The sequence below is a fragment of the Bidens hawaiensis genome, unplaced genomic scaffold (assembly GCF_021521415.1).
Source record: "Bidens hawaiensis isolate Kalapana, Puna unplaced genomic scaffold, B.hawaiensis_p1.1 tig00012479_1, whole genome shotgun sequence".
Classification (NCBI taxonomy): Eukaryota; Viridiplantae; Streptophyta; class Magnoliopsida; order Asterales; family Asteraceae; genus Bidens; species Bidens hawaiensis.
Window position 1 is genome coordinate 54840 of NW_027492022.1, and position 71046 is coordinate 125885.

Below are 71046 nucleotides of genomic sequence, written 5' to 3' on the forward strand. Positions count from 1 at the left end.
AAGAAACCATGGATTAAATGTTAGGTTTTGAGCCATTCAACATTCAAAAAGCTAAAATTGATGATGTTAGGTTTTGGCTGATTATGCATGTCTTTAGCTACGTGTCTTTAAAGCTAGATTTGGTCAAACATTTTTGCAAAATTCGTGTTTTTAAAATACTCTTTTGCAAGTCTATTATGTAAGTTTTCGACTTTTCATACCAGTATCGAGAATGTTCATGTTAGTTTCCGTGATGATTCGTTTTTAATAAACAAAAATGCCCTTTTACGTGTCTATTATGTTTTCAACTTTTCATACAATAACAAAACGTTCATCATAGCTATGTTGATTCAGTTGTTAGGCGTCTATTATATTTTCAACTTTTCATACGTGAAAGTTTCACATTACTTGTCATGTTGATTCGGTTGTTAATACACAATATTAACGAGTAAAGCTATTAATTGGTGAAAGGTTTGATTTCGGTATTAGAACACAAATCAGATATTGGCTTAATTCACCCAACCGTTAAATTCCACAATAGTTATCTAACACGTATCCTATCATAATTACTCGATTAGGATTCGAAGATAATTATCCATAAATTAATATTATTTGTATATATTCCTTGCATTCCAAGGAACAGTTCTTGATCGTCCCCCACACCGAGCCACACACGAACATGAATTCACCAACAATGAGCACATAAAGTTAGCACATACAACATAATAACTTACTCGGAAGATGCTATTAAATTAAAATGGGTAAAAATAACTAACTATTATTACTGGATTAAGTTGGGTTAACCCACAAGCGCTTTTTTTTCTTTTAGTTGTTGATATAAAACAATCAAAAACTTTTTACGCATTTGAATACCCTTCGGCTAACTAATTTTCGCATGTTGGCCAATTAATCTTCCGGTTGGAAAGTATATAACCCAAATCTCCCGTTTACGAGCTTGTCACATCAAAAACACAAACTCCTTGAATCATTAACCTAAATTTTAACTATGACAATTAACATACCAGCTAGTAATATGCCAAAACTCCTTGAAACATACACTACAATCACTATTAATTATATAGAGGTATTTCTGTAAAAAGATATGCCAACCCGTCTACTCAGTTGGTAGAGCGCAAGGCTCTTAACCTTGTGGTCGTGGGTTCGAGCCCCACGCTGGGCGTATTGTTTTTGAAATCATTTTTTTATGGATGTCACATGGCATTGTTACGGACAAACTAATATTTGTACCATTAACATCGATCATTATTACAGTATAAAAATTCAATTCCTAAGTTAATAAGTTACCTCCTCAAATGACAATCTACTACAACATAAAAAAAGAAGCCAGTACAAAAACAACTGCAGCAATGCCTTTGGAAACCTTCGCCGATGAAGTACTGTGGCCGTAAGGAGTTGTTTCTGAACCACCCGAAGATCCTGACTGTGACTCGCCCGAAGATTTTTCTGAACCACCCGAAGACTTATCCGAACCACCCGAAGAACCTCCAGAATCATCACTATCTTCTGGACTTGACGACGGAGAACCCTCCGGACTCTATAAAACAACAAATTCAAATATTAATAAAACATCATTCACAAAACTTTAGTTCATAATATAATGATCTTGTTCTTACAAATGTTGGTTTAGTTCCATTCATGACACCATTGTCATAAACCTCCGTGAAATCTGGTTTAAAGAGCCCAAAATTTCGCTCTGCAAGCGAACCGGGCTTCTGATTCTCGTTGAACAATGCAAATATGTAGATCTCAAAGCTTTTTCCCGGCATTAATGGTGTTCCATCTTTCGATGTAGACTTCTTAATCATCGCTCCGTTGTATGCCTTCGCGTTGTCATTGTTTACCCATGTAAGCCATGGTTCACCAAGCGATGGCCAACCCGTCTCCCCGACAATAATAGGCACATCCCCGTATCCTAGTTTCTTCATAGCGGAGTAAACCGCGTCCATCAATCCATCAAACATGTTTTCATACTTGTTCCCGGTTTTAGGGTCGACAAACCCCTTGTTTGGTCGAAACAAAGCATAACTATCGTTACCTGGGGAGTACTCGAAGTAAGGATACGGGTTAACCATAAACCCTGACTTTGTACTGCTCAAGAACTCAAGCATAGGTTTTAAAATCCCGACGTCCCACCCAGTTCTAAATGCACCAGAACTAGGTGGATCCGAGGATAATAATATACCTAGTGAATGTGGTGTTGTCACTTTTATTCACCTATTCCCGCCTTTTCCAACGCTCCGTGGAGCGTTTTCATGGCGGGGACCACGTTGTCTATTTGTTCTTTAGTCCCCCAATGGAGATCTCGTTACCAACCGCAATGTAACGGATTTTCGTATCTGGGTAATATGGTTTTGTTTTGTCTTGGACCCATTTTCCCGCCTTATTAGAATCCGTTAACGATGGGATGTCCCCATTCGGGACGGTGATTGTCACGTAGATAACTGTGTTAGCAAAGGCTTTCATGATTTCACTATTCATGTCAAAGATTTTGATTCGGTCGATTATTGTGCTTTCTTTAAGGAATTGCGCAACTTGTCTAGGCGACGGGAGGTTGTCGGCGGTCGTGCCATAGTTTACACCTATCGAGCACACGGGCAATATGATTTGGATGAATGTCGATAAAAGAAGAAGATTACGTGTGAATATCCGTCTCGAAAGCTCCATATATGCCAATGCTGATACAAAACAAAGAGAACATGTTCAAGGTTTTAATATACTTGGTACTAGGAACATTTTCAAGGATTACACAAACCATATAACACTTTGAAATAACAAAAATAATAATAAAAGAAACTTACAATAACTAGTTGAATGGATCATTGTTTTTGTTTCATCAAGAAACTGAACCACAACTTCTCCAACAAATCATGAACCATGGCTACCAAAACTGTTCGAGATGCAATGAAGATTAATCAACAATTGCCGAGAAAGGATTCGAGTCATCTCTGTTTTGTTGGTTTAAAAACGCAGCAAGTATCTCGGGCAATTGCGATCGGCTGATAACGAACATGCATGAATGTAGGACCATGATTAATTATGAGTCTTATTTAACGAGTAAAATATATTTTTTATGGATTAAACGGTTTCTTGTGGGTGGATAATATTTATTTATCTATAAAATAATAAAAATATACGATTATTTACACGTGAATATGTGAGTCTAGATGTTTTATTGTGACAATGAAAAAAAAAAACCGTTTATAATAAAAAGTCTGTATATATAATAGAATTAAATATTCTACTGAAAACAATAGAAAACATTTTTTTACCCAAGAAATAATAACCAAAATGACGCCCCTGTTAAAAAACGTATTGCTTAATTTCCAAAGTAAGAATACTTACTGTCAAATGAGTCATAAAATCAAGCCATTCATAATTATTGAGTCGAAACGGACGCCTTTATTTTTATCTACTAATTATCATAATTCTCATGACAGATACTTCTAAGTTTTAACCCCTTTCATGGAATCTTCGCATAAAAATTGCTACGGGTGTTACAAAAGGGCTTGAATACTTACATAGTACTACAACAAATGTGAGATATCATGAGTTCAAGTCCTGCAATATATTAATTGATTCTGTGAGTCTGTTAATTCATGATTTTCATGAATTCAAGTCCTACAAAGGGGCTTGAATACTTACATAGTACTAAAAATTTATACGTATCGAGTCCTCACCCCCCCCCCCCTCTAGTTGGTTGTGTTTTTGTCCAAGCTTCGCCATTGTAGAAAGGTACTTAGTAGAGAGATAAGTTGCTTTGAGATTATTGTGCATGAGAGCGTTTTGATGGAACTCCAATTTTATGAAAGCTGAAGCTAAGTTTATGTTAACATTGTGTATCATATAGCAAAAGCTTAGTATTTTGAACTACTCGTTTACAGATTACTTTGTCGCCGCTACTACAAAACGACTACCTAGTAAACAAAAAAAAAATCATCATCCAAAGCTTTAAAGGACCGTTTGGTGACTTTGGTCTGCTTGAGGCATACAACGGGAAGGCTTGTTAATATTTGACCAAATGGTGGCCATGGTTTGATTTTGATCAACTTTGAGCTCAATTCGAATAAAAAACATAGATTTCGGTTTTTAAGTTTTTGAAAATCGTTTGGTTTTAGTTTTTAGTTTTTCCGATTCCAGAATTGGCACTACAGTAGAAACTCGATAAATTAATACTCGATTATTTAATAAATTCTCTAAGATAATATTTTTTGCCGGTCCCCACTCGGGGATAGGGTGCTAAATTAATAATTCGCTAAAATTATAAGATAATACATTTTTGATAATTTCTTTAGACCCCATATAAAATATAAATTAATAATTCCTTATATATAGCATGTTACATGAATGATTTATGAAGGTTTCTTGAAAAATGACCATAAAGTGATACATTGAATACAAGAATCATAATAAGGTGGGAGATTGAAGGTTTCTTTCAAATTGGGCCGTTCATTTGATATACATGCATTGTATACAATAATTAAGTGAAAGCTTAAAAGGTGTTTGTAAACTAAGTATTCTATTATAAATTCATAAAATATTAATTAATATATAAATTAATAATTATTAATTTATCGATTAATTAATAATTTTTTTAATTAATAAATTTTGGTGGTCCCAAGTGTATTATTTTATAGAGTTTCTACTGTAATACAAAAAGTGTAATGACCCAAAATCTATCTATACTATATAATAAATAAAAGTTTCTCATGCCACATGTCATTCTCTTATGTATTCTTATTTTTTCTTCCCGCCTCTTTCTCCTATTAACTATACATTAATTATACATACTTTTTAAAGTTCTTTTTTTATATATTTTGTTTAATAACTTCTCTAATTGCTTTTACAAAACATATTTTATATTTTCAAAAAACGTTAGGTTTATTAATAAAACTGAACATTTTCATTATTCAACGGGTTCATTATTAAAAACATGTGGATCTTTAATTGAACCCGACCCACCTTCTTTTCACATATAACCGTAATATCTTTCTTTCTATCCATATTTTGTCGATCAAAACATTATCGATTCTCCTTTAATGTGTATTCTTCAACTAATCAAACGTTTTCTTCTATTGATGGTTGGTTCGTATTGTTTCGATTGTACTGTTTATGTTCTCATAATACTATTTTACTTTAGTTGCTATTATATTTTTAGTGCATTATCTAATGTTGTATCGAAAGAAGTATTTAGAGATTTATGTTTTATTTTTAAGTTTGTGAATAGTACTTATAATTTAATTTTGTACTTAATGTATTACTCAACTTTATTTATTAAAAGTTATCACTTACAAAATTTAAGTTGTTTAAACCGTGTAAAGGCACGGGCACATAACCTAGTTTGTTAATAAATAAAAAGTCCTCAATTATTATTTCATTGGTGACAACTAGAAAAGTAGGGGGGCTAAATGCCATTATCTTAAAAGTTAATTATGGAAACCCAATGTTGTGGGAACTATAGAGGTGTCAAGTTGCTAAATCGTACTATAAAATTATGGAAAAGAGTAATTGAGGCTAGAACTAGACAAGAAACTCATGTCACGATAAACAAATTTGGAACTTGCTACCATGTAGGCGATACTATTTCACATCCTAAGGATGTTGGTGATAAAGTATAGGAAAAAGAATGGGATTCGTTGACCTTGAAAAGGCATACAATAGTGTGCCTTGCCGACTGATTTGGGATAGTCTTGAAAATAGTGGGGTTCATAGGAAATTTATAGAACTAATTAGAGATATGTATGATAAGTCTGAAACAAGAATTCAGTGAAGGATAGTAGGATACTAACTTGTTTCCTGTGGAGGTAGTTTTACATAAAATTATGATCGAAAAAAGGTACAAAATTAAGACATAGAAGCATAATTTCTTAAACCTATAATCACACATTAATTTCCTTTGTAGTATCTATTTCAGCCAAGTGACACAACTTTCACCAACCAAACAAACGTGCATGAAATAATTTTAACATGTTTACATCTAATTATTACTGATATAATATAATATTTGATTATTGAAATATATGTAAGATTCAAAAAACATAAGTGAAACTACAGGCCATGTGACATGACCTAACTTTTATCTGAACTCCGATATGTAGTACAATTTGGGGACCAAATATTGATTAGGGCCATCAGCCATGTGTAAGAGCATCTACAATGGTGGATAAGTAAAAAACAACTAAACGCGTCACATTAGATTTTCACTCATCCACTTTCAAACACCAAAAAATCTCATTTTTTCACCAAAACTACATACACTTTTAAACACCCTCGTATTCCACATATCACCTACTTTTGTATTTTATTTCTATAAACTAAAATACTTTTATAGGTATCTTATGTTTTATTTCATATTATTTAAAAATAAAATAAGTTATAGTAAGTAGCTTTAAAATAAAAAAATAAAGTCAAAATAAAGAAAAATTTAAAATTACATGAACAATAAATAAACCAATCACACGCAAACACACAAAAAAAATTATTAAATTTTTTTAAATTACATAAACAATAACATTTTTTATTAAAAAAAATTACTGTTGAAAGTAAAAACAAACAGAAAGAAATTATTCTTAAATAAAAAAAAGAAAGATAATTAAAGTGGGAGGTTAAAATTGTTTTCAAAATTTAAATGAAAAACTAATTACACTGTGCCCACTTATCATGTTTACTTTCATCCAGTTTGTTGGATACGCTCTAAATTGAACATCACCTCCAATGTGTATTCATCAAATTCAGAATTCTAAAATTGTCGTATCAGAACTAAACATCTCATTAGAGATGCTGTAACATGACATGAATTTTTGTTGAGCTCAGACATGGAGTCCAATTTGGGGACCAATATTGATTAGGTAAACTCATATTTAAGTAGGTTTATTTATTTTTAATGTTCATGATCTTCTATAAATAACATTGAATTTTTGTTGAGCTCCGACATGGAGTCCAATTTGGGGACCAATATTGATTAGGTAAACTCATATTTAAGTAGGTTTCTTTATTTATTTTTAATGTTCATGATCTTCTATAAGTAACAATGAATGCCCAAGATAATGTTATACTCAACCATAATATTTCCCTTTGATTCAAACTAGATGATGCATTCCAAAATGACCACAACGGTAGCTAACACTGTCTTCCAAGCCAATGCACAAAGCACCATAGAGCCGGTGCGTCCTGTAGTCAACTTTCCTCCATCGATTTGGGGTGATCGCTTCCTATCATTTTCCCTTGACAATTCGGTAAGAGCTCATATAGATTACTCACACTTGCAAAATTAACATTGTTGTGTTTAGTGGCAGACATAGAATTTTTTCTATCGAGATAGTTATTTTTTTTTCAATGCTCCGATTATATCACTTAACTTGAGTATAAAATTTTGGTGGTCGGGTAACATAAATAATGATAATTTGATGTTAAAACCGTAAAAATTGAAAGCTGAAATGAGGTTTATGAGGTAACCAATAACCTTACCAAGAAAATATAATATACCGTTCAATAACTATTAAAAAAGTACAACTAATACATTTAATCGAATTTGATACACCTTTTTTTTTCTTTTTTTTTTAGTTTGATTTTTAATTACAACATGTATAAGTTGACCATTTCTAAGTAAGCTGAAAAATCTCGAAGATTTGATGTTTAAACTAAGGGGTTGATCAGAATAGCATAACATATGTTACATGTAAAAGTAAATTAAAGAAAATTGCAGGGCCGGTTGATGCCACACCCTATACACTATGTCCGTCATGCTTGTGTTGGTATGTCTTTCTTTAAGTTATGAATAACTACGTTGTTTCATTTTCTAGCAATTGGAAGCATACGGTAAAGCTATGGAGCAACCGAAATAACAACTTAGAAGATTGATACTAAATCCCGCTATTGATTCAAACGCGAAATTGAGTTTGATTTACTCAGTGTATCGTCTTGGTTGGACATATCTTTTAACGGAAGATATTGATGTCCAACTTGATAAGCTTTTCAACCAGCTTAATTTGCAAAGTTACCAAGAAGCAGATCTTTATACAATATCTATTCACTTTTAAGTCTTTAGAAACTTTGGTTACAGGTTTTCTTGTGGTAAGTACTCACCAAAGTTGCTTAAAGACAAATTTATTTTTATTGTATTGTTATACATATTTTTCTCTATGGTATTGTTAAATTTATGGTGGTTATGACTTATGTAGACGTGTTCAAGGACTGTAGTTCGGGTGAGCTCAAAGAAGACATTAGTATAGATGTGAGGGGTGTGATAGGTTTCTATGAGAGTGCTCGATTAAGAATTGGAGGAGAATCCATACTAGACAGGGACGGAACTACCGGACCCTCCGGCCGGCCAAATTCTCAATATACTCAGCCAAAAGAAATTCTTGTAGTTGGACCCTCTTGATTTATCTCTTATAAAGTCAAAAGAGGGATGAAAAAGATGGTTTAAAAACTTTCCAGCCGGAAAATGGTCCGTCGGCCGGCGTACTGAAAGAAGATGCACAGTGTATTGTATTTGTTTTTGAATATTAAAAGCAATTTAATGTTGCCTTTTAAAAAATACAGGCATGGCCCACCTAGTCTATTACCATTTACCATTGACACAACTCAAAATTCCTTTATTTTCAAGATTACCATATTGTGTGAGTGTACATATTTTTTCTTTCTTTTTGGTTTTACTTTTGTTTTTTAATTACTTTTTTATTTTAAAAATTGTGAACTAAGTCATGTACGAATTTCTTTTAGATATTTAGAAGGTAAGGCATCGCTCTAATTTCTTTTATGTTAGGTTTTTATTTCGTCACCGCCTCTTCTATATTTTTAAAAATATAACTAATTAATTAATTATGCTACTTCTTTTTGATCTTTTATTATGTAACGAGGGTCTAAATAGAGGCACACAACCATGGTTTAGATGTAAAAGAAAATTTATAACATGACGCCCCAGTTGAATAGTTCTGGTTCCGTCACTGATACTAGATGAAGCCAATACTTTCATAGAAACTAAACTAAAAACCATAGAGAAAACACTCCAAGGTACACTTGCACGGCAAGTGAAACATGTGTTGGAGAGGCCTTATAATCGAGGGCATCAAATGGTAGAAGCAAGGTGGTATTTGGCTGAATTCGAAGAAAAAGTTTCGAGATATGACTCGCTATTAACGCTTGCAAAGGTGCATTTCAACTACTTGCAACTCCTACAAAAGGAAGAACTTCGAAGTATTTCAAAGTAAGTTATTGATGAAGAAAATAATTTCTACTTGCATGAATATAACATAAAATGATAAAATGATCAATAATGAATCTACACTTTTGATTTAGGTGGTGGAAAGACATGGACTTACAAACAAAAATACGTTATGTTAGAGAGAGAGTGCCTGAGCTCTATATGTGGATATTGGCTTTTTTCTTGGAGCCTCATTATTCTCAAGCTCGAATAATAACAACAAAAATCGTAGTGATTGTGTCGGTGTTAGATGACACATATGATGCATGTTCTACTATTGAGGAGGCCCGACTTCTAACCCGCGCAATAAATAGGTATTTGTTTGACTGTTTCTTAGCTATAACGTTGACCATTTACGACTGAAAAATACAATCACAAATTTTGCTACCGAATTGCCTATTACAACTTTAGTTACATTGATTCCAGAATTCACCAAATGGTCGCAAATTTAGCGACCAAATTGCAACCATAGCTAAACAGGGTTTAGAATTAGCCTCCCCACCAAAAGGTCGCAAAACGGTCAAATCGCGTGGTCACAACATATTAAAGATTAGAGCTAAAAGAAAAAGAAATACAGTCATAAAGCAGTTTTCAGCGTGAAAAAGCAATCAGAAATAAGGAAAAAAAATGCCGTTGGAATCAATAAAAAAATGGAAAAAACAATAAATTTCAAGGAATAATTGATGTGGTTATAACGTAAATTAGTATAATTTGTGTTGGTTATTTTGGGTCAAATTGTTGGACTTGTATTTGACTTTTGGTGAATTATGTATATATTTGAATAATGTGGGATTCTAGGATAGTCATGCTCTTGTGTCAGTTGATGTATTTATGTATGTCTCACAATGTTAAACAACATATTGATTGATCCATATTTTATCCTTTGTTGTTTTGGTCTTTTTAGGTGGGACATCAGTGCCATGTCGCAACTTCCAGAATATATGAAACCGCTCTATGAAATTATTCTCAACGAGTATGCCGAATTTAACAAACAAGTACCTCATCAATTGACACCAAATATCATTGAGGCTTCAATAAAAGCTGTATGATTCTATCGTTACCAAATATCATTATGCTTCACTCTCAATTTCTACTTACAATCACCGTGTAAATAACTATATTTTTCCTTTATTTATGTTATGTGTCAGTTTCAAAACTTGGCAAGAAGCTACCATCAAGAGGCTGAATGGAGACATATTGGAGAGGTGCCATCATTTGAAGCGTATATGAAGATTGGGCGTTTTACTTCTGCGTATGATATTTTAAGTAAGTCTGCGTTGATTGGTATGGGCGAGATTGTCACGCAAGATGTTATAGTTTGGTATGAAAGTGATCCAAAGATGTTAATAGCTACAGAGTTAATCGGAAGGATCGAAAATGATGTCGTGAGTGTCCAGGTAATAAATACACCTATTACGTGAGAAAGATTTTGTACGATGAGTATATTACCTATGACTACAAAATAGATACAAAATACCATATACGTACACTCTAATAACAGTTGACATTCATATGAAGTTTGAGCGTGAAAGAGGACCATCAGCCACAAGTGTAGACGCACATATGAAGGCTTATATGGTGTCAGAAAATGTAGCCGTCAAGGCAGTTAAAAATATGGTTGAAAATGCATGGAAAGATATACGCGAGGGGTGTCTAAAGCCAACACCAATGCCAATGGATCTACTTGCTCCAATTGTTAATCTTGCACAAATGACAGACGTGACGTACAAGTACAATGATGGGCTCACTTTTCCGGAAAAGACGCTTAAGGAATATATTACACTCTTGTTTTGTATTGCAGTCCCCATGTAACAAGACTGTGTTAGGGGCTAATCATCTATGTGTATCTTGCTTAATTGAATGGCTATTCGTACAATATGTTTAGTATCTTCCTTTCCCATCAACGCTACATATAAATGATTGTTATCATTCTAGTTTTAATTATTTATTTGAAAATGTTCATGTATTAAAATGTACCCTTTGATCTATGTGTACATTGTTTGCAATGGTGGTTAGCTGCGTCTTTTCAATCGGTGACCAACATGCAACAGCCCATGAAGGCCTCTCCCAGATTAAAATACATTTCAATATGTAACTAATTAACGTGACATGCTACTAGTGTAGTACATATTTCAAATTTATAAATAAAAACTTTTTTTTTTCATAGTGAAAGTTTAAAATTATATTTATGGCATGAGTTAATTGGCTGGGGAGGGGTCAAATTAATGATAAATCCAAGTGAAGTAGTGAATTGACTAAAATCTTTTTCAAATGCGATGATCGAAGTAGCGTCAATTATTAAAATTTTGAAGAACGAGAGAACGTGAGTGATGGACCCCAAATGTCACATTAATCTCATGTGTAATGTATATGGTGTCACGAGATACAAATGGACAAAAGGTTAAGCAATTAGACATTTAGACTTGGAAGTAACAATAACAATAACAATACTAAAACTTTAACAATTTTACAGCTAAAAAAATGATATAAAAGTAATAATTAATAAACCATATAGTATATTTTGAAACTAGGAACAAAAATGAGAATGATGAGAATGATTTCTAGCCATACAAAAAAACTCATAAAAGAATTTATAAAAACAAATAAAAAAATCATAACTCAAAATTTAATAAAAAAACGAAAAACGTAAAAACAAAAAATGTTTCTACCGCCTATCTCGTTCTCACAAAAAAAAAACAATGATAAGTGAAAAAAATCGTTGTGTCTTTATCATTATGTTTTGGGTTTGTTTTCGTCATTGATTGTGTGTTTTTTTCTTCATATTGTGTTATATTACTCAACATTGTGTTATATTTTGTGATCTATTGTGTCTTTTTTAGTTATAATTATGTCTTTTGTTCATTTTCGTCATTGTGTCTTTAATCTCACCATTGTGTCTTTTCGTCATTTTTTTAACGGGAATGATGACGGAAACATTTTAGTTTTTTATTTTTTTTTGTTTTTTATTTATATTCTGAGTTATGATTTTTTTTTTGAATTTTTTTAAAAGGTTTTTTGTATGTTCAAAAATTCATTCTTACACTTTTCATTTTTGTCTCCCATTACATTTTAACTTTATCCTTTGAAACTATAGATATAAGTTTATTATTAGTTTATGAGTTCTTTTAAACATCTTCATATTTTTAATATACTTAATTATCAAATATGATTCTATCTACACTACTCACTTTAGTTTGTGCTTTTTTAATTTGTACATCACTCTTTCGTATTTATTTCTTTCTTATTTACACTTTAATAGCTTTCGGTTTCTTACCTTCGAACTTTGCTAGTTTGTACTTTGTAACAACATGTCTTTTTATATTTGTACATCTTATTATTTATATTCTTCTTCAACTTTAATAAGTTTTCATTTCCTTACCTTAGAGGATTAATACCTTTTAGTTTTCTTCCCTCCAAGTATTAGTAAAATGTAGTTTGAGTTTTAATAAACCCTATATTTATTTTCTACGCATACAATTACACGCCCAGCGCAACGCGTATTGTTATTTATTTTTATGGGTTCGATTTAAAACACGTGTATGTACCCTTTACAGCATATATATTAATAGCGTACCAAAATGACTCCCCCGTTAAAAGAACTGGTTGATCGGCAGATGTGTTGCTTAATTTTCAGAGTAAGAATGGTTATTGTCAAATGAGTTGGAACAAGTATTTAGACATGCAATGAAGCTCATGAGTGTTTGTAAGTATTCCATACATAAATAGAGTAGAAAGTTACGTGTAGAATAAAAATGTTACCATAAAAGGAAATCATATTGGTCTACACGTACGGCTATTTCTATGAGTGCTTTCATCATTTACTTTTAGTTTGAGTGCTTTCGATCTTTTACTTTTACTTTGAAATTTTTTAAGTTTATATTTTTTTCTAGCTTTGAATCAGAAAAAAAAAAAGAAGATCAAGAACATCAAATGGGTTCTCGTCTCTGTGTAGGTAAGCATCGATCGATCAACTCCTAATTTTGATTGCCATTGTTGACACTTGAAATTAATGATTAAACGTGAATGTATGCCCGGTTGATTCCAAGGTTTCTGGTGTTAAATTAACAGGTAGACAGGCTTCGCACTCGCCATCAAAGGGTTTGAAATGTTTTGAGTACAAATCACTCAAAAAGGCTACAAGAAATTTCCATCCGAATCGCGTGTTAGTAAATGGTGAATGTGGTTCATTTTATGAGGCCCGGATTGATAAACACCTGGTCTATGTTGCCAAGAAGTTAGACTACCCTGGTCCTGGAAAAAGTGATCTAGAGTGGTTGGTAAGCAAGGAACAATGAATTTTAGGAAGTAGAGTAAAAGAGTTTTCTTTTTACTAACACTCATTTAAACTCCGGTATGGACGATCGTGCGACTCTTACACTGCATTCTTGAGTTTTTTATTTAAGGGATTGGAAAGAAAATATAAGAAAAATTTTCAAACAACAACAGGCTTTTTTTCCACATATATAACATGTTATTTGTTAATTTCTTATTTAATTCTGATTTGTTTTAATGAATAGCTGACCTGTTTTTGTTTGTCATAAACAAGTTGTGGGTTTGGGTTGCAGGTATGACGAGATAAAGAAGAACAAATAATTATTTGTTAATTATTTAAGGGATTGGAAAGAAAATCACTCAAAAAGGCTACAAGAAAAGAGTTTTTTATTTAAGGGATTGGAAAGAAAATATAAGAAAAATTTTCAAACAACAACAGGCTTTTTTTCCACATATATAACATGTTATTTGTTAATTTCTTATTTAATTCTGATTTGTTTTAATGAATAGCTGACCTGTTTTTGTTTGTCATAAACAAGTTGTGGGTTTGGGTTGCAGGTATGACGAGATAAAGAAGAACAAATAATTATTGGTGGTTTAAAAATTCTTTTGTTTAATATATACATTGCATTGAGTTCTTCATTTGTTTAATATATAATTCATAATATTTTTTTCTTAAAAAAAAAAAAGAAAACACATAATGAACTAAATGTGGGTTTTATTTTTAATAAATTGTACATTTTGTGATTTATTTGTAGTTAAAAATTATAAAAAAATAAATTCTTTAGGGTAGTCTAGGTAGTTGAGGATAAAAATGATAGTTTTACTACCTATAGGTGACCACTCTATCCACCCTAACACCTTTAAAGCCACCATTTATAAGCTTTTGTATCTTGTGGAGATTGAACAATGCTTTTATAACAGTAAGCTAGTTTTATATATTTTATTGAACAGCAGTAAGCTAGTTTTATGTTAACATTAATTCTTGCAGATAGAAGTTAACAATTTTGGGCAACTAAATCATCCAAATCTTGCTAAATTAATTGGTTTTTGCATAGAGGGTGTACACCGATTTCTTGTGTACGAGTTCTTGCAAGGAGGCAGCTTGGAAAACCTCCTTTTCCCAAGTGAGTTCTTGCAACTTTGATAACTAGATCTTGTATGTATTTTATTGGTGGCAAACAGGTCATAAAATCAAGCCATTCATAATTATTGAGTCGAAACGGACACCTTTATTTATATCTACTAATCATAATTCACATGACAGATACTTCTAACTTTCAACCCCTTTTATGGAATCTTCGCATAAAAATTGCTACGGGTGTTGCAAAAGGGCTTGAATACTTACATAGTACAACAACAAATGTGAGATATCATGAGTTCAAGTCCTGCAATATATTAATTGATTCCGTGAGTGTTAATTCAAGATTATACAATTATATATTCTTAATGTTTAGTTTTTCTGTTGAGGTGTTTTACGTATTTACCCTTTTCATGCTTTCAGAATTACAATCCAAAACTTTACGACATTGGGTTGAAAAACACGCTAAACGAAGGAAATTGTGCTTACATTGGCATTTTTGCTCCTGAAGATGCGATGATAGGTAATCTTATTGAAGAATATTATATAAATTAATGTGAACAGAACTCACAAAATTGACACATAATTATTCATAACTCCTTCATTTAGACGTCACTAGCGAATTAAAAACAGCATTGTTACAATACACTTTGGGTGAAACAGGTCTAAAATGAATTGAAAGTCGACATGGCCGAATCCGAAAGAAAAAGACCCGTAGGCCCTAATGAGTAACGGATTATATAAGTTAATTTATTTAATCATCGATTAATATTATAACAATCGAACATAGCAAAATATAGTGCATTAAGAAATTGGAACAAAAAAAGATAAATAAAGCATACATTGGTGATCAAAGGTGGGCTATTGGTGGCCAATGGTGGCATCTAATGATGGTCAACGGTGACTCCTTGACGAGCTGGGTGGTGGAATGGTGGCCCTGGTGGTCGCGCTTGTTGCAATCGCAACTCGAAGGATGAATTAATCGGCCGCTTATTTTTCTTCTTTTTGATTTTTATTCTAGCTTTTTTAATTTTTAGTTTTATTATGGGAAAAGCTTTTCTCTAGTTATCCTGGATTTTTTTTCTAGTTATCCTGTTTAATGCAACAGGGCATCGAAGAAACAAACCAACCTTAGAAAAATATTGTTTTTGGTTATCTTTAATCAATATTTTACTCTTAATTATTTTATAATTCAATTGCAAAAATGGTTTTGACCTATAACATGAAATATTAGAAGATTAGGAGAGATTTCAGGCTATAATTGAATGTGCGTTTGACACCTAAGTCTCATTATTTTACTTTGTTAAAAGAGTAGATAAGTTATATGAAAATATATTAAAAAATTGCCCCTCGAAAAAGAATATTTATGGTGCGAAAAAAAAGATTATTAATTTTTTCCTTAGTTTATTTGATAAAATGAAAAACACCCTTGGGATTGCTGAATGACAAACAAATCACAAATCAGGCCGAGGGTGTGGCTGGCCGGCCCTGAAAGTCGCGCAAAGTATATTTAAAATGGCAAAAAAAAGTTATTTTTATTAGTTTCGTCTAACAATCTTTCATATTGTTATAAAAGGTGTTTGGACTAGAAGATGCGAGATATACGGTTTTGAGGTGGTTCTTCTTGAATTGTTAACAGGGAGGCGATGTATTGATAAAAATCTTGGTATGCAAGGAAATCTACCCAGGTTTGCTAACCCTTTTCTGAAGAGCAAAGAAAACACCCTTGTCATGATGGACCCAAGGATTGAAGGCCAATATTCTTCTGTTGCTGCGACACGAGCCGCCTTACTTGCAAAGAAATGTATCAGTGATAAACCCGAAATGAGGCCCAATGCTGATGAGTTAGTTACAGAACTGGAGCAGATTCAAGAGTTGCAGAAAAGCTTTAAAAACAGTTCCAATAAATGATCGTTAATGATGGTAATGTTGTGTCTTATCCATTGATGATGTTTAAAAGATTGTTATGTTATGGTTTGTGTATGCCATGGTGTTTAATGTTTGACTCATAATATATCCGATTATATTCTTAGTACCTACCAACCTGATTTATATCAAGTATATACGGTATATAATATAATATACGTATCACACCCCGACTGATGACGGATATACGTCGTCGCGTAACGTGATTGTTCATCACACAAGTGACACTATTAGGCCATCCGTAATGGGGCGAGAAAGGGCGAAAAATGGAGGAACACCGCCCCCGGCGATTTTTGGGCGTAAAGGGGCGGGGCGGAAGGATATTATCGCTGGAAAGAGGGAAGGAATATTATTATTATATTCAATGTGTGTGTGTGATATATATAGATACATATATATATATATATATTAATTACTATATGTAGCCCCTACACCATTACACCCCAAAAACAAATCTCACCCCTTGCTGACTGGACGCCACACGGCGCAAAACGCCCCAATTTGTAGCCCCTTCACTGCGCATAGCCTTAAAGGTGACAATAATCATTTATATTAATTTAAACTTCATCAAGTACACAATAGTTCAAAATGAAATACAAATAAGACATGCAAGCCTTTTTATTTAACATATCCTTAAAGCCAAAAATGTTTTTCCGGCAACCTGCAACTAACGGCGTTTTGATTATGTTAGTCGCGGACCGGTGAAACAAATGCGTTAAAAGTTGGAACCAGCCAATTCGTTAGTTGAGACTAGAGGTGGCAATTGGAGTGGGTTGGGTTGGATTTGGGTGATAGGTAGGATGGATATGGGGTCATGATGGATATTTAAAATAGAGGGTCAGGATGGATATAAGTCAAGATGGGTAAAGCTAACCCATCTTGACCCAAGTGAAGGTTGACATACAAAGGGTTTTAAAAACCCCTCAAAAAAAATATTCAAAAAAACTATTAAAAAAATAATAACTCAAAATATAAATAAAAAACACAAAATGTAAAATAACTAAAATGTTTCCCAAGTCATCCTCGTTCATTAAAAAAAAACTTTTTGTACCGGTTCAGGTTCGAGTTTTTTTTGGTTCGGTTTTGTTTTTTTTCATTTCGGTCGGTTTCGGTATCTGCTCGGTTTCGATTTCTCGGTTTTTTCGGTTTCAGTATTGTTTGTTTTAGTCAGTTTTTTTGGTTTCATTTCGTTTTTTTTGTTTTGTTTTGTTTTGTTTCGTTTCGTTTCAATTCATTTTGTTTTATTTTGGTCGACTACGTTTCAGTTTTGGTAAGCTTTTTGATTGCATTTCGTTTTTTTTTTTGTTTCGTTTTGGTCAGTTTTTCGGTTTCATATCGGTTTTTTTTGTATCGTTTTAGTCATTTTTCTATTTCGATTCAGTTTCGTTTCAATTTTTTTGCTTTGTTTGGTCGGTTCGGTGTTTTTGATTCGTTTTGGTCTGGTTTTTAAATTGCATTTAGTTTTTTATGTTTCTTTTTGTTCAGTTTTTTAGTTTCGATTCAAATTTTTTGTTTCATTTCGATCGTTTTTCTATTTCGGTTCAGTTTCGTTTCGTTTTTTTTTTTCCGTTTTGGTCGGTTCAGTGTTTTTGTTTTGTTTTGGTCAGCTTTTCAGTTGCATTTTGTTTTTTTTTTGTTTTATTTTGGTCGTTTTTCTATTTTGGTTCAGTTTCGTTTTGGTTTTTTTGTTCCGTTTCTGTCAATTCGGTGTTTTTGTTTTGTATTGATCAGCTTTTCAGTTGCATTTCGCTTTTTTTTTGTTCGTTTTGGTCAGCTTTTCGGTTTCATATAGGTTTTTCTTTCATTTTGGTCGTTTTTGTATTTCAATTCAGTTTCGTTTCGTTTTAGTCGGTTCGGTGTTTTTGTTTAGTTTTGGTAAGCTTTTCGGTTGCATTTCGCTTTTTTTTTTGTTTCGTTTTGGTTAGTTTTTCGGTTTCATTCTCGTTTTTTTATTGTTTCGTTTTGGTCGTTTTCTACTTCGGTTCAGTTTTGTTTTTGTTTTTTTGTTTCGTTTTAGTCGGTTAGGGATTTTTGTTTCGTTTTGATTGTTTTGTGGGTTTCGGGTGAGTTTTGTTTCGCACGTGATAGTTTGGGTATTTTGAATTAGATAAATTTTGGATAATTTGGATATTTTGTTTTGACCCATTTTAACTTATAAATGAAACTCACTTGTATATTTTCAACCATCCTGACCCTCTTGAATAATTTTTTTGATCCATTCTAACCTATTTTACTTTTTAAGTTTATCCATCTTAACCCGAAACAATTCATTTGGGTTGTGTTTGCCACCCTTAGTTGAGACCGACATGAACCACAAGACGACAGCTGATATTAATAAAAACAAATATACATAAACCTAAAAATTTTTGTTGGTCGTTAATAAGAAAAAGTAAACAATGATGAAGATGGAAATGTTTAACATGACAAATCCAAAACGACAGCGTTTGGCAAAAGACTTGTACCTTAAAATATCAAAGCCTCCTATCTATCGTCTTGATAGCCGTGGTTTTGAGTTTGGTCGGGCAGGGTTTATCAATGGCGTTGCTACAGTTTATATGCTCCGTAACACCACTCGCACGTGCCGCCAGGTCACGTGCCATCATCGTCTCATCTTCTCGCACCATCGCCACCACCACCACCACCATCAAAAAGACGCCGCCGCCGGAGTCGAACGTGCTTCTGGGCCTGTCGGAAGAACAACTTCAACAGCTAGCTGTTGATTTCGGCCAGGTATATTATTATTAATGCAATTTGTTACAATATGAATGGTTAGTTATAAGCCATGAAGTATGCGAATTGATGTGTTCTTTGTTTGAATTAAATTAGCAAGGGTATAGAGGTAAACAGTTGCATCATCTTCTGTATAAGCGAAGGGTTAAAGATATTCATGAATTCAGTCAAGGTGAGTTTTTTTTTTCTGTAATAATAATAAGATTGGAATTCAATTCATAGCCGGATTAACCGACGTAACCGAACAGAATTAACTGAAACTAGCAGTACCAATGGTTAGCTTAAGCCACCGAAAATTTTGATTTGGTTTCGGTTATGATGGGTGGCATAACCGAAGATTAACTGAAAACCGATCGGTTTAAGGTTGTCCTGTAACCGAGCATTTTGGTTTCGATTTTGACATGTGACATAACAAACCATAGCCGAGGGAAAAACGAAACCAAAAACCAACAATAACTGAACATTTTGGTTTCGGTTGGGGTTCAAAACCAAACCGAATAGCCCTGTGCACACTCCTATATAGCGCAAGCTGGTTCGCTTTGCAGGCACACGCCTCTTGTATGTGGGATGGCTTTATGCATCGGGACATGTGATAATTTAGAATGTACATATACGCTATTTTATATATTAAATCATATATAGATCTTATTTATGTCTAAATTTTGGGTACATAATTTTGGATAACTGTTAATTAATGGTGGTGTGTTTTGAATCTAATGTTAATTTGTTTTTGTTAAATGTAAAAGTGCCTCTAGTATTCAGAACTGAGCTCCAAGAAGCTGGTTGGGTGGTCGGACGATCATCGGTTCATAGTTCTGTGACCGCAACTGATGGCACTATCAAGGTTAACAATAATATATTAATATAATAATATTCATGTTTGTTAAACCTTAATCGAACCGAATATTGCATCTGAAATGTTCATTGTTTAATTTACACTTTAGTTGCTGATAAAGTTGGAAGATAATCGATTAGTGGAAACCGTGGGTATACCGGTAACAGATGACAAAGGCTCGGTCCGCCTTACTGCGTGTGTCTCGTCACAGGTGATCTTTCTTTCTGTTAGTTATAGTTATTAATATAATATGTTTAGGGTTTTTTCTGTCTTCAGTCCACAGGCTAGGCCTGTAAACGAACCAAACGTTCAGTGAACGTTCGTTCGTTTACATTCATTTATGTTCGTTCATTTACGTTGCTTTACGTTTGCTAGTTTATGTATGTTTAAGTTTGTTCGTTTACGCTTGTTCATATATTCGTTTAAATATCTAGGTTCATGAAAATTTAGTTTAGTTTTATGATATTAAAATTTAATATTAATAACTATATTTAATACATCTAAAAAAACAAAAATAACCTGTCTCCATTCTTATGGTTCTTGTTAGTTTAGAAAATATATTAATATTGTTTGGATTACTCAGGTAGGTTGCCCGTTACGGTGCTCATTTTGTGCTACCGGAAAAGGAGGCTTTTCTAGAAACCTTAAAGGGCACGAGATTGTGGAACAGGTAGCTAATGAAAATTTGAAAGTAATAATATTAATATTATTTGTATGGTTTTTGATTTAGTGTTTTATTTGTAGGTGTTGGCGATAGAGGAAGTGTTCAACAATAGGGTTACAAATGTGGTGTTCATGGGAATGGGTGAACCAATGTTGAACATGAAAGAAGTTCTTGCTGCTCACCGTTGCTTGAACAAGGTTCACTTAAAACATTTTTTTTAATTAGTTATGAAACTTGGTTATTATTTACTGATTTTTTTTTCAAGAATATGGGTAAAAATTTTAAGTTTACGTGGGTTTATCACCAGAATATAAACCTGCTACCTTTTTGGACCATGGTTGAAAGAGAAAAAGGTGGTTGGGGACTACATCCGTAGCTTTTAAACTTTATTGACGGTATCCATAGTAAACACAGGGATCCTCTGTGTAATTTACTCTAATTTAAAATAATTTAACGTTTAAAAAAGTATTCACAATATTGGAATACCTAATGAGTCCTATAATGACTTTTGAACGGATCATAGTAACTACGTGTGTTGTGTTTTGGATTGAAGGATGTACAAATAGGACAAAGGATGATGACCATTTCCACTGTTGGAGTCCCAAACACTATCAAGAAATTGGCTTCCCACAAACTTCAGTCCACGTTAGCTCTTAGGTATCGTCTCAGTATGACTCTTTGACTTCTCGGTTAAAAGTGGTGTTTTATTTAACATGAAGAACTATATGGGACTTTGAATTATATAAATTTTCTCAAAAATATATACTCTTTATTGGAAATTTCAGTAAACCAGTATCCACTTCCAGCGTGTTGTGGCAGCTCGGTTTTAAATGAAAAACAATTATGTTGCTGTGGAAATTATAAAAAGTATTTTATATTTGATTCGGGACAATCTTGAATAAAGTAATAGTAGCTTTGAGGAGTTGTACCTTGTGCTTAGAGAGCTTGTAAGTCACTAATCATAACCATTGCTAATTGTATATTTCGGTAAATATTGCATATTTAATAACCGTCCTAAATAAGTTGGATTGCCTTAAAAAGTCAACATGTTGACTTTAATGTTTATGTACTCTAGCCTTCATGCACCTAATCAAAAACTGAGGGAACAAATTGTACCGAGCGCAAAGGCGTACCCTTTGGAGGCAATAATGAAGGACTGTCGGGACTATTTTCATGAAACTAGTAGACGGGTATCCTTTGAATACACGCTATTAGGTATGTGATTTTGTATTCATTTATGATTGAGAAAATTGCAGAATGAGTCACTTTTGACCATATTGCAAGTTTGGTCACTTTAGTCTCACAAGAATGACACGTGACATTGCTTCTCCACTAAAAACTAACTGAGATTAACGGTGGGGATTAAACGTGCAACCCTCTTACAAACATTTAGAGTTTTGGACAAGTTCGCGATTTTCAAAATGAGGACCAAACTTGCTATATAGTCAAACCTAGGGACCATTTTGTAATTAACCTTTTAAGTTACAAAAAAATATATCTGTGATGAACAAAGTTAACCGATTTTAACAGCGGGAGTCAATGATGACGTGGAGCATGCAAAAGAACTTGCCGAGTTACTTCATAAATGGGGCCCAGGATATCATGTGAATTTGATACCGTTTAATCCGATAGATGGTACCGAGTATAAACGTCCTTACAGAAAAGCGGTATGCATTTTGTTTTTTTATTAAAATGTTGAAACAAACACGAGTATTTATTCATGAGAAGTACATCAACCATAACTCGCACGCCCTTAAAATTGTGTAACATGAACACGATTTGTTAAACCCATTTATTTAAACGTGTCTAACGGGTTTACAAGATGGCGGTAAGGGTGTGAGTTTCTATCACGACGCGAAAATACGACATCAACATAACCCAAAGTTCGTGGGTTTGGTTTGTAGTCTTAACGGGTTTGGGTCAGTTTTGGGTCGAACCTGCGGACACATTTAGCTAAATGGGTTGTGTTTGTGTTAACCAACGGATTTGCGAGTTGACCCGTTTAATATAATTATTTGTTTTTTAAACTGTGTATATGTAATAACTAATAACTATTTTGGTATTCTTTATACCAAATTTAAAAGTTAAAAAATAATTGATATATTTTTAAACATAGTTGCTTCTAAAAAGTATAAATAATAAGTAAATTTTAAATTTTAGAGTAAATATTCAGTAAAAGTGGAATAAAATTTCTTTTTCGAGTTAAAAGCAAATTCATGTCAATCTGCGAATACATGTCGTGTTCTGGTCGACAAGATATTTAAGTTCTTGTCGGGTGCGATCTAATGACCTGTGAAGTGCGAACACGACCTGTTTAACATCCTTAGATTGTGGTTTGTATTCAAGTTGTAAATGTGTTAATTGGGTTGTAAAATTATGGGTTAAATGGGTCGTAAACCTGTTTTAAGTAAACAGGTTAAATAGTTCAACATGAACACGGCCCATTTAATTAAACAGGTCAAAGCCAAACACTACCCGTTTATAAAACCAATGTGGAAAGATAAAGATAAAGAAGAGTGTTTTGTTGTTATTTATCAATTTTTAGTTAGTGTTTTGGTAATCTTTAAGATGACAAACTTTCGGTTTCAGTTTGATTTTTTTATTAAAATTAAAATTTTTTTTTCTGTTATGTACTTATTTGAAGTACCTATTAAACTATACTTGCAGATCAGTATATTTCAATCCATGTTAGAGTCCCGTAAAATAACCGTTAGTGTACGCCAAACACGAGGGTTAGATGCAAGTGCGGCTTGTGGGCAGCTAAGAAACGAGTTCCAGAAAGTTCCATTGGCTGCACCAATCGATGATGTCATACCAGAACCAGAACCAGAACCAGAACCTGAGGCTGCAATTGCTTGCTGATAAATTATATCCTGTATTTTCATGGCTCGTATGACTGGTCAAAGGCTCCAACCAGTTATGGCAGGTGAGTTAAACAGGGTCCGCCACCTGCATATACAAGAACTGTAGGGTGGTTAGCGATTGACTACGCATCTGGTATGGCGATTAGTGAATATGCAAAGACTCAAAAGAGGGAGTAGACAACGCGTATTAGGGTGCCTTTCGGTTTAGTAGTTACTTGTTTTGTTGCTAATTTGTAGTGACTTCAAACGTCAAAATGTACTTGTCTTTTGTTTTAAAACTAGAGGTGTTCAACCCGCACACTACAACAGGGACATGGCTAGAATTCTATAGCAATCGAAAAAGAAAACCTCAAAAAATATAAAGTCGTATGATGCCCATAAAGATAAAACATGTTCGGTTCTTTATTTCATTAATGTAATTAAAAAATATTTTTTGCTTTTATTGTTTTATTAAAACAAAACAAAAATATAAATAAATATAAACAATATATTGCACAATAACCAAAAAATACAATGTTAATACATGTTATGATTTTTAGATGATACTTGATATAAAATTTGCTCTCATAAAACTTTATGCTATTTATATCAATGTTAAAAATTAAATTATATTTTATAAATACAAATTTCGTCGGTCTTCACAAATAAGTTCAAATTACGTTGGTCCTCAGTCCTCACAAATAGCTTACTTGGAACTCAAGCACAGTTTTTAGCGAAACAGTTCAACTTTTGGGTTAGAAAAACTGTCGGCGACAAAACAGATTCGAATATGGTCAGCTCGACCGCTCTGGAATGGGCATTTAGGGAATTTTTAAAAATCCATGGACAGTTTAAGAAGTCAAGTGATCAAAATGGACCCTTTTACAAAACGGTTGACCAAATTGTTAAAAAGTATGAAAGAAAGTAAATAAATGATGATACAAAAAATAACAAGTACCTTAATGGGCCCATCACCATGCAATACTACAAACACCTGAACCCAAATTGGGTTTTTATGTAACCTAGCTAGTTTCCAAATAAATAAATCGACGACGGCATATGGATAACGAGTCACCGTCTCAAACAGCAAGCACCAACAATAACAATAATTCTTCTTCGTAATCGATCGCCCAAGGTTTATCAACAATAATTCTAGCTTTCAGTTGTTTAATGTGAGTTCATCAATTGATAGTTGATTTATTTGATATGTTCTGTTAATTTAATTTTATTAAGCAAATCACATTATTTTTGCCTGAAAACTGAAAAGTATAAGTTAGGGCATTTGTTTAATAGTTTATTAAGAACATTATTTGCTTTGTGAATGTTAAAGTGACAATGCCACCCAAACCAAAATCCAATCGAGGAAGAAGCAAGGTGGTGGTTCCGAAGCCTAAACAGATATGGCGGGTGAAGCAATCTCATTCGCTTCCCGCAGATGTAATGCGGAATATACTCCAAAGAGTTGGTTTGTTTCACCGAATTCACACCGCCCAAAAAGTCTGCACCGCTTGGCGTGAATACTGCAACGACCCTTCCATGTATAGGGTCATTTGTATGAAGATATATACGTTAATGCCTGTCGACATGTGTAAGCTTGTAGTCGACAGAAGCCAAGGCCAATTGGTTGATTTAACCATCATTGGTTTTTGCGATGAAAATATTCTTCAGCATGTTTTTGATAGGTACGAGTGGTTTCGTTGGTGTATTTTTTTTTAAAATATTATTTAGAAAAAATATTGTTTTTTAAGTTTTTGATATGTTTTGTTTCAGATCGAGTAACCTTAGACGTCTAGAAATCGTGCATGCTTTTGAGTTATGGGAAAGCTGGAGTGAGGCTCTCGATAAGATATCGTTACTGGAGGAACTCAGCTTTGCGGAAACAGACTTTTTTAAAAAAGATATTGAAGCTGTTGGCCGGTACTGCCCCTTGTTAAAGACACTCAAAGTGAACTATAAAGCTCCTCAAAGACTACAGGATGATAGTGATGATATAGCCTTAGCCATTGGGAAAAACTTACCTGAGTTAACTCACCTTGAACTCATTGGGAACAGCATGACAAACGATGGGTTGCAGGCCATTCTGGATGGTTGTCTTCACCTTGAATCACTTGACCTGCCTATGTGCGCGCACCTTGATCTTGAGGGAGACTTGGGGAAAAGATGCTCACGACAGATTAAACATCTGAAACTTCCTCGTGATTCTCTTGAGGATTATCCATATATCGATAATAAATTTAACTATTACTGGTACTATGATCATGAATATGACAACTATGGTGGCTACCCAGTCTTTGACTAAGATGATGGCTTTCATGGCCATGCTTGAACAATTTGTCATACTGAGAGGTGAGTTTTTGTATGGTTTCATAAGTGTATTATTCGTTCATAATATGATGTTTGGATACTAATTGTGGTTGATGTTTTTCTTTTGAAGGTGTAGTTATTGTTGCCTGCCTGCAAGAAAAGTCTTCTGTTACTTTGGTTAAGGCTTATCGGTTTGTTTTGATATTAAAATGCATTTCTTTGATGTCTGCACATCTTGTTTTCAGATTGGTCTTGCAAAATATTTGCTTCTAACAGTAGAAATTGGAGATGCATAGTTGTTAATATTTGTTATTATTGTTAATCCATTTGGCACAACCAATATTTCTCTTGATATATTTTTTCATCTTCTAAAATGGATCGTTTTGATCCATATTCAGTTTTGCCCAAACATATTCGGACCTAAACTAATATAAACAAGTATCTTGAGATATAGCTTTATTAGCTTTATTATGGCGCGCCTGAAATGCTAAACATATGCATTTAATCCATGACTCTTGGACTACAATTACCTGGAAAAACTGGCGCCAATGATCCACCAATGTCTAGTAGCCACTGTTTTCAAACAACGATTGCCACATGCCAAGTGTTGTATCTAATGTAATTTTATTTTATTTTAATGCAGTAACATACGGGTTCTCCTTTGTATCTGAACTGATAAATTTGTAATTTGTATGTTGTTAGGGAAGAAAACTTGTAAGAGAGGACTCATAACTTAGCATTCAACCCGTGGTTTTATAAAATGTCTACCCCTAAACTTTTTATAAATCATATTTTTTAACTCAAATAAACATCTCGCTTAGAAAAGAATCAAGAGAAAAAGAAACAATCGGAAATATATTTCTCAAAACAAACGAAAAGGAAACGAAAGATGAAACCTGAATCATGGATCGACTAAGCCCTTACGGAGATTTTATTAAAATTAAGAAAGAAGAACCTTATGTAAATATTATGGAATAAACAAACAATCCTTGAAGTAGCTTTGGCTTCTGTGCTTGTGCTTAGATAGCCTATATATTACTATTCATAACTATTTTTTTAAAGAAAAAAAATCATGTCATAAGTTGATACAAATATTCTGGAAGTTATAACCGAGAAAGATTAAATGATGAAATATAGTCGGTAAAAGAAAATAAATTTTTTGTTTGGGATTGTTGGGCCCCGTCCAAGGTAAAATTTTGTGTTTGGCGTGCAATCGATGGTAGAATCTCAACAAAGAGTGCCCTAGCCTGTAGGGGTATGTCATTTTTTCAGATTTGCTTTGCCCTTGTTGTTCTATGGAGGATGAAGACGCGGATCATCTTTTGGCGAGTTGTCCATTTTCGATGGCCATTTGGGAAGAGGTTTGTAGGTGGGTCAAAATTTCTAGCCCGGGTAAATTTTGTGAAGGTAAAGTCAACTTTTTTTTTGGGAAATACTAGAGTTCCAATAAGGTGAAAAGGAAATTGATTATTAATACTTTCTTTGCTACATTATAGAGCTTATGGTGTAATTATAACGAGAAGATTTTTGACAGCAAAAATATTTTGTTTTCTAAGGTATTAGATGATAGAAAAAAATTAATTTTTTTGTGGCTCTCTATAGAGTCTAAGACTTCTAAAAAGAGAATGGAGGTTATGGTTTGGTTTTAACCTACATGAAATGGTGTATTAGACGTTTTGGTTTAGCACTTTCTGTTTTTATGGGCTTGTTTCTTAGTTTCTTGCTAAGATTTTGTTAACCTATACTTTTTTTATGTTTTTATATATAAGTCTTGCTTTTAAATAATAATAATAATAATATAGGATCTATTTAAAGTATAAAGTATAAATTGTTAATCCAAAATCGACAACGGTATCCAATTTTCAGTCCCTATTCATTCTATTTTGAAACCCTAACAAATCGCCCAATTAACGCTTCATCTACAATAATAATTCTTTCTAGCTCTAGCTTTCAGTGTAATGTGAGTTCATCTTTTTCGCTTCATCAATTGTTACATGTTTTCTTTGATTTTCGATATTCAGTACTAGTTCTTTCTAGGGTTTTCATTTTATACATTTAATTTCATGCCAATTGCTCTGCTTTACCTTTATGCAAATCACATTCATATAATAAATACAGTTATATTACAACCAAGCTATTAGGGTTCTTAATTGTTAAGTTTTTGTTAGGCCATTTGATTAATAATTTGTTAAGAACACGATTATAATTATACGCTTTTGAAACGGATTGATTTGGCATTTGATTTTCTTTGCTTTGTGAATGTTAAAAGTGACAATGCCACAAACAAGGAACTGGTTGGAGCTTCCAGCAGATGTTACACGGAATATACTCCAACGGGTTGGTATGTTTGACCAAATTCAAAGCGCCCAAAAAGTGTGCACCGCTTGGCGTGAATACTGCAAAGACCCTTCCATGTATAGGGTCCTTCGTATGAAGATGTATACTTTAGTTCGTTACCCCAATTGTAAGCGTGCCATCGATAGAAGCCAAGGCCAGTTGCTTGATTTAACCATCATTGGTATTTGCGACGAGAAAGTTCTTCAGTATGTTGTTGATAGGTATGATCGAGGTGTAGCAGTTCATCTTCTTTAATATATTACAAAAATATTACTCTTTAACAATCAAATTTCGGATATGCTTTAATTAACAGATCAACTCAGCTTAAACGTCTAGAAATCGTACATGCTTTTGGTTTATGGGAAAGCTGGAGTGAAGCTCTCAGTAAATTATCGTTATTGGAGGAACTCAGCTTTGTGGAAACAGACGTTTTTCAAAAAGATATTGAAGCTGCTGGCCGGCATTGCCCCTCGTTAAAAACACTCAAACTGAACTATAAAGTTGCTGAAAGATCACAGGATGGTAGTGATGATATAGCCTTAGCCATTGGGAAAAACTTGCCTGAGTTAACTCACCTTGAACTCATTGGGAAAAGCATCACAAATGTCGGGTTACAGGCCATTCTGGATGGTTGTCGTCACCTTGAATCGCTTGACCTGCGTATGTGCGGGCACCTTGATCTTGAGGGAAACTTGGGGAAAAGATGCTCACGACAGATTAAACATCTAAAACTTCCTCTTGATTCTCTTGAAGATTATCCGTATACTGCTGCTAAGTTTAATTATTACTGGTACTATGATCATGAATATGACGGATTTGATGGCTACCCAGTATTTGACTGAGACGATCGCTTTCATGGCCATGTTTGTAACATCCCGAAATTTCTAAAGTAATATTTAATATATTATTTTGTCGGGTGAAATAAACGAGTTAGTGGAACGATAATAATAATAGCAAAATATGAAGACTTAGTAGGATAATTAGATGGGATTAGATATGGACCAAAAGGAAATATGGGCCTTCGGTCCATGGGCTTAAGGGAGTATAAATACCCCCTTAAACCCCAATCCTTTCCATTCCATCCATTTATCCATCCTAATCTCTACACACTCCAAAACACACACGACCCGAACCAAGATCCAAAGGCAAGGACCCGAGCTCGTTGGTGCTAGATCGTCGTGACGAACCAAAGCAACATCAAAGACCAGCTCGTGTTCGTAGTTCGACTCGTTTACGGTACGTTTATATCGAGAACTTGTTCGTTTAGTTTTGGATTAGTATAGAAATGATAGATCGGTGTTTGTATGGTAAAAACGAATCCTACAAAGCTAAACTTACTGAAAATGGTTAAGATTTGATGGGTTAATCGATTGATAAAAGAACCCGTAACCTGTATGCCTAAATCGCACCCTTTAAACGTCGATGTTAGGCCGATTTGATGGTTGGGGTTTGTAGGCGCTGGTCAGACGATTCCGTGGATACCTAAATCGAGTTATTTGGTTAAGAAACGAAGATGATTAAGGACGAACAGTAGCTGCAGCCAACAACTTCGCCTGCAAGCTAAGTTCGCCTGATGACAACTTCGCCTGCAAAGCTAAGTTCGCCTGATGACAACTTCGCCTAAAAGCTAAGTTCGCCTGATGACAACTTCGCCTAAAGCTAAGTTCGCCTGATGACAACTTCGCCTAAAGCTAAGTTCGCCTAAGGTTTAACTTCGCCTAAAGCTAAGTTCGCCTAAGATTTAACTTCGCCTAAAGCTAAGTTCGCTTAAGGTTTAACTTCGCCTAAAGTCAAGTTCGATTAGAAAATAAATTAAAAACGATAAGTAAAAGTAAGCTAATACTAGGCCACCAGATTAGATCAGGCGAGTATTGATACGTGTAACTTATACAGTCAGCCGAGCTCAGTTAAAGAAGGGTTTACAACTATCGGAGGAAGAAGCAGAGTTCAGGTGAGTTTCTAGCCCCATTTATGTGTTACGTTTTCGGGGCTGTGTGCATACTCGATATGTTTGTTAATACGCTTATCCTAAGAGATAAGTGTATGCCTTATGTGAATAATGTGATATGTATGAATGATGGCTTGACGGTACGTGAACGATCTTCGGATATTGCACGTACTGTCAGGTTGTAACGCTAAATATAAGGTAAGTATGATATGTATGCTTATATGTATGAATGTGATAAAGTTAATAAAAGAATGAAAGGATGGTTGTATGGTTACGAAGAGGGTACCGGGCCCTAATAATACTCGAGGTATGATGTATGGTTGTATGGTAACGAAGAGGGAATCGAACCCTACTAATATTCGAGAACTAGGGAACCGAACCCTACTAATATTCGAGGAAAGAGGGACCAGACCCTTATAATATCTGTGATGTTAGGGACCAGACCCTTATAATATCTGTGAAGTTATAGGGCGAAAGGCTCTTTAAAACGTATGATTATGTATGTAAAGAAAGTATGAAGGTAAGAATGAAAGTATATGCAATTATGTGTGTATGAAAGAAAGTTAAGAGGTTAAGTATGAAATGTAAGAAGGTATTGTATGATTATGTGATTAACTAGAACTCACTCAGCGTAGCTGACTTTTAGTATGCACGCAGGTGAGTAGAATGAGGCAGCTCGCTTGAGGAGACACGTGACACTGAATAAGAGGCTGGCATCGGAAGACTCAAGACGTTTAAGTTTAATGTTTCGTTTATTTTGAAAGATAAAATGATGTTTTAAGACAAGACGTGTTTTGTTATGAAATGTTTTATGAAAGTTTTTATATTCCGCGAAAGTTTTAATGAACTCTGATTTGTAAGAACTGTGTTTATGAGTAAATCCGACGCTAAAGTAAGGCTACCGGGTTCGGGGCCTTACAATGTTTGAATAGTGTTTCATGCTGAGAGGTGAGTTTTTGTATGGTTTTATAAATGTATCTTTCATTTTTAATATGATGTTTGGATACTAATTGTGGTTGATGTTTTTCTTTTGAAGGTGCAATTGTTACTTGTCTGCCTGCAAGAATAGTCTTCTGTTTTCCCTGAAAGCTTATGCTGCTTAATCAATCTTCTGCTGATGATTCTCTAGTTTTTTGATACCTGTTACTTTGGTAAATCCTAAATGTGTTTGTTTCAGATTTATCACTTTGTTTTGAAATGAAAATGCATTTCTTTGATGGCTGTGCAACTTGTTTCAGATTGGTCTAACAAAATATGAGATTTATGACTTTGTTCTGAAATTAAATTCATTTTCAGTTATTTGTTATCTTTATTTTTTCAGTTTGTGTATGGTATGCATGCTTAGTACAGAATTTCAAGTTGAAATTATTGTTACAAACTTGTGATATTGGTTAATGCTCAGTATTAGGTTGCGAGTCTGGAAGTGTGATGATATGGGGAAAGTGCACCTCTACCAGAGGTTTGAATCACTTGAAACTACCCATGAGGGCAAAAGAATTTGGTTATGAAAAGGCAGTTTACTTGGTGAGAATTCTACCAACCAATCCACAATTCCACACTGATTCATTCTTCCAAGCAATTTAAATTACAAATTAAACAGAGACTTTTACAATGCAATACAAAGTTATTTTCTTGTGTTTAATACAAAATACAATTTAGGTTCATAAATAATAAATCAACAACAAATCATAGAGCTTGCTCTTTTGCACCTCTACAACCATTCCTTCTGAATTATGCCATTTTCTTTTAAGTACTCCACAAATTCATCAATTAGATATGGCCAAGCACCTTCAGCATCATAATTTGATAGTGTAGGCTCCACACTCTGCATTCATTTTATTCAACAAATCATTTCAAGATTATATTATTTAAAAGCATATACGGACAACATTTATGCATGAATCGGATCTTACTCTTGCAAATTCCAGTAACTGAGACCAAGTATCTCGAGAAATAGCTTTATTATGGCGTGCCTGAAATGCAAAAGTAAACATTTAATCCATTAAAATGACAAATAAGTGACACTCTGAAATTACAAATACCTGTAAAAACTGACACCAATGATCAACCAACGGCCACTGTTTTTCTTCAAACAACAATTGCCACATCCCAATTGCTGTATCTAATGCCAATGACTTCTGACCCTGAAATCATAAAAGAATATAAGCCATTACTACATAAGCCAATAAATAATGTTTAATGACAATATGCATGTACCTTCTCTTTTGCCCATCCGAATGCAAAATTATAGATCTCCTTGAATTTTTCTGATGCAAATAAAATATTAAAACAAGAAATTAAACAGATTCAAAGTGGTTCGAAACTAAACAAGGTTTAAAAGATATGATACATACGATCATCTTTCAGCTCAGAACGCATGAAAGGTATCTTTTCACGGAATTTCTCAAGCGAATCTAACCTGAAATGAAAAATGATTATTGAAATTAAGTAACTTATTATTAGTTTCAATGCATCTAAAAAAGGCGTGATTGAAACTAAATTTACCCTAAAGACTGCAAACCACCTATAAATTCCTGTTTTGAGAACTCACACATGGTAGCAGCCTTCATGTGCCATGAAACAACCAACTGAAGCAACAATATCAGCAAAATGTGTCAATAATGGATTTATCCAACAGACCATTATTAAAATTTGAAAAAGATCTTTTACTTACATGGAGAAAAAATATTACACAAATTCACAAAAAAAAAAAAAAAAAAAAAAGACACAGAAAGATAAGAACTCATAAAGGGTGTGAATTTATGAGACAACACGAATCTAACAAGAAAATTTCGAGTTTGGATTTGGTATAAACGGGTCCACTTAACCGTTTAACCCATTTAATTTTTTTTTTATATTTCAAAAATGTGTTTTATGCAATAAAATTATATTGGTTGGATATCTTATGCCAAAATTGAAAACTAAAAATGAAATTGACCTAAGATTATATAATTATAATGTAAATGCTTTACTTAAACTTGTATTTTCTATTGTAAAACTCTAAATTATAAAGTATCAATATCTGAAAACAACAAAATAGATATAAAAGAAAACTTTCAGGTCAAACGGGCCGTGTTCGGGCCAACCCACAAATATGCAGCTCGTGTCATGTCATACACGAGTTTTGGGTTCGGGTCAATTTCAGGTCCGTGCCTTGTTGGACCAGGGAGCATGACCAACACCCCTATAATTCGTCTATATAATATAAATATGCATCTTAACATACCATAACAATATCTTGAGGATCCACCTGTCAGGAAGAAAACAAGTGTCAGTAAAACTACTATTTCTCCTTCAATCTAGATTCTGTCTGAATGGCTTAACAAAATTACCTGAAGGTCATTACAAAGAGTGCTAATGCCATCAGCCATAATCATATCAGCATAAGGATCTATACACATACATTAAGAAACCATCAATAATACAGTTCCTCTAAACAGCAATGTTTGAATGCAAGATTCATAAATTAATTACCTTTGTATCGGTTGTACAATTACTCTAAATGGCGCGTATCAGTGAAAGATTTAGCATGAGGCTGACTGTAAAAGATATCAAATGCACCATCAAGATGCCAGTCACTGGCCTTTAATGCCTGCAGAGCAACTTTTTCACTGTATGCAACCAAGAAGTCAATAAAATATTATCAATAAAAAGACACGATTTCTTTACCAAAATATAACAAACAGCTTTTAACTTGAAAAGTTTAAGAAGCGTTAGCCCATAAGTCATGGTTAATGACCCTTAACGGGCATTTTCCGACACATTATCATCACTCTTTTTAGGGGCCCCTATAATGCCCTGTCGCGGATGGTCTAAGACTATAGTGTTGTTATTATTACACTACATCAAAATGAACAAGTGTAATTATTTTTAATCTAGTTGTAAACTATAGCGTAATAATAATAATAGCAACTACTCTTGTCAAGTTAAAAATTGTTTGTAATTAGCAAAATTAACTTGATTTTTAAAAAGTCATATTATTGGCAATTGGCATACAAAAAGATCTAGAGTTTTAAACAAAGCTGACCTAGCTCCAGTGATTGTGATGAATTGTTGGACTTTGTCGCGATGCCCTCGCCCCAGTTTGTTCTGTCAGTGAAAATTAAACTTCAATAATAATAATAATAATAATAATAATAATAATATAATGATGATGATATTTGCAAATAAATGATGACCATGTTGGTGAAACCGAAGCAAGGTCTTCAGATTTAGTCTCTGCTACAACTAGAACTATAGGTGATCAAATCGGGTTGGTCAAAGGAACCGGAACCGGTTCAGAACCGGTTCCATTAGTCAACATCACTGTTTAAACCGGTTCCATGGTCGAACCGGTTAGGGAACCGAACCGGTTCCCCAACCCTCGGACCCGGAACCGGTGGAACCGGTTCTGACCGGTTCCTAAACCGGTTCTTACACTGTAACCGGTTCCAACCGGTTACAGTGTAAAATATTATTTTTTTTTTCGTTTTTCGTTTCCGCTGCTTGTGTAGGTGATGATTTGTGTTCTTCTGATTTCTGAAGAGGCTCATGCTACTTTTGTTGTTCACCCACAGAGCAATGGTAAACAACATATTGAACTTAATGCTATGAGTGTCAGCGTGTTTGAATTGATTAGTCTGTATCGTGTATCGTGTAATGGTGAACTTAAATCTGTATCGTGTTACATTTGTTGAGTTTGCTATGTATTATAGTCTTTTGGCTTACGCAAGTCAAATGCTGAATTATAATCAAGAGCGGTGTTATACGATTCGTATTTGTATAACATGTTAAATAAAAAAAACAATTAACATAAAATTCATTTTATTTACTTTAAGAAGTTCAAAAAAAAAGGTTACATGTTTTAAAATATTCAAAAACAAACTAACAAAACATTAAACTTATAAATATAAAGTTGTGACATATTATTTCTATAAAAGCCTTCTTGTTCGTCGTAATTATTGAGTGGCGACTTATTCATCAGAATTACTTGTAGAAACGCCTTCTTGTTCGTCGTGCACTCGAACATCAAGTGGTGTTTCGTCTTCCAGAGTGGTCACGTGTTGAACACGATCGATTGAGTCCAAGTGATCCTTCAAGCAAATGCACATCTCCACCGACTCCGAATTCAGTCTTGTTCTTCTCACCGATATTACCCTGCCACTAAGAGAAAAAGCAGATTCCGAAGCTACCGTAGAAGCTTGGGCGGTTAGTAAATCACGGGCCATGGTGGCAAGAATCGGAAACTCGGTTTCCTTTACCTTCCACCAAGCCAAAACATCAAAAGTGTCATATTCCTCTTCGGATAAACCGGTAGAGAAATCATATGCACTATACCTTCCTAGTTCGCTTGAAGGGGTGTTACCCCTTTGTTTTTTAGCCGTTACGTTGCGAACGGTGTTCATAAGGCTAATCATGGGGTCTCGTACTCTAGGAGCACTTGAACTTGATGAAGACCCACCCGGCGTAGGCATGTGTATGTTTGACCCATATTTATTTATATAAAAGTCATACATAAATTTAAAATTCAAGTTAAAATCATTTTGTGCCTCTGTTGAAAAGTTTGGGTCAACTTCATGCATATCTAAGGCTGAAAAAATTTCGTCTATCACACATTCAACCCCCGTAACATTTAACATTGGGTTTAAAGCGGCGGCGCAAGTAAAAATCGGTGGCAATTAAAGAAAGTATTTTTTTAATTTAAACTTCATTGGTAATATGATGTTTGAAAACATTGGACTTTTATTTTCAAATTCTTTAAGATTGTTAACGATTAAAAATAACTCCGAAAGAACCAAGGGACTTGTTGGATAATACGTTCCCGATAGTTTCGTAGTTGATGTTTTAAAAACTTCAAGAAAAGTCGATAAGTCATTGATAATTTCCCATTTCTCATTTGAAAAGGGGATTGCCAAATCATTCTCGGCAAGACTAGAATGAAACATTTGTAAAGTGTCTCTTTGTTTCAAAGCACTTTGAAACATTATGCAAGTGGAATTCCATCGATGAGGTACATCCCAATTAGCTCCCAAAGCTTTTCTTCCCGTATCTTTACAAAATTTTCTATAATCCATTTGTCTTTTTTTACTTTTCTTAAAAACTTCATGTAGCATTACTCTAAAATCGTTTATAACCGATGTAACCTCATCCGAAGCAAGTCCGTCTTGCACGATTAAATTAATGATATGTGCAACACACCTTGAGTGAAAAAATACACCATTGCAAATCGGCGTATATTTTAATTTTAATTTATCAACCGCCGATGTATTATTCGACGCGTTATCAAATGCAATTGAAAATATTTTATTTTCTAGTTTATAAGTTTTTATAACATAATCTAAAATTTCAAACAAATTATCTCCCATATGTGGATACTCAAAGAGTTCGAAAGCAATGGTGCGTTTCATCATTTCCCACGATGACGGGTCTACCCAATGAGCGGTGACACAAAGATAAGATTCGGGTAGACCATGTGGAGCCGACCAAACATCAGTAGTTAAGTTTATTCCCGTATTTATATTTTCAAAATATGCAATTAGTACCTCTTTGGCCTTCTTCCACAATTTTAAACAATAACGTTTAAGAGTATGACGACTTACGTGAGTGTATTGTGGTTGAAGCGTATCTCGAATCATGGCGGTTAAGCGAGGGTTGTCGAAGTGGCTAAACGGCAAAGCTTCTTGAATCACAAACTTCGCCATACGATCTTGAACTCGATCAATTTGGTATGTAAATATTCCGCCTTCACTATCCATTTGCGTTTGTTGCGACTCGACGTTCTGTTTCAACGCCCTGCAATACGGTCTTTCGATGTGTTTCTTCAAATTTGAATTCGAAAGTGGGTTTAAATAAATCCCACAAAACTTGCACCGAGCCTTCAATGAATGGTCACTCAATTCAACCAAATCCCAATTGCACCAAATCTCTTGATTACGATTATGAGGTACAATACGAACGAAACTTGGTCCGGCGGTGGAACCTTGACCAACCGATGATTGTGAGGCAGCCATAACAACAAATATGAATATAGAAGAAGAGAAAACAAGAGATTAGAGAACTCAGAACGTTGTAATAGCGTTTTTTTGTATTTTTTTGCGTTCGGGTTTGCGTTTTGAGTGTTGTGATGAACCCATTACACTAAATACCTATTTATACTAGTAGTGGGGTGTTTGGGGAGCCAAAAAACGGCCATTTTTGACCCCAACGGTCAAAAAACGGCCATAAAACCGTTTCCCAACGGCTAGAACCACTCCAACGGCTATAACCGGTTCGGAACCGGTTCCGGTCGAACCGGTTCCAGAACCGGTTCCGGTTCGGTTCCGGTTCCTACCCGGTCCACCTCCAAACATGTCAAACCGGTCCCGGATCGTCGGGTTGAAACGGAACCGAACCGGTTCCTACGAAAAACGGGTAGGAACCGGTTCGGTTCCGCCGAACCGGTTCCAGGAACCGGTTTTGTTGTCCACCGTCTAGAAGCATCCACGGTTTGATGCCTGTTTGGATGTCACCAGCTTTTGTCTTTCTTTTATTTTAACCGGATATATGGATGATTAATAATAATAATAATAATAATAATAATATATTTAAAAATTTTAAAAACATTCAAAACAGATCTTCTATAATAGTATGTAATTATGTATTCTTTTAAAAAAAATTAAAGTGTGATGATTGTGATTTCTGAGTGAAGCAGAAAATTATCGTTCATAATTAAATTTGGTAAGACACTGTTCATATTTTATAATTTTCTAATGTTTTTTGAAAATAGTTGTGATTTATAAATACAAGAGAGAGTTAAAATGTAATGATAAAAAAATAAAAAAATATAATATTTAATTAAAAGTAAGAAAGTGTGATTATTTTTAGTATATACTTATAGAGAGGTGTTTATGACTTGTGAGAATGAGAATGAGAATGAGAATGAGAATGAGAATGAGTGAAATATACTAAGAATGAGTGAAAATACAATTAAATGAATAAACTTTGACTACTTTTATGTTGTGGTATCCGCTTTTCAATGTTGTTCTACTTCCAATCTCCCCACACTCCAAATCAAGACCCCCAACCATCCCCAGTTCTTCAATTCAACGATCAAGCACAAACCGAACACAAATCCTTTGCAAATTTTCAATCATGAGGCTTAAATTCAACTTGACGTCATGTTCGTGAGTTTTACGAGTTACCAGAGCGGTAGTAAGTGATTGTGCTGGGCTGCACACGGCGGTGTGTGACCGTGCCTTGTTCAAGGAATTGTTAAGGTTATATTCTTGTTAAATTAGAGACACTTGGCTTGAAAAATTAAATCCAAATTCTTTCCATTAGGCCTCGCAAATTGGTCGTGTTCGAGTAGCAAGTCAAAATGAGTTAGCGCCGGTATGGGTTGTGAAAAAAATAAGTTTGTGTCAAAAAGGGTTGTTTTTAAAAAACATCAGTAGAATTTAGGTTGAAACGACTTTCTAGACAAAATGAAGTCGATGGCTGTAGTGGTGGGACAACTACGACGTGGAGGCATGTAACACTTCCAAAATCCAATTCAATTAAACCAATTAAATGATGACACATGTATGATGTATATGTGATTACTTGGTTGTTCATAGCTTATATGTTCTTACATGTTCATGAGACTTATGATATTCCATATATACTAGATGGACACTGATAAGATCCCAGGCCAACTAACCTGCTGAGGTCTAATAGGATTAAGCTCAGTTAGTTAGTCTGAACTCGTGGTTGACCCAAATGTGTTATTAGAGCCCATTGACTATTACCACTTAAACCAACCATGAACCATGGCTTAGCCATGGGTCGCTGCGCAAAAAACATTCTAGGTGATGAAAAACAAGGAATCATAATTCTGATTAAAAATATTAATTCTTCTTGAGTTTTAGGTTTGTTTGCTTCTGATAATATTGAAAATTTTAATTAATTAATTTGGTATATTTGAGTAATATATATATCAATTTCAGGTACATGAACAAAAATTATAAATAGCTGTGACAACAGCCTAACAAAAACAAATATTTCAAACAGATACAGTATGTTCAACACTACAAACCTATAATATAACCATACCATTATTACTACATTACCCTTCCAGCAACAAGGGGTTTTGGTAAATTCATTGACCTGATTTCAGGGGCAGAACTGGGAAAAAGTATATTAAGCTTATGCATCAAAATATCACTTCTTGATGGTATCTCATTCAACAGAAACTGCTGAACAATAGGCTTCTTAAACCACTCTGATACCGAGTCACCAGGCGCCCTTAAAACCACCTTACTCACCTCAAACGGCGACTCAACCGAACTTAACATTTGCGCAACAACAATCTTCAATGTGGGCCCCGTCACCAACTTAATCCGTCTAGGAACCACGCCATAGTACAGCATCCGTTTCCTGAACCTATGAAGCGTATGAACCACTGCAATTAACGCTGCACCAACCGACAAGTTTCTCACATCAAGTGACCAAGCAATGTGTTGATCAAACACAATCGCTTTCGGAAAAAGTTTGTTTTCATACGACACTTTCCACACGCAACGGGCCCGGTTAATCTGGCCCATTAAAACAAGATAGTTTAAAAGCACATTAACAAAGTACCGAGCCGCCCCTTCTTCCGATTCATAATCAATATTCTGAAAAAACTCGCGAACAAACGCTAACATGGGCTGTTTCCTTTGTTCTGGGCCCGTGAAAAGCCCGCACATGAAGTCGTGGGCTTTGTGTTTCGTGGCACTCAAGATAGACATCAAATGGCGCTCGTTTTGTTCTTCTTGACATCTTACAAGATGGGCTAGAATTGAAGTGTAAAGGATTAAGTCAACTTTGGCAGCTGCGTCAACATAAGTTTCTAGAAGCGGTTTTGCTGAGTCGTAGAGCCCGTTTTTCATGCACGACTCGAATAACTGTCTTATGATAAAGTTATTTGTTCTTATACCCGACGAACCCATGAATCTGAGCCATTTTAAAGCAAGATCAACCGAAGCATCTTTAATAAAAACCATTAAAACATCACTAGCGGTTACATCTACCGAATACCCGTTTGATTTCATTTCTAATAGAACCTTTGCAGATATGTCTAAAAGCTTCTTTTTGGCTAACAGTGTTAGTAATGCGGTGTATGTGGTCAAACCTGGTCTTACGCCCGCATGACTCATTGAATTATAAAGCTTCATGGCTGCATCAACTTGACCTGAACCCGCATGCATTTCCAACAAACAAGAATAAGTAGTCGGTGTCGGTAAAAAACCAGCCTTTTCCATATCAGAAAATATAGACATTGCGGTTTCAAGCTTTCCTGATTTCGCGTGGGCCTCGACAACCATCGTGTAGAGCCCGTAATTAGGTCTAAACCGGGCTTTCTTCATTTCATCCCAGATTCTTAAAGCCGTGTCTAGCTTTCCCGCTTTGACGTTCGACTCGATCATGGAAACAAACGTGGGTGCGGACGGTTTGAGCCCGAATCCTTGCATTTCCATGTAGATTTTCATGGCTGTATCCAATCTACCAGCTTTTCCTAACGAGTCAACGAGTGACACGAAGACGTTAAACCCCGCTTTCATGTTTTTCTCTTTCATTTGTTGGAAAAGTTTTAACGCTGCATCGATTCGGCCCGATCGGGCAAGGTTCGGTATCATTAATTCATACGTTGATAAATCCAAAAAACAGCCCGATCGTTCCATGTTTTCGTATATCTCAAACGCTTTGAAAGGCAACCCCTTGTCTAAAAACAGAGTTATAAGCGAGTTGTACGTTTTCGTGTCGACCTTACAACCGGACTCTTGAATCTTCTTAAAACAACAGAACGAAACCTCCAACTTTTCGGCTTTCGCAAGGTACTGAACGACCCTACTAAACGCACTGAAATCAGGAACCGATGATTTACCTGAATCAAGAACAAGATCATCGAACACCGACTGAATCCCATCAAAATCCCGACTCTGGTTCAACCGATCAATCAAAGCAAGGTAACACTCATCGCTCGGTGCATACCACGACTGCCTCTTTGCCCACTTAAACAAACTCAAACACGCATCACCGTCTCCAGTAACCTTCAATGCCTGTGTAACATGAATCATATTCGGAACAAACTGGAGCTTATCAAGCTGAGTTTCCATCTCGGGGCCCCACTTCCACCTTTTAACAATCTCAACAATTTTAGCAACTGCAGCCGCGTTCGAAAACGGCTGTTTTAACCCGCCTATCATTATATGATCATCGACCCCGGGCTCGACGGACCGTACACCCTTTTCGGTGGAAATAACAGTACCCGATTCGTCTAAGTAATCTATCTCTTCTGTGAATTCATTGGTGTGTTTATTGCAGTAACCCCGAAAACAAAAATTAGGGTTTTGTTTAGGAATTGATATTAAATGGGGGTTTGAAAAGATTTGAAATTTAGGGTTTTTGTTTGGTACTGAAATGGATGAATGGATAGTGAGTAATCGGAGATTGTTGTAAACGTACCTGGAGAACGTACGGCTGCGATGAATCATGGTGAATTGGAATTCGATGAAACTAGAAGATTGATGTGATTGGTGGCATCGTGTTTATTGGGGATGACTTTGTGGTCCGATTTGGGGTTTAAGGGTTTTACTCGCCGGCGACTGAACCAGGGGTGTTTAAACCCTAGCCACAATTTACCTTCTTTTTTTTTATTTTTATTTTGTTAACGGATAATTTGGATTATTGACGGATCGCTTGCTTACTTATTTGATCATTATCATTTGTCCATCTTTGATCACAGCAACAATAACGTCACCAATAAGAGCATGTCGACAATTGCTAGTTCCTATGATTCGAATACACATCAATTCTCGAGCACTGCTGATATCTGCTACATTCAAATCGGTCAAAGGTTGAATTGAATCATATTATTTTATTTATTTTTTTATTTGGTTTTTACAAAGCTGCATAAGAAATAATAACATACAGAAAAATGGGCTAGAGTGACCGAAAACACCTTTAGAAGAAAACTCATGGCCCAATATAGAAGTCTTTGGCTGTTTTACCTCAACCACTTAAGCTAAGGATCATTCACTCTCAGTTTAGCTTCTATTTAATAATCATACTAAAAAATCACTGTATTTTGCTATATTTATTATTTTTCTTATTTTTTAACGGTGTTTTGACCATGAGGTAAATCAATTATCTATAACAGAGTTCAAGTCTTGACACGAAATTTCAACTATTCATTATTAGTTTGACAACCCCCCCCCCCCCCACCCCCCTGCGTTTAAAACCACATTTGAAGGAACCCCTAAGGTTAATCCCCAAGGCAAGACTCCCTAACACCAGACCATGGGCCTGATGGTCGTATTTGTCTTATTTTATTTTTTTTTATTTCCTGATAGTAAAAGAAGGTTAAATTGATTATTTTGATAAAATAAACAAATTATTGTTATGAAACTTGCATAATAGCATAGAAATATGAGAAGAATTATATGGAGAAAAAGATTTGATATTTTGCATAACAAGTGAGCAATACAGTGAAATATATATAGAAAATATGTATTTTACCATATTTCATTTTAAATATGTTCTTTAATAACTTTTTCCAATCTCTTTAAGGAGTATCAACATGTCTTATAATTCTTGTAAACTTCATATTGTTCTTTGAATGAAATAAATGAACCAACCACATTGTATATATCTCTATTAATTTAGTCCATATACATCTTGTTAACTCTATAAAATATCTTGTTACATCTTGTTTCGGGTTTTTCTTGTTACTAAACATATGTTTTATTTACATGGTACAAGTAATAAAACTTTACATCACAAACAAGAATCTAACTCACTATAACAAATGACAAAAGGATTCCAAAACCATTTCATGAACTTTATGTTTAGGCATTGGTGATATGTACTTCTGCTGCTACTAGGAAACTTAGAGTAGAAAGCAAGCAAAATAAAAGCTCCAACTTTCCATTTCATTCTTCATGCATCATGCTTCTTTAATCTATTCTTAAGCCAAGAATCTCTTACACCCATCCTCCACATGCACACACCTTATCTCTAAACGTATAGATATACGCATCTGTATATATAATAAACGCATATACATGTATAATACATGATACGAAGATAATAAAGATGAAGATGAACTGCGCGTTACTATATGCACTCGTCATTTCCTCTAATCATATCTTCGTCTCACCATCATGCACGTTATTTTATTACTATTGGTCTTTACACGGCCGACTTTTTATCTATGATGTTGCTAATGTATATGCTCATGATATGCAGATGCAAGGTCACCTCGAGTATTGACTTCGCTACGAAAATATCATGTTGTTAATCATTTTGTAGATGATTTACCTTTGCCTCCTGTTGATCCTCTTACTCCTGTTTTACCCGAGGCCTTTTGCTCTAACCCCCCTGGCCCTGGTGGCTCTCCGCCTTCCACCTTGACTCAACCGCCACCTACTATCGGGTCTTACACCCCATCACCGCCTTCTTCTTCTTCCTCCTACCCCACGTACCCCACACCACCCTTTTCTTATAATATTCCTTACACACCACCTTTTTCTTATGGTATTCCTTACACACCACCTACTAGTACCAACCCGGGCTCACCTGCCTCTTACCAACCGAGCCCTGGTTCGAGCCCTCCTTATACCTATGAACCGAGCCCAAACCTGAGCCCACCTTATAACTATGAACCAAGCCCTGGTATGAGCCCTCCATATAATTATGAACCAAGCCCACCAACAGGATTCGTACCCGCACCACCTCTATTCGAGCCACCAGTTGTATACCCTCCACCAACCGGACCACCGCCACCTCATCATGAGTCAGAGTCTGCACTCTGGTGTGTAGCTAAACCATCTGTCCCGGACCCAATTATTCAAGAAGCCATGAACTATGCATGTGGGTCCGGGGCCGACTGTGAAGCACTGCAGCCAAATGGGAATTGTTTTCAGCCAGACACGTTACTTGCACACGCTTCTTATGCATTAAATAGCTACTGGCAAAGAACCAAAGCGGCTGGTGGGACCTGTGAGTTCGGCGGTTCTGCCATTCTTGTCACCGTTGACCCAAGTAAGCCCATAATTCACTTGCACTGATTTTGACTACTTTTTTATTTTAACTGATTTTGTTGATATCTGTTTACAGGTTATGATGGGTGCCATTTCATCTACTTCTAAACAGGACTTATTTTATATTACAAGTGACAAGTTTTTGTAAGTAACTAACTGATGAAATAGTGAAATAGAGAGAGAATATGTTGATATCTCAAAGATATGATTTGTGGAGTCTTTGACTACACATTTACTTTGTTACTATGTCTTTCAAATAAAAGCAATCGAAGTTGTGAGCTCGTGTGCTTAGAAATATTAATGTGTGTTTTTTCAAGAACATAATGTTATTATGAATCGGGTCAGTAACAGTCATTCTGTGCTCAATAATGCAAATTAATTCCTATCTCAGCACGTTAACAATCGAACAGCGAATAAATGTTATAGCCAATTGGCAGTAGGTGGCATCCCACTTAAAAGACAATTATCAGAGACCTTTCAAATGCTTTGGAAACCAGCCATAGAGTTTCCTCGATGATGACCCAGCAACCGATCGAGTGTTCAAGTGATCGCTATCCTTTTCCTCTTCTTCTTTAGAGCCATTGTGATGCCGGAACGCAAGCATTCAAATGGCTCATGACACTTTAATAAATTAAAGACGACATAGCAAACAAACATAATATTCAACTAAAAACTCCATAACATCAAACCCAAAGTACATATAATTTACGAACAAACGGATAATGTGAAATTCTAAACAAAAGATAAATACCACAAAATATCCAAACTTAAATAAAATAAAAGGATTATTCAAGACTTTTGAAATTCAAACTGAAACACCATTATCCATAGCTTGCAACTGGACTCAATCACGAAACTGTATGCACCGACCCGACATCGCATTGCTTGTGCGAATTCTTGGTGTCTTTGGTGATCCAACATTCCCATGTAACTTCTTTAAAGCAAGACGCCATTTCTATAATGAGATTTGGGTAACACCTTAGAAGATAAATAATAGCAATAATAAATCTATTCAAGAGAAACACTGTCTAGTTTTACTTTTTGTATGTGATTTTGTTGATTTTATCTACATTGGTTATAATTTTTATATCCAAGTTCTATAAGGTACATTACGATAAATATTATGGTGCTAATCTTTACACATGCAACACAAATATTGAAAATGACATTCTTGATTTCATTTGCCAGTTTCTTTTGTTTTGCGGTGTTCATCAGATTGGATAACGGATTATTCAGTTCATTCGGGTTGGATTTTTTGGGTTTGAAAATTTTAGGACCCTATCTAAAACCCGATCCAATCTGAAGTTGGGATTTTCCTATCCGAATCTAATGGAATTCAATTCGGATCGGATTATAATCCAGAATTAACCGTAAAATCTGAAATAAACCAAATAACATTTTTTTGGTTAGTGAAATTTTACTTGTTTAGAATCGCAATAAACATACAAAACCATAAAATACAAATTAATTAGTATGCATATGTTGAACACAAATTCAAAGTTCAAACTTCAAACAATAGTCTAAATAAATATACGAAACCGGAAAATACCACTAAAAACACGTGACTTAGAGGGAACAGTAAAACTAGTTCTTTTTTAAACGCCATTCGAAAAAAAAAAACCTTTTTTAACCCATGTTTACGACAAGTGCTTTGAGTAAAACTTATATTATGGTTATTAACACCAAGATGTTTGATATGAATCACAAACCTGCAGATGACTTGCAACCTGCGTTCTTGTAAGTTCATGCACTCCCATCTCGTTAAGTATGTTTTTCGGGGTACACTCTAATAAAAGAAAAAACAAAGGTACTTAGTTCCTATATAACTGATATATGTAATTATGTATCATGTATAATAACTGAAATAAAAACACTATGTCAAACATAAAGTAAGGATATGAAGTCTTACTCCCTTCTTTTGCAAGTTTAAGAGCAGCTCTAAGAAAATCAGAATGCAGTTCTTTAGTCCATTCCAATGACATCTTTACACAAAAGCCTTCATTTTCATGTAACTGGACATTTGGGTTCCTTATAGCAGCATGACTCCTTATGACCTTTTTTCCGACAGCAGGACGATTACTTTCAAGTTCACCAAACTTCTTCAGTCGCTCATTTCTCACACACCGTCTGGCACGGATAAACACATCAGCAGCAAGCGGCCTTTTGACGACACGAAGAGCACCATTCTCAATCATGTTAAATACGAAGTCGTCATCTGCCTCCCCATGCATTACTTCATTTTATAGCGAAGATGTGTTAGCGTTGGAAAAGAAACATTAAAGTTAACAAGAAGAGTTTGATTTCAAGATTACCCATTGTCGGTATGTTCATATTCTTTGTTATTCGGAGGAATGTGATAACATCTACCTCTTCCAGTTTACCTCCTACAAATAGCAGATCATATTTCGCCTCTCTTGTGGTTAGGATCCTTAACGCATCACCAGCTCGTTTAACGCATGTAACTAATTACAGCAGGATAATAATAGTATGATAAGTGATATGAGGAAGAATTATGCAAAATATACACCTACTTATATCTTTATCAGTTTATGAATAGTAACAACATTCTTGGGAATTTTATCAAATAAAACAACATACTCAATTTTACTTATTTAACACGCTTGATATGATTCTATAAGAACAAAAATGGAAGTAACACAAAGAGTACATGGCAGTTTTAGGAGCACACATTCCTTAATGCTAAACATAGATAAGCTTGAATTATATATATCAATTGGGAATTATATAAATAATATATATTTATTATATTTTTTATCAGTTTATAAATATCTAAACTAACTGAATAAGTATGATTAAGTATTATTTACATTCTTTTTCTTCTTGTATCTGGGCTGGGCTCCTGGTATTTTACCTGGAGGTCCCATTTTTTTTTCTTAATGAAATTGGCTTTTCTAAAAAATAAATAAATAAATGAGAAAATTAGTCTGTGCATCCATGTGGTTTGAGGGAGGACCCGCGGAGTCACCTTGACACCTCGGAAAAAATGTGCTGGTTGAATCTCTGTGGTTCCAAAAATGAACCGGTTGGAAGCATGGGGATTCAACTAGTCATTTCTTTTTCCTGGAGTCAACGTGACTCCTCCCTCAAACAACAAGGACGCAAACAATAATTTTCTCTAACTAAATTAACCGATTGAGGGTATAATTGTCGTTTTTTTATTCATTTTGAGATTATTGCGTATTGGCTAGCAACTTTCGTTGTATCATTTTGAATATAATTATTGAAGTTATTTACTCATTCCTACAAGATAAACGATAAGAAATTTAAAATGTTTTAATTTTTATTGTTATTCTTCTTTATGGGTTTCTTCTGTTCTTGTATTTGGAATCCTAGTGGGAAATTTTATATTTGATAACGGTTTCTCATGATTTTATTCTCCTGCTGCATAACTTTAGGGTTTTATCATGTCTATGATTTGTGACACCATTTCTTGTAATCATTTGGTTGGAAGCACACGATTACTTACTCTGTATTATTTTGAACTCATGTTTTTTTAGATTTTCTTGCATCATTGACTACGTGAGTTATTATTATGATATGATATTCATTTTATGTTAGGGCTTGTTGAATCTATATTGCATACATTTGTCCAAAATTCATATTGTGAAGGTTTCTTTTCACCAATTACTTGTGATAGATGATTGTTGATGTTCTTTATTAAGAATTTGTTTTAACAAAACTAAATAACCATTTGTGATTACATTCAATTATTGTTCAATATTTCAATCATTAATCAAATTTGTCAAAAGACACTAGACAAAGCTTCAAAAACCATTTAATCAATCAAGTTTAAAGATCGACCATGAACTATTCGTAGTTTGAGTGTAACTTCCAACCCCTCGTACCACCAATCTTGTTTGATTTTCTGTTGATGGATAGCCCATCAAAGAACCTACAAATTTTTTTTTTGGTTTCCCGGTACGAGGTCACTTATCGTAGAAGAACACCCACCTGGGAATTTTCATTTAGTTCGCAACAAACTAAACCAAAAACGCACTGATAACTTAAGAGGCATGACATCCCTTATGAACCAAAAATCTATCATGTCCACGACCAATGTGGGGGTTGCCTAGAATTTTACAATTGATCATGTTAATCTTATTTGTATTGTTACAATCACTTTCCCCTTTAGGGACTTATCGTTTTCGATGAGGTTTCCCCCACCATCTGAACGGATGAAGAGTTGCTCTGATATCATTTGTAACATCTGGCCCCTCGTACCACCAATATTGTATGATTTGCCCTCCGGGAATGTCCCATCTAGGAACTCACCGATTTATTTTAGGTTGCCTCTGTGGGAGTATTGCCAAGATGGGACATCCTAGGAATCTCAACCGGGACAACCGAAAACAAATCCGTGATTACTGAGTGGACCATCCACCTCGGGCAAAGCAAACAACATTGAAAGTACGTGAGGATGGATATTACACCGACAACTTTTTTTACCATAAGTAATTTGAGGCGGTTAGGAGCACATTCTTCTTTTATCTTTGATCGACCCCTTCGACATCGATCAATATTTGGCGTCATTATCAGGGCGTTCTTATGCTTGAATATTTAATTGGTTTTGTGGCTATCTATTTTATTGTTTGGTTTCGTTTTCTCTTTTGTTCTCATCTAAGCTTGGTGTGTTTACGTGTGATGATGGCATTTAGTGTATATGTAAACGCTTATCCCGGAGGACTTTAGCTTTAGCTTTAGAGCTTGAGATTGAACGAGTTACAAGGAAAAACCGAACCCGGCAATACCCGTTACCACCTACTTCACCCGAACCAACAAACATAGATAATTAAACAAGACAGTCGTTCAATGGCCGGGTAGTGAAGAAAAACGAGCCATCACTCATCCTATACCTATTCTCATTAACCTAACCACCCAACTTCAACCAAAACCGTAACTCTAACCCAAATTGCAATTCCTGCTCAAACCAACCTATTCTTAACCGTAATAATCCTAACGAAAATAGTATACGCCTGAATAATCAAATTCTCCTCGTCGAAACATATTTACCCAAAGCAACCCGAAAATGATAAAACTGATATTGAAATCCTATGATAAATAAAACAATAAAGTAGCCTATTTATTATGATATTAACTATAACAAAATACAACTTTTTATAAAGCAAAACGACTAACCTGAAAATACTATAAATATGATACAAACATTAAGCGGTGTATAAACCAAATGAAAGGATTTCCTTCTTCTATATGTGAAATACGATATCGAAAGAAGATAATTTTGTAAAGCAAGGTTTAAAAATCAGAGTATAGTTGAATAGGTCATTTGTCGGTTCCATTATAACGTTATGCATCATTAAGAGTTAGAACAATTGGCTTAATTGTTTTTCCTGATTTGCTTGTTAGTCGATCTCTTTTCGTACTTTTTTATTAGCTTATCTTTTACGATATCCTATTATTGAAATCGATGATTCGCAGGAACAATAACACGTCATACACTAAGTTTGTTAGTTTGATAACTTGTCGATTGTTAAAACATTGCTTTAAGGACATTGTACTTTTAGGTAATAACAAACTCATTCATAAAATCGAGGATACACCATGAAACAATAATTCTTAAGATTTTTTAGGAGCTAGAAAGGTAAAATACACTTCAATTTATACTTTACAAAATTTTTTTGTTTTCTTTATATTAAATGTCGAGTAATTCTAAATACACACGAAAAAATAGGTTATGAAATAATTACCTTCAAATGAATGAGACTTAGAGTCTCCAACGTAAGCAAGCAACCACTTATCGTTTTCGACAACCATAACTTTGATCGTAGTTTGTAACGGCAGTGCCTTCTCTTCATTACTACGACCAATCTTCATCATGTTAAACTTATATCACTTTACAACTATAGTTTGTGAAGAAGAGTCGGAAAAGAGATGAATGAAATGAGGAGGAATATGCTTGTATTTAAGAACAACTTATATAGATATAATTGTGACGAATGTGAGGTTGAAAAAAGGAATGAATGAAAAGTGAAGGGATGTGCTTGTAAATAAGAAAAAACTATACATATATATGTTTTTAATAAAGCATATCATATTACATTATATTACATTAAGTTATACTATGTTATGCTATATTATATCCTTGAAACATATATCATGTTATGTTATGCTATATCATATTACTATAATATATATCAAATAATATGACATAATATGATATGATATGATATCATTTATGAATCTAGTATACCCAAGTGTGAACATAATCATTCGTGCTATGGCAGCCTGCTCTAGTCCCCTTAAGAAACTTTCATTGTTGGGCTAGTGAAGTTAAACTTTTGGCGTTTAACGTGTGGGAGATTTGGTTGCATAGCGTTTATATATTGCAATTTTAATAAAGTATTGTTTGGAATGAAATGACAAATTTAGGTGAATAGAGTTTAAACGAGAGCATTGGAGCATTAACCGAGAAGTGGGAAAGCATATGATAGGCCAAGATGAAAGACAGGTTAAAAGGAGGAATATGGTGAAAATTATCTAAGGGTGTAAGCTTACTCCCATAGGTAGTAATCTTACATCAATTTTGCTTTCAAAAAAACACAATTTTCAAAGGAGGTGTAGCCTTACGCCTCTATGGTTAGGACTCTTGTATCATGTATACGCGTACACGATAAGACACGAACATAAAACATATATACATGTTGACAAGAAAAATTATCATGTACAGTTTCCCAAACACGAACACGAACTTGTTAATACCATGTATATACGATAAGACAATAATCTGAAGTTAACCATATGTATATAACTTTACTCGAATCAAAAGAAGGTTTAATTTGGGTACCAACTACTGAGGAAAAGGAGAATGTGAATCTAGAAGAGGTGCAAGAGAGGCTAGTCCCAGTAAGTACAACACGACCAAAGGATCCGGATAGAAGAGCATATGCTCCACTAATTCCCTATCCAAGGCGTCTGCAATAAGAAAGGTTGGAGGCTTAATACGAAAAATTTCTCGAGTCGTTTAAGCAATTTCACATCAACATCCTGTTCGTTGAGAATGCTTCCCAAATGCCGAAATATGTCAAGTTTTTGAAAGATGTTCTCACTAACTAGAAGCTGGAGGAGCTGTCCCACGTCACCTTGAATGAAGAATGCTCAGCCATTCTAGAAAACAAGCTTCTAAAAAATGACCGATCCAGGGAGTTATATTATCCCTTGTCTTACAGGATATTTATCTTTTAGTAATTCCCTAGTGGACCCATGAGCTAGTATTAATTTGGTGTCTTTTGTGGTTTTTTTCAAAACTAAGGGATATGCGAACCAAAGCCCACCCGCATGAGCATCCAGTTAGCTAGCTGACCAATTTGTAAAATACCATCAGTGCATTGTACATAGCATGTTAGTCATAATTGACAAGTTTGTGTTCATAGTCGCTTTTGTGATCCTCAACATGGATGAGGTCTAGATAGTACCGCTCGTTTTAGGGAAAATTTCCTAGCTACGTCTAGAGCTCTTATTGATGTTTGCACGATCACACTAACCCTAAGAGTAAATGATAAAAATGTTAAAGTTGACATAAGTAGATCAATGAAGCACCCACAACACCAAGATGATTCACTCAATTGCGTTGATGTTGTTGATTCAATTGTGAGTTTCCACGTGTGAGACTCCGCAATAACGGATGCCTTTGGTAGTCAAACCTAATTCCAAACCCATTCGTGAGGATCACTTCGTCGAAGAAACCGTCAACCTGAAGAATCAAGAAGCGTCTTCATCCCAATAAATATTCGAAGTTGTCGGCCGCAAACTTGAACCAAAAACAAAACCATCCACTGAGCAGCCACCGACCTTAGAGTTGAAAGAACTTCCAGTAAATATGAGTATGCCTTTTTGGAGGACGATTCCAACCTCCATGTGATTATCTCTACCCACACTTCAGTAGATGAAAAGGACATATTTCTCAAGGTTCTGAAACTTCATAAGAAAGCCACATGTGGAAGATCATCGATATCAAAGGCATCGACCCTTTTTTTTTGCACTCACAAAATCCTCATGGAAGAAAATTGCAAGCCAAAAGTTTAGTATCGAATACGTCTAAACTCTAAACCCCAACATGTAGGATGTCGTGAAAAAAGAAGTGATCAAGCTCCTTGATGTCGGGTTAATCTATCTAATCTCTAATTCACCTTGGGTAAGTCCGGTTCAGGTTGTACCCAAGAAGGGTGGAATAACGGTCGTGATGAATGAGAAAGATGAACCTATACAGATGAGGACTGTCACAGGCTGGAGAGTGTGCATAGACTATCGCAAGCTTAATGATTCCACGAGGAAGGATCATTTTCCTCTCCTTTTGATTGACTAAATGCCTGAACGCCTGTCCAGGAAAATATGCTATTGCTTTCTTGATGGTTATTTTAGTTTCTTTCAAATTCCATCGCTCATGAAGATCAGGAGAAGGCTACCTTTACATGTCCTTATGGCACGTTTGCCTACCGGCGAATTCCCTTTGATTGTGCAATGCTTTCGCAACCTTTCAACATTGCATGGTACTATTTTCCATGAAACGATAGTACACTCAATGGAAATTTTTATGCACAATTTCTCTGTCTTTGGAGATTCCTTTAATCACTGCCTCAATAATTTGAAGAAGATGTTGAGGTGACGTGAAGAGATGAACCTTGTTTGCGCGTGGAGGCATTGTTCTTGGCCATAAGATTTCCTATGCAGGACTTGAAGTGGACATAATGAAAACTGAAACCATTTCCATACTCCCACCTCCAACTTATGTCAAAGCCATTATGAGTTTTCTTGGTCATGCATATTATATCCTCGTTTCATAAAAGATTTTTTAAAAATCGCCCTACCAATGACCCAACTCCTCGAAAAGGATGCACAATTTATTTTCTCTAAAGAATGTATAAATGCATTAGATCTTTTGAAAGAAAAGCTTGTCAATGCTCCAATCATGGTGGCTCTCAATTAAATACAACCAAAAGTCTATGTTGTCCACGACCAATGTGGGGGTTGCCTATAGTGTTACAATGGGTCATGTTAATCTTATATGTATTGTTACAATCACCTTCCCCTTTAGGGACTTATCATCCTCAATGAGGTTTTCCCCACCATCCGTACATATCACGAGGGATGTCCTAACCAGAAACTCACCAATTTATTTTAGGTTGCATCTGTGGGGCAACCAAAAACAAATACGTGGTTCCTGAATGGACCATCCACCGGAGGCAAAGCGAACAATAGTGAAGGTACGTGAGGATGGATATTACACCGACAACTTCTTTTACCATAAGTAATTTGAGGTGGTTAGGAGCACAATCTTCTTTTATCTATGATCGACCCCTTCGACATCGATCAATATTTGGCGTCGTTATAGGGGTGTTCTTATGCTTGAATATTTAATTGGTTTTGTGGCTATCTATTTAATTGTTTGGTTTCGTTTTCTCTTTTGTTCTCATGTACGTTTGGTGTGTTTACGTGTGATGGTGACATCTAGTGTATATGTAACCTCTTATCCTGGAGGACTTCACCTCTAGCTTTTGAGCCTGAGATTGAACGAGTTACAAGGAAAAACCGAATCCGACAATACCCCTTACCACCTACTTCACCCGAACCATCAAACATAGATAATTAAACAAGACAGTCGTTCAATGGGTAGTGTTTGAAAGTGAGCCATCCCTCATCCTATACCTATTCCCATCAACCAACCACCCAACTCTAACCAAAACCGTAACTCTAACCCAAATTGCAATTCCTACCCAAACTAACCTATTCTTAACCATAATAATCCTATCAAAAATAAGATGCACCCGAATAATCAAATTCCCATCGTCGAAACATATTTACCCAAAACAACTCGAAAATGATGAAAGCTGATATTGAAATCCAATGATAAATAAAACAAGAAGGTAGCCTATTTATTATGATATTAACTATAACAAAATACAACTTTCTATAAAGTAAAACAACTGTCTTGTAAATACTATAAATAGGATACAAAAATTATAAACCAAATGAAAGGATTTCCTTCTTCTATATGTGAAATATGATATCTAAAGAAGATATTTTTGTAACGCGGGCTTTGAAAATCAGAGTCTAGTCGAATCGGTCATTTGTCGGTTCCATTATAGCGTTATGCATCATTAAGAGTTAGAACAACTAGCTTAATTGTTTTTCTTGATTTGCTTCTTAGCCGATGTCTTTTCGTACTTTTTTATTAGCTTATTTGTTACGCTATCCGATTACTGAAATCAATGATTCGCATGAACAATAACAACATATACTAATTAGTTTGTCACTTTGATAACTTGTCGATTGTTAATACATTGCTTTAAGGATATTGTAATTTTAGGTAATAACAAACTCATTCATAAAATCCCCGATAAACAATGAAGTAATAAATCTTGAGATTTTTTTAGGAGCTAGAAAGGTAAAATACACTTCAATTTATACTTTACAAGAATTTTATGTTTTCTTTATATTATAAGTCGAGTAATTCTAAATACACATAAAATAATAGGTTATGAAATAGTTACCTTCAAATGAATGAGACTTAAGAGAGTCTCCGACATAAGCAAGCAACCACTTATCGTTTTCGACAACCATAACTTTGACCGCAGTTTGCAAGGACGATACCTTTTCTTCGTTACTACGACCAATCTTCAGCATGTTAAACTTATATTACTTTGTGACTATAGTTTGTGAAGAAAGAGTTGGAAAAAGATGAATAAATGGGGAGGAATATGCGTGATTGCTTGTATTTAAGAACAAATTATATAAATATAATTTGTGAAGAATGTGAGATTGAGAGAAAGAATGAATGAAATGTGAAGGGATGTGTTTGTAAAAAAGGACTAATTATATATAAATATATTTTAGTAAAGCATATCATATTACATTATATTGCAATATATAATGCTATGTTATACTATATCATATTACTGATATAACATATCATGTTATATATATCAGATTTATGATATGATATGATATCATTTTTGAATCTAGTATTCCCAAGTGTGAACATAATCGTTCCTGCTATGGTAGCTTGCTCTAGTTTCGTTAAGAAACTTTCATTATTGGGCCAATGAAGTTGACCTTTTGGCGTTTGACGCGTGAGATATTTGGTTACATAGCGTTTATATATTGCAGTTTAAATGAAGTGTTGTTTGGAATGCAATGACTTTGTATAGTTGTACAATTTCAGGTGAATGAAGCGTAAACGAGGACATTGGAGTATTAAATGATCAGCAGTGGAAAAGCATATGAAAGGCCAAGATGAAAGACAAGTTAAAAGGAGGAATGTATTGAAATATATCTAATGGTGTTAGCTTACTCCCATATGTAGTAATCTTACATTAATCTTACTTTCTCAACAACATAGTTTTCAAAGGAGGGCGTAACCTTACGCCTCTATGGTAAGGGCTGACATATTGTGTATACTCGTACACGATAAGACACGAACACGAAACATGTATACATGTATACGACACGAAAACTTACTGTCTACAAGTTCCCAAACACGAACATAACCTATTAATACCATGTGTACAAGATAAGACAAGAATTAGAAGTTAACCAGATATACTTGAATAAAAAAATGGTTTGATTTGGGTATCTTAAGAGAGAACTGGTCGTAGGTGACGACGTCTGATAGAGAGAGCAACTGATGAGAACGTGGTGACACCGCTACAGAGTGTGCGAGGAGGGAGACCGGAGATGTGGGTTGCGAGGAGGGAGACTAGAGATGTGGCGGTGGGTGTGCCGCTGTAGCTGTCGATAAACGACTAATGGTATGATATGGGTGTAAAATAATTAGGGTTAAGTATTTTGGGTACAATAAAATTATATTATTATATTTTTTAGTTATAAAGAAAATATAACCTGGTACTCAACAAGTAAATGGGTATTTTACTTGTTTAGACACGAAAATTAATTGTGTTTAGTACACGAAAACTGTTAAGGCCACACATGATACATGTTAAGGTGGTGTAGGTGTGTGTCATGTATTCGTGTTCGTGTCTAAATTGTTAACCCTATCAATGGTGTAGGCTACACCATGTGGCCAAAGTTGAGCGGATTTGGAAAACTTCCATTTTCATATCTATATATGAGAGTTTCTTCCCCAATTCGAAAATTCCACCTCTATGGAGTTTTTGGGGCCTTTTCACTTGATAAAATATATTTTATCATCTAATTGAATATTACAACGAAAAAATGAAGATTTGAAGATGCAAACCACAAGTATGAGAGGCTAATCCATTTGTGATTATCCCATGGCGGAGTTCTATAAGTTTTTAGGAATTTATCACATCTTTAATTTGAGACAACATTTCTAGTAATCATTGGTTAAAAACACACGTTTGTTTACTTTGTATTGTTTTGAACTCACATTGTTGAAATTTTCTTGCACCATGACTTTGTGATATGATGATTGCTATGATATTCAATTCATGTTAAAGTTTTTTAATGGTCATGATCTATAATGCATACATTTGTCCAAAATTCATATTCAGAAGATTTCCTTGCACCAAATTCTTGTGATAAATGAATGTTGATGTAAGGCCGTGGTCCTGATGCTTACTTTAGCGTTAAATTTACTCATAAATACTGTTATAAATATGAGAGTGAATTAAAATTTTTCGTTGAATATAATAAGTCAACCATATATTACCTAACACTCCAACTCTCGTCTTAATATCATTCAAATTTGTCTAGCAAAGTAAAAAACATAACGAATTATAACATTACAATGTTGTGACTTTTGAAAGTTTTACAATTTTCTTTACTAAAAATCTTGTTTTTTTTTTACTTTTGGGTAAAAGTTTAAAAAGTCATAATGTTTTGACTTTTGGAACTTTTATAATTTTCATTACTAAAAATCTTGGTTTCTCCACTCAATGTTTCACTACCAAACACCTTATAACCCCATTTTACTTTTTCCAAAATTTATAACCCCAAAGTAGGCTTTAAAAAGGAACCCCAAACACCCTCTAAAATCCACACTATGTTATAACCCAAATGACAAAATGGTTTTGACCCTTGACCTATGGATAGCTAGAATGAATGAGATGAGAGATTAGAAATTAGAAGGATTGTAGGCTTGACAAATAAGTTTCAACATTTTCTTTTATTAATACAGCAGGAGTAGGATTGGATGGAGTTTTTATAGTTTTTAAGTTGCGGGGTTACGGTTGAAAACCAAGGTTTTCTTGATAACTATACGCCGTTTTGTGAAAAAGGGTATTCCGGGAAGATAAACTAATCAGATTCCTCATTCGTCATTCTTGAACTTGTGAATATCTCTGTTGGCTCCTAATAATCCTCTAAAATAAAAGCATCAATCAGAAATGACAGACTTATCTCAAACGTACTTTCATCAAATCTAATCACACAATGGTAAATGACTGTTTTATCGATTATTTTGAAAAATCATCCCATGCTTTTATTTCTTTATTATTTTTAATTATATTTCATAACTATGAAAGGATGAATGCTAAATTTTTTTAGTGAAATAATAATTTTGTGACTAAACTGTTAACAAGTATTAATAGATTTGCTGCAGGGAGGCAAATTAAAGCGAGAAAGTTGGATGAGAAAACGGAGCTCAAGGAAAAACACAAGTATTTGTATAATCGTATGATAATTATATTTGATTGTTATATATAAGATTTGGTTCTTATATTTTAATACACATATTAAACAAGTAAATGCATATATGTATTGAGTTATGTACGTATATATTCTCTCTAGCTATTTCTCTCTCTATACATTTATATTCAGAGCAACCTAGTCTGATTCTCACGCCGGAGGGTGGTCACAAGGAGAACCCCCCCCCCCCCCCCTTCTCAGTGACGAGCTTACGGTGTCTGTTTTGCAGGTTGAGAAGAATAACCATCTTTGCCGGACCTAATCCTCGCGGGAAACATCTACTTAACCCTAAGATTATCCTTAATCCGCCGGGGTCACTTAATGTTTCTTAAATCCCCCTTATTACGGGGTTGTTTTACATTATTCGTTTTTAATATCTATATATATTTTTGGATTTTAATTTTATTTATTGTAATTTAGTTAATAGTATACTTAGAATTTGATGGTGTTTAACAAATAAACGAAATGTTAATAGTATACTTTGTCGCCGTGTACATCCCCTCCCTCACTTCCACCGCCGATTTTGGAGGGGGGGGGGGTTGCTGTAACGCCCGCCAAAATTCCTTGCCAAAATGTCAACTTATAATAGTTGAAGGGTCAAAATATGACAACCGACATAAGAAATGAGTGTGAAAATATGATTAATAAAATTATTTCAGTTTATATTATTCTTACTCGAACACGTATCAAAAGTAACAATCGTTATAGGTTGTTTAAACTAATCAAAATATCACTAAAAAAATTAGATTAAGTAAATAACTTGTAAGGCCCCGAACCCGGTGACCCTACTTTAGCGTCGGATTTACTCATAAACACAGTTCTTCAAATCAGAGTTTATTAAAACTTTTCGCGGAATATAAAACATCAATCATTTGTTACAAAACGTTAAATCTTTTCTTTGATACCATAACACAAAACTTTATATTTAAAACATCTTTACTTCTTTCTTCAGATGCCAGCCGTTCAATCCATGCCGTGTGTCATCCTCATGCTAACTCTATAATCAGCTCACCTGCGTGCATACTAAAAGTCAGCTACGCTGAGTGAGTTCTAGTTAATCGAACGCCATACAATACATACACATACGTACATATCCGTAGATACATATCCATACTTCACTAGTTACCCTTCTGTTCTACATACATGCTTGCTACCATACATACATACATATCTACAATCACTATCCTCAGTCTACCGAGAGTACGTTCATAGTTCACCGTCTATACCTGTACTCAAGGTCGTGAACACATACAAGGTTCGCAGCCCTTACCTATGTTCACCGTTTATGGTACGTACAAGGTTCGCAGTCCTTCCCTATACCATAGTACATCCACAACACGTACAAGGTTCGCAGTCCTTCCCTATGTTGCAACCTAACTCATAGCACGTACGAGGTTCGCAGTCCTCCCCTATGCTACAAAACCAGCACGTATAAGGTTCACAGCCCTTTCCTATGCTGACATACATCCACAACACGTACAAGGTTCGCAGTCCTTCCCTATGTTGCAACCTAACTCTTAGCACGTACGAGGTTCGCAGTCCTCCCCTATGCTACAAAACCAGCACGTATAAGGTTCACAGCCCTTTCCTATGCTGACATACATCCACAACACGTACAAGGTTCGCAGTCCTTCCCTATGTTGCAACCTAACTCATAGCACGTACGAGGTTCGCAGTCCTCCCCTATGCTACAAAACCAGCACGTATAAGGTTCACAGCCCTTTCCTATGCTGACACCTATCTACATTTACATCTATCATCTACATCACGTATAAGGCTCGCAGTCCTTAACTACGCCATCACCTGCCGAGTCTATGTCCGACAGAAGCTAGAGGGATTTGCCATCCTAACTTACCATGTCGAACATAGAACTCACATGCCAATCGTGTACCTATATACACATACTTCACATATACGATAATTACATTAGAACATAAGAACACTCCAGGCGTTCTTTACATCATTCATTTAACCATACCCCTTGTCGATACGTGCAATATCCGAAGATCGTTCACGCCCCGACAAGTGTTCATTTGAAATATTCATACATCTTCGATATATAATGTTCGTACCTTTATTTTTAACCTGACAGTACGCGCAATATCCGAAGATCGTTCGCGTACCGACAAGCAATCATTCATATCTATCACACATATCACATATGACATACACTTATCACTTAGGATAAATGTATTAACAACACATCGAGTATGCACACAGCCCCGAAAACATAACAAGGAATGGGGCTAGAAACTCACCTGAACACGGTTACGTTCACCGTTAATCGTAATCCCTTTCTTCAGTTGTGCACGGCTGACTGTATAATAAGTATACGTATCAATTAACTATCACTTCTCATAATGTATCTCTATCTTTATGTGACCCACAACGAACGGGGGTCCGGGGGCAGCGCCCCTGGCAGCGGGGTCTAGGGGCGGCAGCCCCTAGCAGGGTCCAAGGGGCAGAGCCCCTGGCTGGGGTCGAGCTGCCAGGTCAGCTTGGAAAAATTTTATTTCCAATAACTGTCTTAACACATTTTCCATTAGGTTTTTAATTTATTTTCTAAACGAACTTCACTTTAGGCGAAGTTAAACCTCGGGCGAACTTGGCTTCAGGCGAAGTTAAACCTTAGGCGAACTTGGCTTCAGGCGAAGTTAAACCTTAGGCGAACTTGGCTTCAGGCGAAGTTATCCTTAGGCGAACTTGGCTTCAGGCGAAGTTAAACCTTAGGCGAACTTGGCTTCAGGCGAAGTTAAACCTTAGGCGAACTTGGCTTCAGGCGAAGTTATCCTTAGGCGAACTTGGCTTCAGGCGAAGTTAAACCTTAGGCGAACTTGGCTTCAGGCGAAGTTAAACCTTAGGCGAACTTGGCCGTTGGCGAAGTTATCCTTAGGCGAAGTTACACTTGAAGGCGAAGTTACGCTTGAAGGCGAAGTTCATCGGGCGAACTTATTCTTGCAGGCGAAGTTATCGCGCTGCAGATCTGTTTGCCCATAAATCCTTCGTTTCTTAGCCAAATAACTCGATTTTGGTACCCACGGAATCGTATGATCGGCGCCTACAAATCCCAACCATCAAATCGGCCTAAAATCGACGTTTTAGGGGTCCGATTTGGGCAGTTTGGGTTTCGGGTCCGGTTAACCCATCCAATCCTAACCATTTTCAGTAATATTAGCTTTGTTGGATTTGTTCTTACCTTACCAACTCAGATCTATCAACAAAATCTCGGGTCTCGGCTTCGAATCTTGATCGGTTAGAATGTGTGTTTTGAGTGTGTGTATGGAATATGTGAGAAATGGTGGTTAAGGGTATTTATATTAGGGATCATGGGCTTAAGCCCATGGACTCTCCTTCCTTCGTTCATAACCCAAGTCCATAACCCATATCCATTACCCAACACTAGCCCGACCCATACCAACTCCTACTCTATTTATATCCCGATAACCCGAGTAAACTTTCCCTCTATTATTAAGTAATATAATTAATATTATCTTGAAATTTCGGGATGTTACATAACTAATAACACAAACTATCATAATATATATTATGATAGTATGTAGATTAAATCTTATTTAAAAGTATTAAAATAATATATAATGTTAAAGTTCACAATTTGTGAATTATTCCAAAAGCCTACGTTTCTTTCATTGGAAAGAACAATACTCACCATATTTATTAATTCTAATAATAATAGTAATATAATGTATTGAGTCTTAATAACGAAGCACATTGTTTAGGAGAAAGCCACGTTAATTTCTTAATAAATGCCATCACCTCCTTGTAAACTTCCACGTGTGAAAGAGGCCAGCTTACTCCCTCCATACAGTTAGAAACTTAGCATAATATGAAACTTAGCATAATATGAAGTAAAAGTTCACACAAGAAAATGGAGTGTTCTTAGTTAATCAAGAAACATTAAGAAAGAATTCATACTGAGGTGGTGGTGCCTATCAATAATAATGGACGTGTTTCAGTAAGTGAAATAAACGAGCGTATCTCCTCAATCAATGATTAGAGAATAATAAACCGATACTTGGGGCGGTGCTACGGCGGTGATTCACAATGATGAGTAGTTCGATGGACCGCCAACAAATTCTCAACGGCTCGCTAGGGGGTGTCAAGGCTCGTTTATTAATAAATTCGCCGGCACAACTTTCCTCTTTACCTTGTTTTATCTGTCGAGCATTGTTTGGCATGCCGAACCTCGTAATCCGTGCCAAATATCCGACGATTCCTCGAAGTATGTGCACGACTCGATGACCCCCGAACATCGCCTTGATTTGCGTGTCAAGAAAAGTAGATCAAGAATACCCGATATTCGTGCAAGTGCAGAAGTGCCGCCGAAAGTCTAGGTCAATCATTCATTCATAAAGGTTTTCAAACGAGATCACCACATCATTCAGAACAGACAATCACAGGTGAATACATTAAACCTTTTTCAGTCAAGATAAACAGGTTGTTTATCTTAAACAAAGACAGTCAAATAAAGGTTTATGGGATTACGTGATCCCAAATAAAATACAAGATATAAAATAAAAACAAACTCGGACCGAGTACACATGTGTCTGGATCCAAATATAATCAATCTAGTCTATCAGTCAAAGCTACGTGGCCGCAGACTAGAGATCATAATAAAAGTTCTTCAATGGGCATCAGTTCCCAATAGGTATCAGTTTCTGGAAGAATCGTAATTGTGTGTGTATGGCAAGTGGTACAAATCCCAGAAATAAAAGACGTTTCTGCTGAGATTGTTTCATGAAAACTATCTTGTCAGTCAAAGAAAGATTTATAAAATGATTTTAGAGTCAACGATTCACCAGCATATCGCTGACAGTATCCCCCCCCCCCCCCAAATATTACAGGAAATAAAGTTAACACAGGTAGCATGAAATTATAGCCAACTCATGGAGATAGATGCTCGTAAGATAGAGATGTCTCAATATTTTGCAAACATTATTCAAACAAGTTTTATAAATAAAACAAAGGTTTAAAAATCAAACTCTCGAATATTTATTATTCGAGAAGCTTTCTATTAAATCAAATATTTTATTATATTTTACAAATAAACTAATGTTTCAAAACATATATCAATATTTTATTATAAACCAAAGACTTTCGCTAAAACTCTGATATATTTTCAAAACAGGTACCAACTATTGGTCGCACGCCTAGGCCCTAAGTCGGGGTGTGACAGTTGCATTTGTCGTCGGGTTAAAACTTGAAAATAATAGTATTTTATTAGTATGTGTGTGTAATATATGATTTGATGGGGCAATATTGGGCTACAAAATATCACACCTCAAAATGAAAATCGCCCATACTGACGTGGCACCACGTGTCAAAAATCGCCCTCTAAATGTAACTCTCCAGCACATACAGCCTTAAAATGATAATAAGGCATACAGAATAAGATCCATGAAGCCTATTTGCCAAACGTTGTTGAATGGTAATTTGACATTAATTGATTCCAAGTTCACGTTAAGGCTAATGCTTTCGGCAATGTGAGATTTTGCGTTATACACATGTAGCTACTTGCCACTAACTTTGTTGTAAAGTAAAAAAAAATACAGATACAGATACAGACCGGGAACAACAAACATCAACGTTACACAAATACATAATAAGTAGTAAAATTAGAAAGTACTATATATTTTTAAGCGGCCAATAAATTATTTAAACGGGCTATCGGCTAAATTAACTACAACGGGATACAATCATCTTTCGGTCCGTGACAAACACGAACACGAACTTGTTAATACCATGTATATACGATAAGACAATAATCCGAAGTTAACCAGATGCATAAAACTTTACTCGAATCAAAAGAAGGTTTAATTTGGGTACCAACTACTGAAGAATAGGAGACTGTGAATCTAGAAGAGGTGCAAGAGAGGCTAGTCCCAGTAAGTACAACACGACCAAAGGATCCGGTTAAAAGAACATATGCTCCACTAATTCCCTATCCAGGGCGTCTGCAATAAGAAAGGTTGGAGGCTTAATACGAAAAATTTCTCGAGTCGTTTAAGCAATTTCACATCAACATCCTGTTCGTTGAGAATGCTTCCCAAATGCCGAAATATGTCAAGTTTTTGAAAGATGTTCTCACTAACTAGAAGCTGGAGGAGCTGTCCCACGTCACCTTGAATGAAGAATGCTCAGCCATTCTAGAAAACAAGCTTCTAAAAAATGACCGATCCAGGGAGTTATATTATCCCTTGTCTTACAGGATATTTATCTTTTAGTAATTCCCTAGTGGACCCATGAGCTAGTATTAATTTGGTGTCTTTTGTGGTTTTTTTCAAAACTAAGGGATATGCGAACCAAAGCCCACCCGCATGAGCATCCAGTTAGCTAGCTGACCAATTTGTAAAATACCATCAGTGCATTGTACATAGCATGTTAGTCATAATTGACAAGTTTGTGTTCATAGTCGCTTTTGTGATCCTCAACATGGATGAGGTCTAGATAGTACCGCTCGTTTTAGGGAAAATTTCCTAGCCACGTCTAGAGCTCTTATTGATGTTTGCACGAGCACACTAACCCTAAGAGTAAATGATAAAAATGTTAAAGTTGACATAAGTAGATCAATGAAGCACCCACAACACCAAGATGATTCACTCAATTGCGTTGATGTTGTTGATTCAATTGTGAGTTTCCACGTGTGAGACTCCGCAATAACGGATGCCTTTGGTAGTCAAACCTAATTCCAAACCCATTCGTGAGGATCACTTCGTCGAAGAAACCGTCAACCTGAAGAATCAAGAAGCGTCTTCATCCCAATAAATATTCGAAGTTGTCGGCCGCAAACTTGAACCAAAAACAAAACCATCCACTGAGCAGCCACCGACCTTAGAGTTGAAAGAACTTCCAGTAAATATGAGTATGCCTTTTTGGAGGACGATTCCAACCTCCATGTGATTATCTCTACCCACACTTCAGTAGATGAAAAGGACATATTTCTCAAGGTTCTGAAACTTCATAAGAAAGCCACATGTGGAAGATCATCGATATCAAAGGCATCGACCCTTTTTTTTGCACTCACAAAATCCTCATGGAAGAAAATTGCAAGCCAAAAGTTTAGTATCGAATACGTCTAAACTCTAAACCCCAACATGTAGGATGTCGTGAAAAAAGAAGTGATCAAGCTCCTTGATGTCGGGTTAATCTATCTAATCTCTAATTCACCTTGGGTAGGTTCGGTTCAGGTTGTACCCAAGAAGGGTGGAATAACGGTCGTGATGAATGAGAAAGATGAACCTATACAGATGAGGACTGTCACAGGCTAGAGAGTGTGCATAGACTATCGCAAGCTTAATGATTCCACGAGGAAGGATCATTTTCCTCTCCTTATGATTGACTAAATGCCTGAACGCCTGTCCAGGAAAATATGCTATTGCTTTCTTGATGGTTATTTTAGTTTCTTTCAAATTCCATCGCTCATGAAGATCAGGAGAAGGCTACCTTTACATGTCCTTATGGCACGTTTGCCTACCGGCGAATTCCCTTTGATTGTGCAATGCTTTCGCAACCTTTCAACATTGCATGGTACTATTTTCCATGAAACGATAGTACACTCAATGGAAATTTTTATGCACAATTTCTCTGTCTTTGGAGATTCCTTTAATCATTGCCTCAATAATTTGAAGAAGATGTTGAGGTGACGTGAAGAGATGAACCTTGTTCGCGCGTGAAGGCATTGTTCTTGGCCATAAGATTTCCTATGCAGGACTTGAAGTGGACATAATGAAAACTGAAACCATTTCCATACTCCCACCTCCAACTTATGTCAAAGCAATTATGAGTTTTCTTGGTCATGCATATTATATCGTCGTTTCATAAAAGATTTTTTAAAAAACGCCCTACCAATGACCCAACTCCTCGAAAAAGATGCACAATTTATTTTCTCTAAAGAATGTATAAATGCATTAGATCTTTTGAAAGAAAATCTTGTCAATGCTCCAATCATGGTGGCTCTCAATTAAATACAACCAAAAGTCTATGTTGTCCACGACCAATGCTCCACTAATTCCCTATTAAGGGCGTCTTCAATAAGAAAGGTTGGAGGCTCAATACGGAAAATTTCTCGAGTCGTTTAAGTAATTTCACATCAACATCCCGTTCGTTGAGAATGCTTCCCAAATGCCGAAATATATCAAGTTTTTGAAAGATGTTCTCACTAACTAGAAGTTGGAGGAGTTGTCCCACGTCACCTTAAATGAAGAATGCTCAACCATTCTAGAAAACAAGCTTCTTAAAAATGATTGATCCAGGGAGTTATACTATCCCTTATCTTACAAGATATTTATCTTTTAGTAATTCCCTAGTGGACCCATGAGCTAGTATTAATTTGGTGTCTTTTGTGGTTTTTCTCAAAACTAGGGGATATGCGACCCAAAGCCCGCCCGCATGAGCATCCATTTAGCTGACCAATTTGTAAAATACCATCAGTGCATTGTACATATCATGCTAGTCAAAATTGACAAGTTCGTGTTCATAGTCGATTTTGTGATACTCAGCATGGATGAGGGCTAGAATGTACCGCTCGTCTTAGGGAAAATTTCCTAGCCACGACTAGAGATCTTATTGATGTTTGCACGATCAGGCTAACACTAAGAGTAAATGATAAAAATGTTACAGTTGACATAAGTAGATCAATGAAGCACCCACAACACCAAGATGATTCACTCAATTGCGTTGATGTTGATTCAATTGTGAGTTGTCACGTGTGAGACTCCGCAATAACGGATGCCCTTGGTAGTCAAACCTAATTCCAAACCCATTCGTGAGGATCACTTCATCGAGGAAACCGTCAACCTGAAGAATCAAGAAGCGTCTTCATCCCAATTCGAAGTTGTTGGCCGCAAACTTGAACCAAAAACAAAACCATCCACCAACTTTAGAGTTAAAAGAACTTTCAGCAAATCTGTAGTATACCTTAGAATCGAATCGAGTCAAGTTTTCAAACGAATCGAGTCGAGTTTTCAAATGAATCGAATCGAAGTTTCTTCCAAACTAATCGAATTTATTCCAACTGAATCGAGTTTTCTTAAGAACTAGATTCGAAACTGGTTTTCATGCTTTTCCATTTAAATCTTTTTCTTACATCCCCTTATGCCCGTTCTACCAATAAAACAAGTTCTGGGCCATCACAACTTATTTTATCGCTTTAACGACAATGTAATATTTAATATATTATTTAATATATTAAATTTCGGGGTGTAACATCCCGAAATTTCTAAGTAATATTTAATATATTATTTTGTCGGGTGAAATAAACGAGTGAGTGGAACAGCATAATATGAAGACTTAGTAGGATAATTAGATGGGTTTGGATATGAACCAAAAGGAAATATGGGCCTTCGGTCCATGGGCTTGAGGGAGTATAAATACCCCCTTAAACCCCAATCCTTTCCATTCCATCCATTTATCCATATCTCTACACACACCCAAAACACACACACCACATACACCGCCGGCGGCCGAGGAGAGGAACGAACAAGATCCGAGAGAGGGTGAGCGATTAGTTGTGATTAAACAAGTTAAACGAGATCCAAACAAGCTCAAAAAGGTATGATTCTTGATCTTTGAAGTTTAAAGATCCAAGCGTTATAGTGTATAAACGACCGAAAACGGTTGGGGAACGTAGTGGGTGATGTTGAACCATAACAAGGGTGTTAAAATCGCCAAAATGCTTGATAGAAACCAAACAGCGGCTGGACTGGGCAACTTCGCCGCGAACTGGGCAACTTCGCCTTCAAAGCGATAACTTCGCCTTCAAAGCGATAACTTCGCCTGAGGCCAAGTTCGCCTAATTGATAACTTCGCTTACGGCCAAGTTCGCCTAACTGGTAACTTCGCCTGAGGCCAAGTTCGCCTAATTGATAACTTCGCTTACGGCCAAGTTCGCCTAACTGGTAACTTCGCCTGAGGCCAAGTTCGCCTAATTGATAACTTCGCTTACGGCCAAGTTCGCCTAACTGATAACTTCGCCTAAAGCTAAGTTCGCCTGATGACAACTTCGCCTAAAGCTAAGTTCGCCTGATGACAACTTCGCCTAAAGCCAAGTTCGCCTAAGGTTTAACTTCGCCTAAAGTCAAGTTCGGTTAGAAAATAGATTAAAAACGATAAGTAAAAGTAAGCTAATACTAGGCCACCCGATTAAATCAGGCGAGTATTGATACGTGTAACTTATACAGTCAGCCGAGCTCAGTTAAAGAAGGGATTTACAACTATCGGAGGAAGAAGCAAAGTTCAGGTGAGTTTCTAGCCCCATTCCTTGTTATGTTTTCGGGGCTGTGTGCATACTCGATGTGAAATGTGAATACACTTACCTTAAGTGGTAAGTGTATGCTATAGATGTTATACGAGGTATATGTTTGATAATGCTTGTCGGTACGTGAACGATCTTCGAATATTGCACGTATCGCCAAGGATAGTAAATTCCAAGTGGTTGATAGCGTGTATGAATGTTATGATGTGACTTGTTCATTACGTAAATACTGAACTGATATGAAGTGTGATATAGGCAGGTAGAGGTAGATTGTGATAGAAGTGGCAGAGTCTAGTAAGAGTGTTAGTGGCATGACGATAGTACGTGGTAGGGTAAGCCTATACGTGACTTCGTTATAAAAGTGGCAAAGTGGCATAACGTTTTGCGTTATTAAAGTGGCAAAGTGGCATAACGTTATACGTTATTAAAGTGGCAAAGTGGCATAACGTTTTACGTTATTAAAGTGGCAAAGTGGCATAACGTTATACGTTATTAAAGTGGCAAAGTGGCAAGGTGGTAGGCGTAAATAAGAGGCTAAGTGGTAAGGTAAGCAGGTTAGATAGTGGACTACGTGTCTTCGGATACGTATATGATGCAAGTAGTGGTTGTATGATAAGTTGCTTGATTAACTAGAACTCACTCAGCGTAGCTGACTTTTAGTATGCATGCAGGTGAGTAGAATGAGACAGCTAGCTTGAGCGGGCACATGGTGGGCGAATAGGAGACTGGCATCTGAAGACTCAAGATGTTTTAATGTAATTGACGTTTATTTTGAAAGACAAGAATGTTTAATTAAGGCAAGTTTTGGATTGCTGTAACGTTTCATGAAAGTTTTTATATTCCGCGAAAGTTTTAATGAACTCTGATTTGTAAGAACTGTGTTTATGAGTAAATCCAACGCGAAAGTAGGGCTACCAGGTTCGGGGCCTTACAAGTTGGTATCAGAGCATAAGTTCGAGAGATTTATGCATCCTACATGCTTAGACTCGAACAGAGAATGAGATTTAAAATGAGAAGAAAGAAGATGCCAGTTCAAGATAGCCATGTGTCACTCAAGCAAGCTCAGTAAAGGTAAAGTGTATGGTAAATGGTGTATGTTAATGTTGGCTTATTTGCTAAATGAAGAATGAGTGCAGGTTAGGGATAGGATTAATTGATCTTAACTGATTAACTGTTTAAGAGTATAAACAAGCACAAGTGAAATCATGAAGGGAAGTATGTAGAACCTGAGGAGTAACGCAAATAGTTAATTACACTTGATCAACGTCATTAACTACTTACTTTACAAATCATGTGCTAAATAATTCCTAAAGTGATGACGTTTGTGTTTTCCCTTTTAGAATACTAATGGCTGGAGCTGGAGGAATTGTTGGAACTGGGGGTCGCACTGGACGTCGTGGCAGGCCTCGTCTTGTCCGGCAACCCTCGGTAAAAGAAGCTTCCAACACCGGAGACGAAGGAGGCGCAGCTGGAGGAAACTCGAGCAACAACGAAGAGGTTCAACTTAGCCCTGCAGTTCAAGCAGCCATTGTTCAAGCTGTAGTTGCTGCTGTGAAGAACCTGAATCCCGAAAGATCTGCTGGAAGCCGTGAACGAACTGCTGAAGGGGCGGGTGGTGATGGTAGGAAGGATGGGGAAGGAGAAAGAGAGGCCTCGAGTGAGGATAAGTCTGTGAAGGTCGATGACAGGAAAAGAGGCCAAGATGGGTGCAACTATAAGTCCTTCAAAGGATGCGACCCGCCAAAGCTGACTGGGCTGGGAGACGCAATCGCTACTCTCCAGTGGATAACCACAATGGACAAGAAAATCCGAATTAGCGAATGCCGTCCCGACCAAGCAGTGGGTTATGCTACTCAGTCATTTGAAGATGAGGCCATGTACTGGTGGGAAACTGTGGAACAAAGGAAGACCCGAGAGGAGATTAAGGCCATGAGGTGGGATGACCTTAAGGAGTTAGTGATGAAAAGGTTCTGTGCTGATGCTGAGGTTGAGAGGGCCGAGATGAAATTTCTGAATCTGAAGGCAGACAAGATGACACATCGTGAGTACACCACTGAATTCAACCGCATGTCTAGGCTGGTTCCTGACATGGTGAACACCGAGGCGAAACGGATCAAGTGCTACGTTAGAGGACTTCCCCAGAAGGTCCGCATGTTAGTCAGGGCCAACAAACCTGTTACCTTTGAGTCTGCGGTCGAGTTGGCGGAGATGGTCTATGCTGATCTGGCGGCGGATGATGTGGAAGTGGAAGATGAGGAAGAAGGGAAAGGAACTAAAAGAGCTAGGGATGTCGTGGACGTGCAGGGAGAAAGACACAGAAGATGGCAGAAAAGGAAGCATGTAAGGTGTGCGGGAAGATGCACTTGGGGGAATGCAAGGCTGGTCCAAATCAGTGCTACCGATGTGGGAGGAAGGGGCATATCTCCCGTGAATGCACCGAGGACCAGAAGTGTTACAAGTGTGGTAAGTCAGGTCACATAGCTAGGGAGTGTGGAAAAGCCGTGGCAGTGGGGGAAGGAAGAGGAGACGCGTGAAAGGATGGTCTATTAGCTGCTGAGGAGGTTGCAGGAGAATAAGTGGCATGTCACAGTTGTTTTATGTTAATAGTTAAAGAGTGTTTTATGTTACAGTTGAACCCATGTTTGTTTAGCAAGCTTGAATGATTTCCTTTTATGTTATGAAGTACTTGTGACTTCTTGTGATTTTGTATGAACGACTTATGAATTTATCTTGAATGCGTGTTGGTTATGATAAATAGTTGTGTGAGGGTAAAGCGTCGCCTTAGGAGTTAGCGTTGTTATATAAAACAAGGTTCCTCGGGAAGGTGAGATGAGACTTGGCACATTGAGGGCCTCAAGGACAAGCTACCTTAATAGCTAAAACACATGATCACCGCTCGATGACTACAAGTCAGGAGTAAGAAGGATAACCCAGAAAGCAAAGGTGATTCAATAAAGTGTGCGATTATAAAGAAA

At 35.7% G+C, this 71046-nt stretch overlaps 7 protein-coding genes and 2 pseudogenes across 9 annotated transcripts; 6 read left to right on the top strand and 3 right to left on the bottom strand.

Moving 5' to 3' along the window:
• Positions 1 to 1267: 1267 nt before the first annotated feature.
• LOC143541221 (glucan endo-1,3-beta-glucosidase pseudogene) lies at positions 1268 to 2882 on the bottom strand (annotated as a pseudogene).
• Positions 2883 to 8985: 6103 nt separating this feature from the next.
• On the top strand, positions 8986 to 11055 carry LOC143541222 (alpha-copaene synthase-like). Its single transcript, XM_077034101.1, has 5 exons — positions 8986 to 9205; positions 9298 to 9516; positions 10107 to 10245; positions 10351 to 10599; positions 10721 to 11055. The coding sequence occupies exons 1-5, from the start codon at positions 9072 to 9074 to the stop codon at positions 11012 to 11014; spliced, it is 1035 nt and encodes a 344-aa protein (XP_076890216.1). The 5' UTR covers positions 8986 to 9071; the 3' UTR covers positions 11015 to 11055.
• Positions 11056 to 13132: 2077 nt separating this feature from the next.
• Positions 13133 to 16705, top strand: LOC143541272 (receptor-like cytoplasmic kinase 176). Its single transcript, XM_077034147.1, has 6 exons — positions 13133 to 13154; positions 13271 to 13479; positions 14466 to 14601; positions 14742 to 14884; positions 14979 to 15078; positions 16132 to 16705. The coding sequence occupies exons 1-6, from the start codon at positions 13133 to 13135 to the stop codon at positions 16464 to 16466; spliced, it is 945 nt and encodes a 314-aa protein (XP_076890262.1). The 3' UTR covers positions 16467 to 16705.
• A 2233-nt stretch (positions 16706 to 18938) lies between these two features.
• LOC143541244 (uncharacterized) lies at positions 18939 to 23913 on the top strand. The gene is made up of 10 exons (XM_077034121.1): positions 18939 to 19211; positions 19308 to 19383; positions 19958 to 20055; positions 20156 to 20257; positions 20630 to 20716; positions 20791 to 20907; positions 21264 to 21367; positions 21786 to 21925; positions 22241 to 22377; positions 23378 to 23913. The coding sequence occupies exons 1-10, from the start codon at positions 19017 to 19019 to the stop codon at positions 23570 to 23572; spliced, it is 1251 nt and encodes a 416-aa protein (XP_076890236.1). The 5' UTR covers positions 18939 to 19016; the 3' UTR covers positions 23573 to 23913.
• Positions 23914 to 24983: 1070 nt separating this feature from the next.
• On the top strand, positions 24984 to 25895 carry LOC143541223 (putative F-box protein At4g05475). Its single transcript, XM_077034102.1, has 2 exons — positions 24984 to 25235; positions 25324 to 25895. Exons 1-2 carry the CDS (start codon positions 24994 to 24996, stop codon positions 25850 to 25852), a joined length of 771 nt encoding a protein of 256 aa, XP_076890217.1. The 5' UTR covers positions 24984 to 24993; the 3' UTR covers positions 25853 to 25895.
• Positions 25896 to 27713: 1818 nt separating this feature from the next.
• Positions 27714 to 29056, top strand: LOC143541224 (putative F-box protein At4g05475). The gene is made up of 3 exons (XM_077034103.1): positions 27714 to 27817; positions 28127 to 28415; positions 28508 to 29056. The coding sequence occupies exons 2-3, from the start codon at positions 28132 to 28134 to the stop codon at positions 29034 to 29036; spliced, it is 813 nt and encodes a 270-aa protein (XP_076890218.1). The 5' UTR covers positions 27714 to 27817; positions 28127 to 28131; the 3' UTR covers positions 29037 to 29056.
• Positions 29057 to 31686: 2630 nt separating this feature from the next.
• LOC143541245 (uncharacterized) lies at positions 31687 to 34375 on the bottom strand. Its single transcript, XM_077034122.1, has 11 exons — positions 34321 to 34375; positions 34170 to 34231; positions 33617 to 33753; positions 33475 to 33533; positions 33369 to 33392; positions 32648 to 32730; positions 32497 to 32561; positions 32360 to 32409; positions 32185 to 32286; positions 32056 to 32115; positions 31687 to 31967 (listed from the first exon to the last, which is right to left on the bottom strand). Exons 4-11 carry the CDS (start codon positions 33517 to 33519, stop codon positions 31854 to 31856), a joined length of 543 nt encoding a protein of 180 aa, XP_076890237.1. The 5' UTR covers positions 33520 to 33533; positions 33617 to 33753; positions 34170 to 34231; positions 34321 to 34375; the 3' UTR covers positions 31687 to 31853.
• Positions 34376 to 38134: 3759 nt separating this feature from the next.
• On the bottom strand, positions 38135 to 41870 carry LOC143541247 (pentatricopeptide repeat-containing protein At1g79490, mitochondrial pseudogene; annotated as a pseudogene). 2 transcript variants are annotated; one of them, XR_013136725.1, is made up of 2 exons: positions 41585 to 41868; positions 38135 to 41414 (listed from the first exon to the last, which is right to left on the bottom strand). The product of XR_013136725.1 is annotated as a pentatricopeptide repeat-containing protein At1g79490, mitochondrial pseudogene, transcript variant X2 (transcript). The 2 variants fall into 2 exon arrangements; XR_013136724.1 differs by having other exon boundaries at positions 38135 to 41870.
• Positions 41871 to 43238: 1368 nt separating this feature from the next.
• LOC143541274 (uncharacterized) lies at positions 43239 to 44314 on the top strand. Its single transcript, XM_077034148.1, has 3 exons — positions 43239 to 43287; positions 43367 to 44161; positions 44237 to 44314. Exons 1-3 carry the CDS (start codon positions 43239 to 43241, stop codon positions 44266 to 44268), a joined length of 876 nt encoding a protein of 291 aa, XP_076890263.1. The 3' UTR covers positions 44269 to 44314.
• Positions 44315 to 71046: the final 26732 nt, after the last annotated feature.

Coding starts and splice junctions, on each gene's coding strand:
- LOC143541222 (XM_077034101.1), top strand. CDS start 9,072: ATGGTAGAAGCAAGGTGGTATTTGGCTGAATTCGAAGAAAAAGTTTCG. Junction 9,517..10,106: donor CTAACCCGCGCAATAAATAG/GTATTTGTTTGA, acceptor TGGTCTTTTTAG/GTGGGACATCAGTGCCATGT. Junction 10,600..10,720: donor ATGATGTCGTGAGTGTCCAG/GTAATAAATACA, acceptor ATTCATATGAAG/TTTGAGCGTGAAAGAGGACC.
- LOC143541272 (XM_077034147.1), top strand. CDS start 13,133: ATGGGTTCTCGTCTCTGTGTAG. Junction 14,885..14,978: donor GCAATATATTAATTGATTCC/GTGAGTGTTAAT, acceptor TCATGCTTTCAG/AATTACAATCCAAAACTTTA. Junction 15,079..16,131: donor TCCTGAAGATGCGATGATAG/GTAATCTTATTG, acceptor TTGTTATAAAAG/GTGTTTGGACTAGAAGATGC.
- LOC143541244 (XM_077034121.1), top strand. CDS start 19,017: ATGGCGTTGCTACAGTTTATATGCTCCGTAACACCACTCGCACGTGCC. Junction 19,384..19,957: donor TATTCATGAATTCAGTCAAG/GTGAGTTTTTTT, acceptor TAAATGTAAAAG/TGCCTCTAGTATTCAGAACT. Junction 20,258..20,629: donor CTGCGTGTGTCTCGTCACAG/GTGATCTTTCTT, acceptor TGGATTACTCAG/GTAGGTTGCCCGTTACGGTG.
- LOC143541223 (XM_077034102.1), top strand. CDS start 24,994: ATGCGGAATATACTCCAAAGAGTTGGTTTGTTTCACCGAATTCACACC. Junction 25,236..25,323: donor CTTCAGCATGTTTTTGATAG/GTACGAGTGGTT, acceptor GTTTTGTTTCAG/ATCGAGTAACCTTAGACGTC.
- LOC143541224 (XM_077034103.1), top strand. CDS start 28,132: ATGCCACAAACAAGGAACTGGTTGGAGCTTCCAGCAGATGTTACACGG. Junction 28,416..28,507: donor CTTCAGTATGTTGTTGATAG/GTATGATCGAGG, acceptor TTTAATTAACAG/ATCAACTCAGCTTAAACGTC.
- LOC143541245 (XM_077034122.1), bottom strand. CDS start 33,519: ATGATTATGGCTGATGGCATTAGCACTCTTTGTAATGACCTTCAG. Junction 32,410..32,496: donor TTCTGAGCTGAAAGATGATC/GTATGTATCATA, acceptor TATTTGCATCAG/AAAAATTCAAGGAGATCTAT. Junction 31,968..32,055: donor AGTTACTGGAATTTGCAAGA/GTAAGATCCGAT, acceptor AAATGAATGCAG/AGTGTGGAGCCTACACTATC.
- LOC143541274 (XM_077034148.1), top strand. CDS start 43,239: ATGCACTCGTCATTTCCTCTAATCATATCTTCGTCTCACCATCATGCA. Junction 43,288..43,366: donor TTCGTCTCACCATCATGCAC/GTTATTTTATTA, acceptor CATGATATGCAG/ATGCAAGGTCACCTCGAGTA. Junction 44,162..44,236: donor TCTTGTCACCGTTGACCCAA/GTAAGCCCATAA, acceptor ATCTGTTTACAG/GTTATGATGGGTGCCATTTC.